This window comes from Taurulus bubalis (genome assembly GCF_910589615.1).
Source record: "Taurulus bubalis genome assembly, chromosome: 5".
NCBI classification, from domain to species: domain Eukaryota; kingdom Metazoa; phylum Chordata; class Actinopteri; order Perciformes; family Cottidae; genus Taurulus; species Taurulus bubalis.
Genome location: NC_136593.1, coordinates 15364681 through 15425628, shown reverse-complemented (window position 1 = coordinate 15425628; position 60948 = coordinate 15364681). Strand labels below are relative to the sequence as shown.

Below are 60948 nucleotides of genomic sequence, written 5' to 3'. Positions count from 1 at the left end.
CAGATTTGTCTCCACAGCAAGTCCAACATTAGCATCCAGGTACTCACGGCATATCCAAACCTGTATACCCGCCTTGACCCAACACTTACACTCTGTTCTCATGTGGCTCCTTCAGGTAGATTTTAAGCACTTTAAAACAGCATATCTGTTATTTTACTTTTCCATATTGAATTACAGGGTATAATCCTTCCACATATGTTCATGTTCACCTGCAGCTTCAATATAGTACAAGCTACAATACAAACTAACATTGGAGTTTGAAAATAGTCATTTGACCGAGTGCAGGTTTCAACTCAAGGCTTTTACTTTTATCAAAATAATGTTTCGAAAAGATGATCATGGATGGCACCGCCTTCTCTCTGAAAGCCACAGCACATACACTCTACATTATACATTAAGTAATTGCACAGGGCTTCTAATGGAATTGTGATTATTTCAATTCTCTCCACAAGCCAACCTTTATTCTGATAATGCTGCTTTTAGGAATCCCTAATGGATATAATTATGGGTACTTGAACACAATCCATTAAGTCTGATGAATAGTTTACTCTTCTTCTTATGATGTTTTGTCCGTTTTCTCTTGACATTGCATTTGTGAGTATTGCCGTGGTCATTCAGACTGAACTCTCAGATAAACAGTATTTGGTTCTGATGTGTTCAGCTCGGTCCATATTGGTCCAACGTTCATCGGGAAGAAGTTTTAAAGCACCAGAATTTATGTTTGTATGTATGTATCTTTCACAGAGTCTCTCATTTCTGATTTGGGTGAGAATCACATATTATTGCAGCCATGTTTTACAGCTTGATGCATGGAGAATTCATTTGTGGTAACATTCAAACATGAAATGTCTCAGAGATTGATTAAATATGTCAAACCAACAATCTTGGACATAAATGTACCTTTACTTTGAAAGATTTACCTAAACACTGTTACCTAAGTACTGTTGGGTGTGCAAACACTGAAATGTTATACTGGTTTTAAGCCTGGATGACAGAGTGGGACTGGTTGAGTCTTCCAGATGAAGAACTGCAGTGCCCTCTAGAGCAAGCACTGCTTAAGGGTTTATAAAACACAATGAAATCTAATCATTAGCAGTTATTTTTTTGCTGTGCCTGCCTGTGCTTAATTTCTTAAAAAAACAATGTTCATGTGATTGAATGTGTAATAATTAAATTCGTCAAGTAATTAAAAAGAAGAAAATTGATGATGTTGTGGTCATAGCCCAAAGGGTTAACAATACGAGCGACTGGATCAGCATTTATTTAAATTGTGCGATGCTCGTCGGGTTTTCAGTTTATTAGGTGTCTTATAAAAAGCAGAATTCGTGGTTGGCCAGTGCAGTCATTCATGACGTGTGTATATTTCCCCGATCTTAATGATCATCATTTAATCATCTAATAAGTTACAATAAAAGAAAATTAGTCATTTCTAACAGGATACATTTTTCCCTGAATCACTTGTGAGTCATTTCTCTGAACTCGCCCTGGCTTTTCTGTACAAGATATAGTGCCATGTAGCGGCGACATTTATTTCACATTGGCTATTTCCGACAAATATATATCATACTTCTCGTACAATGTAGGTCCTTTGATATTGATTGTTTTAGAATGTTGTTGTTGGTAATATGAGCACAACAGTAACACTCTTCAGTGACTTACAGCTCGACTCTCTGGAGGACAACTTTCAGTAAACCAGTGATAAGTTAGAATGAATTGGCTGAAAAAAACACGGGCGATAAAACCTCCTGAAAAATGCGAGGTGGTTATGCATACGACTAACAGCAATGTGTCTCTCACACTCACTGACAATCGATTTTCTCAACATACTTCAGTTCAAATACAGACAACTGCAGGTAAAGGGTCAGATAAAGTTCAGCTCTGTATCTGGACAAGTTGGTGATTAGATCTCGTAACGGCGTAGAGAGCTCTGTCCATGTCATGGTGTTTTTGGTTAATTACTAATAAGGTAGTCATACTTAAAAGATACAATTTTGTTAGAGGAAAAAGAAAAGCATACCTCAAGGCAAAACTGAACTGAATGAGACTGAACAAGCAAGTCTTAATCTCTGGAAACTATGACGCATTTACTTGAACCGTCCAGTAGATGGAGCCGTCAGCCCGTTTAAAGACTCGTCTCCAGTAGGAAGTTGAGGATAGGTCAACAACGTGTGTGTGTGTGTGTGTGTTTGTGTGTCTGTTGTCTGCATAACACGAATTAGTTATACAAAATATGTATGTACACATTTAAAATAAACATTTAAATATAACAAAATTAGTGTTAAAAGCAAGATGATGTAACCTTTGAAAGAAGAAATAACATTCCTTCATTTTACAAATTAAAACACACCGTGATTAATTTATACACTCGGGTTTTGTTGCTTTAGCCTTATTTGCTCTGGTATGACCAGTGGCTTTAGGTGTTCTATTGTACTTTTATTCCACTACATTTTAGCATTCAACACACTTCCTTATGTGTCACTTGTGGCAACAATGGCTGCAGTTCAGCTGTCTTATTTATGTTTGCAATCAACAGCACAAAACCTGTTCCAATAAAATGTAAAAGTAACAAAACAGAGAGGAAAAACAATGTGCAAGAGTCAGGTGATCTCTACTTTTATTTAAATTAAATCATATAAGACTTTTTAAAGCATTTTAATATTTACCAAAAACACTAACCTTTTTCTGAATTAGATTTTCGTCTCTCATTAATAATCACTATATATTCATAGGTGCTAGGCAGAAAATGCAAGAAAAATATAGGCGCACAGTAGGTCAAACATACTGAAAGCATATCTAGGAATCGGTTGTAAACAGAAGTCAAGGCACAAACATACTGCAACAGACATGGAAATGGTACTATGAAAAGTGACAGAATGTTAGGTACACACATACTTTAAATATCAGTTAGGATTTTGCCATAATTTCCCCCTGCAAGTGAAGCTTCTTTTTTTTCATTTTTTTTCTTCAACATTTTAACTTTTTTTTTTTCTTCATTTTGTCGGAATGTTAGATCATTGTGTAGATTACACAGCTGTTGTGTCATGCAGAACAATATACGGTTTGGCTATGAATGATGAACTTATGTAAACATTATTAAAAAAAAAGAAAAGCACTTTCCTTTATCAATCATATTTATGTCCATGCCTGTGCTTCATCTCGTAAAAAATAAGCTTCATGTGATTAAAAGTTGAATATTTTGCACATCAGAATTTCTAAAAGTAAAATGAATGCATTTATATAAAAACAAGTTTTCCTTTGCCTCCTCTAGGAATTGAAAATAAAGAAGAAAAAATACAATAATAAATGTTGATTTTTGTGGTCATAGCCCAAAGACTTAACGATACGAGCGACTGGATCAGCATTTATTGAAATTCTGCGATGCTCGTCAGGTTTTCAGTCTATTAGGTGTCTTTATAAAAAGCAGATCAAAGCTGAAATCGTGGTTGGCCAGTGCAGTCATTCATGATGTGTGTATATTTCCCCTATCTTTATGGTCATCAGAACTCTTCAAGTAATCTAATAAAGCACAAAAGAACACAAAATTAGTCATTTCAAACAGGCTTCATTTTCTGCCCTGTCAGACCCCCGAATCACTCGAGTCTCATTCATTTCTCTGAACTCACCGTGACTCTTTCTCACACATGTTTTTAGAAGAGGCCACAGTCCTTCAGGTTGTTCTTGATGATGACGTCAGTAACGGCGTCAAACACAAACTGCACGTTCTTGGTGTCGGTGGCGCAGGTGAAGTGGGTGTAGATTTCCTTGGTGTCCTTCTTCTTGTTCAGGTCCTCAAATTTGGTCTGGATGTAAGCCTGGGCCTCCTCGTACTTGTTAGGGCCTGAGAGACAGAGAGAGTTTGGAGAGCTTGAGTCTGCTTTCCAGAATCCTTAAAAGACTCGTCTAAATGTCTCGATAAAAACATTATTTCAATATGCTAGTTTTTTTATACAAAATGTTAACAATTGTATCATCAGTCATATTTGTCTATATTGAGGTTACTTTCTATTATCTTACATTCTCACACTAAAGACTGCATTCATATGTTTTTTTGTGGAACACAATATGATACATTTTCCACAGAGAAACAGATGATTCTGTCTGTGGCTTGAATGTGATGGATGGTAATTCATAAGAGGCACAAACTAGGGAGAAATTTTTCCTTGTTTTTGATTCTGTTACAGGAACAAAGAAGTACAACAAGTGGAAGTGTCGCACCCTATTAACATAATATCTAACTTGTTTTAAATAACTTAAAAGTCAGTTTAGTCAATCAACTGGCCCTGTCCTGTGGCTGCTTCGAGACATTCAGGCTGTACCGGTGTACTCAGGGAAGCAGATGGTCAGAGGGCTGTGGGCGATCTTCTCCTCGAACAGGTCCTTCTTGTTGAGGAACAGAATGATGGACGTCTCTGTGAACCACTTGTTGTTGCAGATGGAGTCAAACAGCTTCATGCTCTCATGCATACGGTTCTGGGTGGGACGGGCGCAAATGTGAAGATAAAGAGATCATTAGGGCGCACAACGAGGGCACATAAAAGGAAATTATTTGGAAACATCCTGGGAATGGCCTCTACTGAAAACCCATGAAAGGCTGCAAAGCTTTTTAAAATATTTTACTGAAGGAGTGTAAGCTTAACTCACCATCTCCTCGTCTTCAGCCAGGACCAGGTCGTAAGCACTCATGGCTACACAGAAGATGATAGCTGTGACTCCCTCGAAGCAGTGGATCCACTTCTTCCTTTCTGACCGCTGGCCTCCAACATCAAACATCCTGCACACGCACACGTGCACACACACGCCATTTTAAATGGGAGAGCAGATGGGACTGAGCGCAGGAGAATCAACACTTTTTCATGCTGACAAGCTCCAAGACCTCCCTCTGGACATGAGTGTGCCTTCTCTCCGTCTATACAGTGAATATATTTCTGTGTCCTCGTTTCTTCAGGGTTAGGGTGTTCTGCTGCACAGGCCTTGTCATTTTTCCTGGCATTTGTTGGCATTTTGGTTCAGTGCAGTTGCTGTGGAAACAGGCGGCCTTAAGGCAGGTTGAGGCACGGCAGCGGCCGGCTTTTCACTAAGCTCCTATATGACTTATTCATGAAGATGGAGGGGACCTAGATGGATGAGGGAGAATGCTAATCTGGACGGTGCCATATGAAGATGTTCTCCATCTTACATTGTGAGAAGCTTTTCAGCCGACAGCTGAAGGTGGAGTGCTATCGTTTGTAGCATCGCAGAGACACATTTATTCTTTTTGCGAAGCAGTTTTCACTTTGCAGAATTTGGGTCCTTTACGGAAGAACTTTAACTCCCACGTACAACCAGCTTTACGCTGAGTAAGCAGAGCTCATTATAACAGTGACACACTTAAGACTGTTTACCTCAACAGTGCGCACATCTCCAGCAATGCTTACGTCAGCTAAATATATCACGGCAGCGCAGCACTAAAGAGGTGCTTGAGATAAACACATGCCAGTTGGATTTGGTTCAGCTGTCTTCCAAAGAGAAATAAAATAAATCAAAATAAATATGAGACTGAAATATGATACACAGCAGCCACAGAAGCACACACACCGTTTCATTTCCACTGCCTTGTTAAAGCAGCAGTAGTGACTAATGTCTCCATCAGATATGAGGTAACACGTGTTTGTGTGTGGCTTTATTTCATTGTCTCAATGGGGAATATATGTATTGTCAGAACACATAAACACAATGATGAAGCATTTGCATTGTAAAAAGCAACTGGGATTTACAAAAATCTCACGCATGTATATTGTTATGTGGGATAGCAGAAAATAAATTCAGTTTATGTGTTTTTACCCATATTTATGTGTTTGTACATCAATGAAGGTTGTTCCTTCTGCTTCTCAGCTTACACTCTATGAATGGAGTCCTCATTGCAACAGTATTGAATAAAACAAGTTGTGTGGGGTGAAGACGTCTTTAGCTCAGTGGCTGAAAGCAACTTCACAAATCAGAAAACAAATGTTTTTGTTTCTTAGAACTTTCTTGACTTTCCAAAAAATATCATTGTGCGCTGGCAAACACACAGAACACTGAGTGAAAACATAGATGCGTGACTCTTAAACGCAAACAGAATTTCCACAGTCGCCAAAATCTGTCATTGATGATCATTATTGTCAACGGCAGTTCATATTTTCACAACATATGCATGTTTGATTGTTTTCTAATAAAGTTGAGTCTGTTATGATTATCTTTAATTAACTCAGGGATGCACCAAGGACGTGTTGGAGATCAAAAAGGGTTTCACTGATATTGCAATGACTTTCATTATGATTGCAAAAATATTTTAGGCAACCGTCAGATACTACAGATGGTGAGCTTGAGCTTGATGAAATAATTGTCACCTGCTCTGCTTGAGTCCTGAAGGCATCTCACTTGCTCTGATTTTAGTTACTAGCTAATAGCTATTAAATACAATATATGTCCTCTGCTGTGTGAAATAACTTCTCATTTCATGGAAGAATATGAGCAGAGGCGGTTGTTGAGTAAATTAGGAGGGTATAACCCTTTGCAGCTGAAATTAAATGTAGAACTGCACAATATAAATTGATTTGCACCTCTAACAATTTTAACAGTGTTTCACAAAATGAGCAGTTGAGTAAAACAAACTGTTAAAGGGGAATCTTACTTGAAGTGCAGGTCCTTGAAGGTGAAATGCGTCTCCACAATGCCGGTGGTCTTCACTCGGGTCCGCAGCACATCTTGCTGAGTGGGGATGTAATCCTGCTTGCCTATCCTCCCCAGGTCATTTAGGTAGCTGATGGGAACACGGACAAATACAAGATATATCACATTTCTCTCACAGCTAGAGAGGGAATCTTAAGATGTCAGGGTTGTTTCGGGTTAAAAGTCTCATCTGTTCTTTCACACAGACATGAGAAGGACTCTCATGCTTCTAACAGCCCTGTGTCCTCTTAGCACAGTCAGGTTCAAATTCACAGTCATATTACATGATGAGCTGTCACAGAACAACACAAGGCTGCTGCTTTACCCCTGCTCACTCCATACAAACTCACACAGCCACCCTGTTTCACCTCACTTATACACATTTTTCTTAAGGAGTCATGAATAATTCTTTAATATAATGTGCATTGTAATTCATTGCTATTGTGTATAAGATAAGGAAACATTTTCTGAAACATTGTATCTTCTGACATTCTGAATGCCTTCAAAAACATGCAACAGCTCCACTCACAATTCATTTATTGGTAATGGGAGAGTCTAGTGTTTTGTCCATGAGAACCAACCACGCTGCAGACAGAGATTGCAAAGATGGGCATCACATCCTGCTCTATCCCAGCCATGGGAAAACATCTGCAAGTCGTGTAAGGTCAAAGAAATTGGCAAAGCATGGCTAGGAATTACACCGGTAGCCAATTAATCTTTCTGCTATTAATGTGTCAACAATCACAAAATAATGTTGTATGTAAACAGTAATTCCTGCCGAGGAACACTGAGATGCACAGTGACTTTTGTTTAAGGCGTCTGATAAACTATGACAGACGATTCATTGTTAGAATATTACTATCAAACTACTTGACAATATTGTCTGCATATTTTGATTTGTTATTACAGTAATGTATTGGAAGAAACTGTGTGTGTGTGTGTGTGTGTGTGTGTGTGTGTGTGTGTGTGTGTGTGTGTGTATGTGTGTGTGCATGGGTGTGTGTGTGTGTGTGTGTGTGTGTGTGTGTGTGTGTATGTGTGTGTGCATGTGTGTGTGTGTGTGTGTGTGTGTGTGTGTGTGTGTGTGCACAAACATTGCCAAATAAAGCAATCTGGCTTTTCAGGCCAGCATGCCTAAAACCTGCTAAAAGCACTAAACACAAAACCACAATTAACGTTTACACATATAGTGTTACCATGGGAGACACACAATAAGCCAAATGTATTTTATGTAATTCTTTCAGCACAATATTCAACTGCTTAAAAAAAGAATGGGTTGTATAACAAAGTGTTGGCACATGCTGCATGTAATCCCCTGCAAGCCGCGGCCCGGGTGTAGATATTAGAGCCTCCGCACCACTACTTCATGCCACGTGTTTGACAGTTTAATCATTATCCGGCTCCCCACGGAGAGTTTTAGGCTGCTTTTGTAGTCCACACATCAGGGATTGTAGCACTACTTGATGTGGCCCAGGATTTATACGCCTTGAAGATTAATTGAATTTGGTCATCTTACATTCTCATAAAAAAAGGTAATCAACCGCAGTGTGACAGAGAATCATCAATGGCCAATCAATAATTTAATGATGACAATTTTACAATAGATTTTAAAACCACTTCATTACATTTGTTAATTGTTTACTCTGTGACAAAAATAGAGACCTAATGTGGAGACATTATATAATTCATATTGCTACAGACACCAGGACAGTTCCAGTGCAAGGAGAGACCATTTCCTTTTTACACATCCAGACGTGTGAAAAGGTCTTCGTTCCGGAAAAATGGCACTCCATTATTTTCAAAGTGCACAGTACATGTCCCTTTCTATCAAACCAGTGAGAGAGGTCTCTGTTAATGTGAGCTGTGCAAACCCTCTCTCTCTGTATCTTTCGCTTCCTTTCTCTGGCTTTCTGCAGGTGCACTGACATGGATTATGGTCTAATACCCGACTCATTAGTCCTCTCTTACAGCAACCGACTCTCCTAGCGCTCTACAAAGCCATGATGAACCATTGTACATTGTCCACTCTCCTGGCTTGTTGTCGGTGTGCTTCCAGGTCCCCTCGGCTTTAACAAGAGCAGTGAAGCAAAGATGGAGAACTTGTGATTATAGCGGCCAAAACAAACGTAGAAAGATATCACTCCCCCTGGAAGTTAAATACGGCCGTGACTTCAAAGCAATCATTTGTGAAAGACGTAACACTCCAGTGCTGTGATGCTGAGAAAACTAATAATATGAGAAATGATAAAAATGGAATCCAGCAGAAAAAATGTTTGAACTACTAAAGCAGACAAGAGCAGTCGTAGTGCTGGTCGTAATACATCTAGTCACTAAAGTATTCTGTGCACAATAATGGTCATTTTATTTTGAAACACAATGCTCCATATATTAGCTTTGATGTTATTTGATGTTATTAAAGCACTCACTAAGCTGCTGAGTCATTGAGCTGGTACTCTCTGGCCCGTGTGAAGCAGATCTGGACGCCGCCGTCAGCCCACAGTCGTTGGATGACGTTGGACAGATCTTCTGGCAGGATGCCCTGCTCCTCTGCTGCTGCTGACAGGGCAAACAGCTGGCGGGCATCGTCCTGAAAAGAAAAGACCAAACCATTAGATAGACTACTAGGTCTTTGAAAAAGAAATGTGAGCGTATATTAACCCTCAATATTTTTCTACAATGAACAAAGATGATAAATTTGACATGCATAGCTATAATTAGGACTTTCACTTAATATGGCGAGTATTACACTCATCTATTGCACGACCCAGTGACGGTGGGCCTCCATGCATTTTACTACTACAAAGTGTATGATTCTGAGGGTGCAGAATTACGGTGAAAGGAATGTTTAATATAATACCATGTACAGCATATGTGGTTCTCAATACTGAGCTTCATAGCTAACTGTGACAGAGGGTTTTTAGAATGTAACCACCATTATGTACTCCATACAAGTAAGATTTGACATGGCTTATGAATAACTGTACGTTTTCTCGACCAATCAGTTCACACAAAAGGGAAGAGAAGAAATAGAGTACAGTAAACCAAAGAGTGAGGAACAGTATGACTAGAAAGAATGCATCCATCATTGGCACTGGGCCAACACATAGCCATCTGCCATCAAACTGCATTGTAATGAATACATCTATAACGGTGCAGTGGCATGGAAAAACAGACGCATCAAATGGTAGGCGTCTAATAATATTTACACTAATAGCATTTACTTGCCTTTATTACTCTGAGACATCCATGATAAGTAAGCAAGGAGGCATTTACTGAAAATCTGCAAACAAACTTAGTTTATACTCTCGAGATAGGAATCGTCCACCACTTACGTCACCTCGATCGCACCACTCTGACCCTTTGTGTTTGACACAGGACAAGGGTTGGAGAGCAGACTTCCATGTATTAGTTAACCATTGGCTGACCCTCCACTCTATCTCAGCTGTAGGTCACAGTAAGTAAGCAGCCCTTTACTGAGTACCACATGGAAGTAATCGGAATTCTGTGACAAACACAAGCAGTATTAAATGGATGTCAGAAGAACAGAATGCAGAATACTGGGGGGTACTCAAATAAACTAATTCATTTAGTCCAGCAGAACTTGTCATGCAGCTAGCTCCCTCGGCAGAGCCAATCCTGAAAATATACTAGGTGGTCAAAAAGCTCTTTTCACATAAAAAACATGTTTATCCAACTTCTCTGGAATGAAGGTCAACAGGGAGAGGGAAATTTGGAGAGAACACAAGGATAAAAGATGTTCATACAGTAAATATTATTAGCATTAGAATCAAATTATCTGTGAGAATATATGAATCGCATTGGTGAGATAATGGGTCCGTATAAAAAGTAATTTTCTCCCCTAATGAGTAATACCTGAATCTTATGTCTGTCTTATGTATGTCTTATCTCCCTGTGTGTAGTCAATGTTTTGTTCCTTTTAACAGCTCTCACACACGTACAAGCGGGGACAGAGCATGCATGGCCCTGCTGGAGTCCATCTTAAGCATCTCTGCTCCCCAGAGTTGATTTTCAAAGAGAGACTGTCACATTGCACTCGGGAGAAATTCTTGAGCTGCATAATTTCTGCTGCCTCAAATCCTCAAAGCTAGATATGGGTGGTTAGAAAGGAGGCAGAGTGCAGGCTTTGGTGATGATTAGTAGAGATGATATCACTGAGCTCAGTGCCACTATACTACACTAAACCTAATCAGGTCCCCAGTAGGTTTTGTTACCTTCTTTAACATGGGAACAATATGGCACTTAAAGCTACTGTATGGCTGTTTTTAAATGTATCTGTAATATGTTTAGGCTAATGAAATGCATACATATAGAGGCACATTGGTTGGAGATGCTTTCAGCCACACAATCTTCTTTCTACGACAACACTGCCGTCTCGCTGTATTTCAAATATCATTTCACTTCCGTCTTACTGCTGCAGAAAGTGATGACATTCAAAAAGTTTCAACTTTAGTGTCAGATACCTACCACTCTAGTAGCTTCCTCATAGTTGATCTTAAGGTTGGACATAGCTTTGATGATGGCCATAATGGACTGGATTGTGTTGCTGTAGACAACGGCTCTGTACTGCTTGCACTCATCTTCTGAGTATCCGTCCTCATGGATAATCCTGAAAACAGAGACCAGAGGAAGGGAGGGGAAGAGCAGGAGACAAAAAAAAGATGAGGATGTAATTCAAGCTCACAATGAAACACAGTAAGGATGATAATACGAACGATAACATACATCCAATAGTGTAAAATATTGTTGACTTTTCCCCCAGCTTTACCCAAGATCTTGTAAAACAACTTATGAAATGATGTGTTACAATAAACCAAATGAAAAAGTGTACATTTAGTTGATATTTCATTAAATACATCAAACAATGCCTCAGTCCTCCATGTATGAGATCACAAATCACAATACTGCTCGTTTGGGGTACTGGGGAAATTCAAATGTTTTTGTATCTCACTCAGCTAGAGGACACTAGAGCAAATATTGACTTGCTTTTGAAGCTGTAGAAAGAGACTGAGAGAAAGAGGCATGGGGCTGACAAACAGAACCATTTCCCTGGGCCCGTCACGGTCCAGAGACCAGAGTCACACAGCCAGGATGCTCATTGGCTGTGATGAGCTGAATGGGACCTCATTAAAATGCAAGGGAGCCCACTGTGCAACACTGGGAGACGCAGCCAAGAGCACTGAAAGCCGGCAGTGTTCCCCCCACATCCAAACAATACTTCCAATAATTTCATAAAATTATTTGATTGACTTGATTGTGAAGCACTTTGCAAACATTATTTTTTTTAAATCCTATTGCAGTCTCACATCAGGTTGGCACATGGAGAAGGTGTGGCTGGACACAAAGTGTGATATTGTACTATCTACACTGTAGATGTGAAGGATGAACTGTATAACACTTTCAGTAATACTCTGAAAATAGTATTATAGGAAAACAGTATCACCAGATGTTTTATATAACCTATGACCTATGAATAACAGCGCAAAGTGTTTCCGTTATTTTAATGCAAAGAATTAAAAAGGTACATTCTGAAAACATTTAATAAACAATCCATTCACAAAACGGCAACAACTAAAAACAGACAATTAATGTATCCTCTCTGTTCTGAGTTGTCTTTGCAAATTACTTATTTCTTGCTATGATGAGTCTGGTAGTAGTACTGAATATAATATTCCTTGAGCACTGAAAGGTATATACTCGTTCACCATTTACCTCCTGCATGAATAGTGGTCTAGCTTGACTTTGTTGTGTCACGTAGCCTGTACGTAGAATTTAGTTCATTATATTTTACTATAACATGTTGAGTATGTTTAATATATCCGTCGCACTGAATCAGACAAACTGAACTGAAAACTTGGCCATCGTAATCATATTGTACTGTAGACTTTGTAAACTACTTCCTTCTCATTTAAATATTTCATTGATGGCGTGTTAAAAATAACTTGCCAGTGCAGTGTCAATCAGGGGTACATTTTCAGTAGGATACAATAAAACTTTAAATCCCATTATTGGTGCTGTCATATCCTGTGACTGTCACATTTTTGTAAGCATAATCATCCTTTTTGTCACAACATCGAAGACTAGTGTCAACCGAGGGGATTTTTCTAGATTCTTCTGAACAACTTCAAAGCCAGATTATAAAACACCCCATCATTAGCACAGCAGTTTCCTGTGACACACAGGATAACTGATCCTCTCTCAGAAGCATAATGCATCCTCGTGTCAGAATTATGAATAGAAAAACCCCACACATAGTATCTCTGAAATCTATTGTTTTCCATCTTACAAAAAAGAAAAACAACCAAAGAAAATGTTTCCACTTACAAGTCTAGTTTGGAACTGTTCGTTCTATTTTCAGGGAGCCAAACTGCACTTGTACTCCTCAATGAGCGAAGAGATGACAGTAGTGTTGTGCTCGTTTAACTTTAGTGTCAGCTAAAGGGCTTGATTGACCTTTTCATGACAGTTATTTTGACATACCAGATCCAGGGCCCTAGTATTGTATATGAATCATTCATGTTAATAATGATGTGCGCTTTTGTTAATGATGTATCAAAAGAAAAAGCATCAAGCGTGTAGGTGTTCACTGATGTGTACAAACAGCGTTTCTGAGAGATTTATCATGTTGCTTCAGTCAGTGTAGCAAAACTAAATAGGGAGACTAGCGTTGAGTCATCAGCTGTGGAAATGCACATGTAGGACCATCTTCTCCACCCTTGTTATAAGTAGGGAGTTTTTCAGAGAGACTGATCAGAGTGAACCTTCATTTGTGCCTCATTACACAGTAATCGGAGTTTAGGCTATACAGAAGACAACAAAAATACTAGTCTTTCTACTAGACTATAATTCTTACTCTGCCAGTTGTTGTTGGTCATGTTAAGCCTTTTCTTTGATTGCCAAACTGAAAACGTTTAGTATTATTGATTTTAAAACATCCTCCCACAGTAAGTTTTAAGTGACTCACTTTATTTTCATGTAGCGAGCTATTATGATTTTTGTTTTAAAAACATCTTTGAGAAACCTTCGGGATGAAAGCAAGAACAATCAGCAAATCTGCAGACGCTGGTTAATCGTGACATGACTCACTGCCTGTCTTTCAAACGTTGTGCACTTGTATAATTATTTCTGCTCAGCATTGTAAATGTGTCAAATTAATCATAATTCACCAAATGCATGTTAAATTTCTTAGCTTGAATTGTAACCCGAGTATGACATTTGACAGCGTTTCAAGAGCAGCTTCATTATTTTTCTAGTTGTTTAATCTTAAGCAACAAGCAGTGACAATCTAGTGAGGGTCATGGGGTAGTAGTTCTATCAAGTGAAGGCCAAGATCATGATGAGGTTTCAGTGTAGAGAAGCACTGAAAAGTATCTTTTGTATAACCTGACTAATGTTTTCTGTCCTTAGCAAACTCTTACCAAAGCCTTGCAGCAACGATTGTGGGCTTTCTTTGCCAGGATAATTCTGAATTGAACAATTCCAAAAACATGACTGGGAGCACAGATGAACCCCGGTATCTGTTGAGATCCGTGTTTAGCGCAGTAGAGTAATGTACACATATCAGAAGACATCTGTATTCTGACATGTGACTGAACTCCACAATCGATTTGGTCAATCACTTAACAACCGCTTCTCTCCTCCATGAGGCTGGTGATAAACGTTCATGGTGCAATGTCTGTTAATGGCCTATTTCAAGCCTGCTGGCTCCGAGCCGAGCAGTGCCAAGCGAACTGGGCCAAACTCTATTCATTACTCATCATATCAGCGAGCTAAAAGATTGTATTTGTCAGAGGGGGACCTCCCTGTATACAATATCAGCTGCGGTACGGAGGAGGATATAGCTTGCGTGCGTGCGTGTGCGTGTGTGTGTTTCCTAATATAAACTACTTGGGAAAATACCATTTAGCACCTGCTTTACTTTAATGTAAATACAAAATATGAATGTATTGACAAATTAAATTAGTTGGATCTTTTATATTTGAAATGTGCAAAGTGGCCAGTTTCAGAGCGTTTGGCTAATCTAACTGATGTGGACCACAGAGATGATAACCCTTCCAGCTGTATGCCTTCTGCTTCCCTCAGATTAGCTGTCCAGTCTCACTCTGGATTTTCAGTGAAACAACAACAACAAACACATTACCTGCCAATAATATAAAGCTTGTGACATAATCAAATTATCGGACACAGGGTAATTAACCCGTTCTACATTTGACCTTTCTCTTGTGCTTTCGCAGAAAAATAGTGTTTTACCTCACATAGGCTGTATCTTGATGTATTTAACTAGAACCTAGTGGCATCAAATCAGATACTAGGATCCCACAATAGTCAAATTAAGCACCAATATTAAGCAAAACATTTGGAAAGGAAAATGTGATTCATCATAACACAAATTATTAGTTAGGGGGGCTAAACCTGTTTATAAGAAAAATCTGAAATCTTGGCCTAGATCCTCATTTAGACCCACTGCAGAGGAACTGCTCCACAAACTCCATACCCTCCACTTTTAAGAGGCTGTCGTTTCCATTCTGTCAATTATTCTTTTATTCAGGATTTTTTTATGTACAAACTGAAAACATGGTTAATAGGAGCCAACGACACATGGAAAGCACCAGACATTAAACGTTATTTTAAGTATTTTGATGTGAGGCGACATTTATGCTGCGCGCCAGCTTGGATATCAACAAATGAATGTGCTGCTATAATTCTTCAGTTTAAGTTCATGTAGTAGATACTGATAATCAAATAAATGTTGGAAAACCATTGATGTGTAATTATTTAAAATACATTTAATTGTGCTGTTAAACCATATATTAATTTGTCAGAGATGATGGGAGGAAAAGCAAAACAATGAGCAGTCACTCACTTCATCTGCTTCACAATGGTGCTCTTCCCCGACTCTCCAGCACCTGCAGAGAGAACAAAAACAGGCAAAGGTTAAAAATACACTCCCGTTGGTTGAGAAATGTAAACAGGCAGCCAGCGAGGCCGCCTCACATCTGGACCCTTGTCTTGCTCCCCTCCCTTTGCCTCCCAGTTGTTTCTTCAGCTCTGCAAGACATCTCAGTTCTCATTTCCATCCTGGACAGGCCTCCTGCTCTCTCTTACTGTACAGGGATTCTGCACCTTCAGTTATAAATCAGTCACTTCTATTTATAGTCTGATTTAAAATGGTAATACAGAGCTCTCTAAACCTCGAAAGGAACAAAAAACACCCGCCATCACATTCCCTTCTTTTTATTACGCCATTTTATTGATGTTAACATTTTGATGGAAACACATTGCACTGACAGGATATGGGCTTTTCTTATCCACTGCAATGTTTATTCTAATAGCCTGAGGCCAGAGAGAGCGCATCTGCCACAAGGAATCTAACGCCACACACACACACACACACACACACACACACACACACACACACACACACACACACACACACACACACACACACAGGGGTGACTGTCAGTGTACTCTCCATTCGTACTCGCCTAGGGTCTTTCTGGGATGACCCTCAAAATACACTACTACGCAGCATGCGGTACGCACATGCACAGCGCAGCCTCTGGGTAGGAATGGGCAAAGATAGTTTTCATGGACAGCTGTCAGCTCCTACTCCTCCGTGGGACATAAGCTCAGACTGGCGGATTGCAATAAAAGACACTTTTAACAAATATCCAAAATATTTCGACAGTCTCATGGTATGTTACCAAATGTGACCAGAAATGTAACAAAACCAAAAGGGTGTGGGCGCTCAGGGTCTGGGTGAGTGAGTCTACCTACAAACACATTGTGACATTCTCCATTTAACATCCATCTCATGGTTCCGAAGTCCTAACTCTCCCCACCAAGCAATTTGCAAATCACACTGTGCTGAAGCGCTCATCCATCTGCTGTACAGTCTGTGGGCGATATTGTTAAGCAGAAGGAAAAGCAAGGAACGAATGCTCTCTCTGTCTGGCTCACCGCATACCTTGAATTCAAAACTGTAAACAGATTCCATACTGAAAAACAAAATTAAATAACTAAGATGCAGACTGATTCAGGGGAAATGAGCAGTGTGAATTCCATATAACTCCAGTTGTAGAAGAAGAACATACTTTCATAGTACATACTTTTACATACATGAAATGTATTCTCTGCATTTGACCCATCCTTAGTATTTTAAGGAGCAATTTAGGGTTAAGTGTCTTGCTCATGTGAGCTAAGGGGAGACTGGGGATCGAACTGGCCACCCTGTGGTTGCAGGACGACCACTCATCCCCATGAGCTACAGCCGCGTAGTTGTAGATGGAATGGTGAAAAATCATTACAGACAAGCTTTGTTTGGTTTAAGCTGGTTAAAACCACAATATTGGTTTAAAGCCAAAAGGCCATAAAAATAGTTGCCTCTTAAAAATCCACACACTACACTTACACTTCTTTAAAACTGTATGTACTAAAAAAAAAATCACATAGGTTTAAGCACTAATATGGGAAACTAATAATTTTGCACCACACAGCAAGACACACAGAACAGGGTTTGTTCCTGGAGCCGCTGTGGCGAAGCGGTAGATATGAGAGTCTGGAGCTAGACCTATGATTTCATGAATCTGACTGACCAGGCCGAGCTGGCAGACATTTATCTCTTTCGCGCACACGCACACACACACACACACACACACATACACACATACACACATACACACACACACACACACACACACACACACACACACACACACACACACACACACACACACACGAAAGTAGTAAACATGCCCTTTGGAGTTTGTCCTGAAGCTGCTAACAGTTAAGAGATGAGTGGTGCAGTTTGGCACATACCTTGGTGCTACTGCTGCTTTGGTTAACAAATAGGTAACAGCTCTCTTTATTGAATAATACAAATACACTTCAGCTCCTGGTGAACTTTGAATATTCTCTTTTTTTTTAAGCTTTTGCATGTGGAATATGTCTGAAATTCAAATTAAACAACTGTGAAATACAGTCTGTTCCTCATCACACATGACAGTAACTTTAAAGTGAGAGGACATCACTCTGAACAATTGGAGTATTGAGTGGGGTTTTATGTACACCTCTAAAACGATTAACAATGCATTGCTGCTACCGTAATCCTTATAAAGAGTGCTTCAGTGACCTCAATGTACTGTACACATATATCTATGCAGAGGCAAGTGACATCTTTCACTGCGCTGTTAACCTTAATATTGCATACTTGCTAGCTAGCGGTAAAAGGCTGCCGACAACTGTACATGCAGTTGTACTTTAATAAGAAGATTTGCAGAATTCCTACTGGACTGGACACACTTCTTTTCTACTAATCAATCCTTAACTGGATGAGTTACACACAGTTAGTAGGACAGCTGCGTCTGCTGAGGAATCATAGACGATGCTGTCAATGTGATATGTGTGCAATCACTCTCAAGATTGGGGCAATAAGCTGCTGCTGCTGCTGGTTCTGTGGGGAGAGGCGGTGGCAGGAACTCAGATCTTGATGACAGTTGGACTCATATCACTGATCCTGTCGCTATTACACAACACACTTTGTCTGATCTGTAGCTAATGTTGCATTATCACCATAGCTCCCTTTGGACCGTGGAGGCTCAGGACTGCAGCTGCATGAACACGCACACGTGCACACACACGTGCACACACACGTGCACACACACGTGCACACACACACACACACACACACACACACACACACACACACACGCCCTATTGATACTAGTACGTTCTAAAGATTGTTTGGGAAAAATGGTATGACTCAGCACTGAACAAGCTTCTCTCTCCCTCTCTCCCATAAGCTTTAACCTCCAACTGCCGGCTCACACAGTGCTAAAGTAGAACAAACCAACTTTGCGTTGCTTTTAGTTTAGTTTTCATCAGCATGAACAGCGTGCAAAAACTAAATGGACATTTAACCAATCCCTTCTAAAATTAAACTGAACTGACATGAACATGAAATTAAAAACACATCAATGTGTTTAACGAAACAGTTTGACCAAGGCACAGAGGAATAAGACTGTTCGTGCAGAGCAGGGGATGAAGAAAAGTTGAGGCCGTAGGAAAGTAAATAATGTTCACTGCCTAGCAACTGGGCAACATGTACGCCCGTTGTGGTCGTCTTTGAGTCATGGTAGAAAATGAGAAAAAACAGGAACAGGGGGAAAAATAGAGTGCCAGTTTAGTCCCAAATTGCATTTAAATGAGATTAGTTAGCTTCTATATGTCCATCACAATTCCTTTACTCTCACTAATAAAATACAAAAGATGAAAATGGATAAGAAGGAGGTGTGCAAACTGTCATATTGTCTCTCTCCCTGTGTTGAGGAAGAAGGGAGTATTGGTATGAAAATATGCATTACTAAGAAAAAACTGTTGGGAATTGGTAAATCTCCCAAGGGACTCAGGAAATTGCCTGATTACAGATGGTTTCCAATGTGACTGGCAGACAGGCAGAACCAACAGGGAGATGGTACCAGGGGAGCCTGTGCCAGGGAGCCCACAGGATTAACAGGGCCCAGCTGCCGCCGGACAGCGCTTGACCCGTGATGGATGGACTGCATTCACAGGTGGAGGTGTTATTAACAGAGACACAATGGGGTCAGATGACAGTCATGGTAAGAGTGTGGTCCTTTATGGGTGTATTCCCTACACACATATCATCGGCACATAGAAATAGAAACATGAACAGTTTGAATCAAGTCCCAGGTGGCCACTATAGACTAAAGTGAACCTTGTCTAACTGGGTCAGATAATATATCAAAAACAAGGTGTGTGGTTGCCCTGGGGTGCCAGGTGGTTTCATTAATTTAGAAAGCAGATAAAGAAAATGCTATTTATTTACACAACATGGGCCCCACAGATGTTGTGCCCGGCACCTCAATACGACTCAAATAAGTTCTGTTCCTGCTGTTTGGAGATTAGCAGGTACAGAAGCTGCTGGGAATTAAATACTATTACTACATTATTACACCAGAGGGAATCGGCCTGCTCCCACTGTGCAACATGTGCACTGTGGGTTTTGGAACTTAGCTAAAACAAAAACGCCTCCGATGCCAAAATCTTGTCCCGTTGACTACATATTCTAGATGGGAATGCAGAATCTCTTTATGCCGTGAGGAGCAAACATGAAGCAAAAACCACCTCAACATCGGCTGAGGGACGTTAATTTCAGATGTACACTCATTTTTCTGTTTAAATGTGAAGTCCAAATAAGGAATTTGGGTTTTCTTTCGCAGAAATATGATCTGAGCGTCTCTCTTCTTCTAACTGACAAAGCTTTTATCGACTCCCACATTTGACCACTGATGAAACTTGTCGAGAGGAAGAAGTGTGCCAGCCAGCTCTTCTGTGAGAAATCCTGGCACGTCTCTGGAGTTTCGTTATTCAGTGAAGCATGATGAAACTGACAAGTCCGGACATAAAAGGAGGAAAGAGTGAAGGGTACTTCCCACTGTTCTGTGTCAAGACTGAGGATCAACAGCTTAAAACAATCAACGCATTTCTTTATCTTCCAGCAGTCCTTACGTGTTGCATCAGCATCATGCAATGACAGCCTTATCAAGTTTAAAATGTAAACAGTTTCAAAGGTCTACCTCATGTGGTATGTTACTCTGTGTGTGAATAAATGTGCATGTGTTTGGAGCAAGTGCGAAGCATCCTGGTGGGATTGGGAGCAGGACACAAAGGAAGCAGTGTGAGCCCCTGCTAGCTGAGAACACAGGCCCGCTGTTGATGTTTAGGCCTGGACCGCTCCAATCAGCAGAGGAGCTCACACCAGTTACTCACACAGCTCCGCCTCCTATCAGTCAGCACGACAACTGCCTTCACCAGCCACAGAAAATCATTTTATGGCCACTATCAAGAAAAAAGGCTTGAGGGGTCGTGACCGAAGAATTTCAATCTCACTGCTGATTAGAGGATCATATGTTCATTCAGATTTCCTCACAGCTTTAGAGAATACTACAATATCAGGGTGTGTATCTTTAAAGCCTCATTTTTATATCTTCGTCATTTGATTATTTACTGAAAAATGATTGATGCTTTGGCTCTGATGTGTGAAAAATGAATGCTGCATGCTTTAATGAGACACTTATTTGACTGATTATTATGCTGCCACTGGGAATGTAGAGAAAGTTAAGTAATAAACAAAGAGAACGTTGAATATAACATTGGCTAGTGGCAGAGCACAAGGATGTTTTCTTAAATCAGGCTCATCCGTCCACCAAATCTATAATGGAATGGTCCCTGTGGCCCTTCCTGTCCTTACTTCAGAGCAAATCTGTTGAATAAATCAATACTTGAACCCTTGGTGACAGGCTGACCCATGAATACCAAATCTGCACTTGCTTTTAAGCTCAACTCTGAAGACATTAGAGGCAGACACTGGATGTCATGAGGTTTTCAAATCAATATGCACCGAGAAACTGAACACTACTTTTTTGGCAAATTTTAATGTGATTTTTCCTGCTTTCTTAGCATGCTGTGGTGACAGTGCAGGCAAGACACATTTCATTGTTAGACATAGCCTCCCATGAACTGGAGATTTTTCACAGTCTCTTTTCTTGCTCTCAGCACCCTGAGACACATTGTGACTCAAATAAACACAACGAGAGGCTTGAATTCCAACATTAATATACAGTACACTATGCATACAGGGGAAAAAAGTGATGAGGCAGCTAGTGTTAATGCCAAGATAAGTAACTCAAATGATAAAGTATGCAATAGGAATTCAACGAAACAGAGGTAGAGAAGAAGGGGACAGGGTTAAAGAGGGGAAAACACAACAATAAAAACGCAGAGTTGGCAAACTTCAGCCTGCAGCAGGATCAAGTGAGACAAGTCAGCCTCACTATACTAACGTTCTGACACTCATCTCTTACGCAAAAAAAATTGACTTATCCAAAAACACTTATCCATTTCCCCACTAGTTTCTGTCTCCTTATTCTATAATCTAATTAATATCAATTTCCATAATTTTTCGAAACACTCCCTCCCACTGTTCTCGGACGCCTACACACCAGCCGTGAGGCGGTCCGATGCCGCCTGTTCCTCTTAGCTACGTGTTGAGAAAATGTGCCAATCCAGACTCGAGACCAGAGGCCCTCTGAGAGACACATGTGCCACTTCCTATTTTCAGACCCAATCAAGGAGGAAATGGAAGCAGCTTGTATAAATGCATGTACACTTAAGAACAGAAAAAAATACATGTGCGCACACAGACTGTTTGAAAGACAGGGACGGAGAAATTCAGTCTCCTTCGACAGATGACAACCATGCCTCGGGCTAAGAGCAAGCCTGGACAACACACTGACAACTGCTGCCAAAGAAGAGAGGGATGAGAAGCAAGAAGACCAAATCTACTTCCTCTATACATTGAGTGAATGTGAGGCAAGAGTAAAGAAGGTGGATGTCGATACATTTGATGACAATTCTGAAATCTACCTCAATCAATTGGCAGCCAAAAGAACTATCAAAAGAAGTTTTAAGGGTTCAGAAGGGCTGCAAGGACCAGTTTTGGAGAACTCAGACTGTCAGAATGTTGAGTTGCACCGTATTTTAATGCATATGGAAAACCCCTCTCGCCCTGCCACCAGCAAGGCTCTGCTCATGAGCAAACTCGATTGACGATTAGCATCATCAATTAAACTAAAATGTTCTGTGCATTTGGATTGTGGGACAAAAAATGTGCAGAAAATCAATAAATCAAGCTGGAGGCACTGCGCCGTAGTTCTCCTGCAGAGGTTATTAGTCACAAGAGGGACACTTACAATTAGACGGTGTAAAGATTAACCAATGCATATCAGAAAATTTGGAGTGGAGAGGAGGGAGAAAGAAAACAAGAGACAGCCTTTAAAATTAGTCAGAGATGGTGTTCTGATTTAAAACAATTTTAAAATACAGATAAGAGGTCAATTTAGAGAGAAAAATCTGTACAATTCAAGTATCTAGTCTCTGTGTGAATCACAGTGCATATCTGTAGTGTTTTGGGATTGGATTGCAGGCCATAGATGTGTTGTAGAGCTGTAATAGTTAGACTACAAATGCCTGGCTACTAGAAATAGAATAATCCCTTATTAGTCCCACAGCGGGGAAATGTATACTCTGCATTTGACCAATCCTTAGTATTTCAAGGAGCAGTGGGCTGCCCCTGGTGAGGCGCCCGGGGCAGCAAGTGCCTTGCTCAGGGACACGTCGACATGTGAACTATGGGGAGACTGGAGATCGAACCGGCTACCTTGTGGTTGCAGGACGACCACTCATCCCCATGAGCTACAGCCGCCCTAGCAATACACCGTGGTAACCTTGAAAGCAAGGATGCTGCACAGACATCCTCCTTCCGTCAATACAAGACTGAAACATAGAGGGTTGCTGAGAGAGGAAACACAAATAAAAGGAGGGGGTAATAGCACTGAAGTATCATGCTGAAATGTGTCTGGGAAATGGTCCGCTGAAAACAAAGCATGCATGTTCCTACATGCTACTGGGACCTCTGGAACCAAAACAAAACATGCAAAACTTCGAACTGTCCATCTTATTTTATAGTCAAAGATCAGCCGTAATGGCAAAAATCCTACATTACGTTCGTTAGCAAGATAAGATTGTGACATGGAACACAAGGAGGATCTGTCAAGGTGATTAGGAAATGATACGTTTCCCTAATTGGACAGATTGGACAGATGGATGTAGAGCAGGTAATATCTCTGAACCACCTACTTTCCGGTTTACAGGGAGGGGAGGCCGGGGCCTGCTGAGACAGTGTCAGAAGTCAGAAGTGCTCTTTGATGGTAAAAAAAAAACACAGGTAGGAGAAAGTCAGTGGGGGTCAAGAAAAGCAGAGACATTGATGGCAGACTGAGATGAGAGGGACAGCAAACCATTAATCGTAGCAGACAGCAGAAAGGATCAAATGAGGAGAGGGGAAAGGTGAAGAGAGAAGAGGAGGAGGAGAGAAAGAGAGAGATGCCCTTTAGAGACCCTGAGGGGTTGCTAGACAGAGGTCTCCCCGTGAGTGTGACAAATTAAATGCCTGTTTTTTGTCCGTAACAGTGCATAAAGTGCATAAAAATCAAATGTAGAAATACGTAACAGGGAAGCTCCAATCAATCGGGCACCAATCTGAGTTTTATTACAAATGACTCAACCATGCTCTTTAAATTTGCGGATAAGGAAAAATAATAGGTGAGGTATTTTCCGCTCTCATTTATTTCTTGGATTTGGCCCAAGCGTCTCTCCTGTCTTATTTTATCAGCTCTGAATGCTAATAGTCCAACCGTTTGACGGAGCTGTGAGCAGGAGCGGCTATCAGGCCCGCTGAAGTGCCGGGAGCAGGAATCACAGACCAGCAGATGGATGAATTTATAATTGATGGCGATTTTCAAACTGTTTGCAGGGATGAAGAAGCGTCAAACAGAGGGATGCTGAAAGTCTGCAGCCCAGTTTGAAATGTGACGTGACATCTGGAGCAGCCCCATCTTCCCTCATGGCCCACGTTTCAAAATAAAGGATGACCTATACTTCACACAAACCACCAATATGTGCTTCTATGATAATTAACATACTGTAGTAATGATTTTTAAAAGTCCCCAAATGACTGTATTGCTTGCTAACCAATGGATGTAGCCAACTGCACTACAGACCAATCTCAGCTGCTCATTTGAACAAAATGTTTTAAGCATTTGATATCAATGGAAACTAGAATCTCATCGCAAAGAGACACACACATTTATTTCGCTCCCCCTTTACACTTCCATAACACAGCTGTACTGCAGCTGATTACTGTGTATGTATATCAGTAGATAGACCGGTGCCATGAGTTATTCAAGTAAATATCATATTTTACAGAATTACTCCAAAAATAAAAAGGCCTGTAAAACACACACCTGTCGCAAATCCGACACCAAGATCATTTCCTCAGCTGGAGGCTTTGTCTCAAACATCCTCTCCATTTTGACGCCTATAATTTGATCAGACCTTACATCTGGCAGGCATCGCACGTATAGAAAGACAATCCCTGTGCATACAAAAACACACACATGCATACACAAATACACGCACCACCTACAGGCATATTATCCTTCATCTAAACCCGCACTATGGTCTCAAACCAGTAACAGACACTGACTTGACACCTCATGCAGATGTTCAATATTCTGTGATGAACAGAACATAAACTACTCGTCTTCAAAAGGATAAAGCAGCACCCGATACGTCTCTGTCTGCTACTAAACAATGTGAAATAACTTCCTGTGCTTTTATGATATTTTATATTATTGCATCACATTCCTCCTCCCTTTTGGTTTCTCTGCATGTTTGTTCTGTGCTTTACACATGAAATGTAATTGGATTTCTGGAATGTGTGTACCGGAAGGTCCGGGTTCCGTTCCTGAATGTCAGGGTTCCGTTTCGGAAGGTCCTGGTTCCGGAATTTACAGGTTCCGTACGGGTTCCCGAACGTCCGGGTGGATTTGGATTTGTTTTTTAAATTTTTTTTTCTTCTATTATACAGGCAGAATATGTTCCTGTGCATATCTCCCCTGCCCCTTGACTTTTATTGTTAATTGTATACCGTTTTGTCGTGGTGCAATGACTCAAATGTGCTTACCGTTGGAAACCATTGAGAAATATGAAATACCTCAAAGTAATCCGGAACCACAAACTCAACCCATCACATGTGTGCCAACAGATTAAATGTGGAGGCCCTTCTAATGTTGCACCCCCTCTGAAAACAGCTGCGCAACAGCTCTGACAAATATTTTTCATAGCTGGCATATTTCAGGCTCCTTGGCCCCCAACAATCATTCAGTTTCCCAAGGCCACCCCAAGAACAACAGACCTACATTCACAGTATATAAAGAAGATCCACTTGTGGACCTGTATCTGGCAGCCTGGTGACAGCACTTCCATTTTCCATAAATTAGATTATATGGCTACGATTTTGACAAACTAAGACACAAAACTATGGCACATGTTATTAAGGCAGATCAGTGGACCACAGCGATGTCTTGCCTCATACTGCAGTTTGGTGTCACCCAGAAAGCCACTCCCCACTCACACTACACGCACAGGAGGAGCCACTTCACACTGTCATTAGTTGAGCCTCAGTCTCACTTCCAGAAGCAAAACAAAGCCTGGAGCTTAGCGTCTCTCTCTCGCGTAAGCAGGCCACAGTCACAACAGCTGCAGCCTCCCAATGATGAGGCTGAACCATGGGAAGGAGTGCTAGTATACTATGCAGTTGATGAAAACACTTCATAACAAGGACTTGTTATCTGATACTTCAAATGGGCAAATTATAGGAGGAAACAGTGTGTAGTCATCAACTGGCAAAGATGAAGGCAAACAGTAAGAAGGTCCCGTAAGGAGGTCACTAGAGGCATCTGCTGCATCATTGGATATGGGCCACTGGATATGTACTGCTGATGCATTATGTATGCATCCATTACCAGCCCTCCTTCTGCACTAACCTTTGTACTCAGACACACATTCACATGTACAGGCACACGGACAGAAGGATGGAGGAAAAGGGTTCAATGATTTATGGATTGATGCATTCAAATACAAGCAATGAGATGGCGGCCATGGTATCAACATTTAGACAAAAACACACTCGGAAACCAAAGCCAGACAGTGAGGCTTCTTGAATACACTCCTAATTCTTTAACATATTCAAGGTGAAAACCTGGATGTAAATCAGAGTCAATCTGCAATTAGTTGATTAAATTGATTAGGCTAAATGAAAGACAAAATTCATCTTAAGCTATTTTGGATCATTAAATATTTATTTAATGCACCACTTTGAAAGAGCCATCCATTTGACATTTCAGTTTGGGCAGTAAACCTTTTGAAAATGATCTTAAACCTGCAGTATATGCAAGTTATCACATCTAACTAGAATGTTTAGGTGCATGCACCTTTGTACAGACATGGCGGTACATTAAGTCACCAGCCTCCCAGTCTTGTCTGGGATAATTACTCCGGACTGAAAGGCCATCGATCAAAGAGCAGACGAGGCCACCAAGGCTGGCTGAGACGACTGGCCTTCTCACAGCTCTAAAACTCAGAGGCTACCATGGCCTTGAAGCCTGCAGACATGAAAGGGCCGACCAGACCAATGCGTCTGACATGGCCAAAGCAAAAAATCCTCGCTCAGCATTTCAACTCATGTTGAAATGAGACCCAATTTGAACTTTCAGAAAACACCTGTTCTCTTTAAAGATGAACTTTGAAGCTAAATACAGCAATTTAACAAATATTAAAACGTTTTAGCATTTAAGGAGAGATGTTGCGCACGTACGGTTTTACTGAAAGGAAGTGAAAGTTTTTAGAATTTAACTTATGCATAATGAAAACCGAGGACACGCTGGAGGGATTATATCTCCCGGCTGGCCTTGGAACGCCTCGGGGTCCCCCAGAATGAGCTAGAAAGTGTTGCGGGTGAGAGGGAAGCCTGGGTCGGCCTGCTGAACCTGCTGCCACCGCGACCCGACCCCGGATAAGCGGCTGATAATGGATGGATGGATAATGAAAACCAAATAGTCACAGGTCTGTGTTAAATATTAGACTCACTGCATTTTTTGTATTTTTTGTTAAAGTAGGCTATGTGTGTTGTGTACATTTCGTTACATTTTGTAGTGAGATATGAGAGTTTGAGAAAATGATTGTAACCGCTGTTTAGAAAGAGAAATGCTTCAAGATGTGTTAAACTAAGAAACTGCAGTGCTGCATGATGCTAATAATATCTAGATACCAGTTATACTAATTATATACATGAAACGATGAATGGCGTAAGAATCAACAAATCTGGAGCGTGCAAGAAATTGTAGTGGAAGAAAATATGTGCCATAAGAGGCCGCATTTAATCCCGGGAAATAGACAGGAAGTTTATTCCAATTCTGTGTTGCTAAAGCAACCTAAAAAAAGCACAGGAAATGAAAAGAGGAGGGGTGAAAACAGAGGTTTCTCAAAGGTTCCTCATTTTCCATTTGAAATAATTCAAGTCGATTTGTCACTTCATGAAGGCAGTAAGGACGTTAATAGTCTCACATTTCACACAGATCTCATGTAAAATTTGTTGGACAAAAGTAAAGCTATGAGTAGCTGGTGAACAAATACTCTTCAATTCTGATTCTTATACAGTGTGTCTTTTATAAATCATGATGGGAATTGACTAGAGACGCAACGATACCGATACTGAAATTGGTCTGATACGGACACAAATATATGTATATTTAATAAATAAATATATCTTAATAAAGAACAATTATGTTTATTTGCTTAAATATATGCATGTATCTTCTACTTTCTAACCTGATGTTGCATTACACATAAAACAATGATCCCGGTCACTTGGCATGTAGCTAAATTGAACACTGATCAGATTGGTACTCGGTATCGGCTGATACTTAAAGCTCAGGTGTCACTATTGATATTGGGACTGTAAACATAACTGAAAGATCTAGGTGATGAGTGATGTCACTACTATAATAACTGTTATCAGCCCATGATGCATCTAAAAAGCTCTCTCTGTACTGTTGTCAACCAAAGATGATGAGACTCAATCAAGTGCTAACATTATAGATAGTAGATCCAACTTGTTCTTCAGCAGCACACAGGGATTCCTGTGCTCTTTCTTGGCAGCTATTTGTTATTATAGTTATTATCATCATCATAACAAAAACTCTAGGGGTGTAGCCCTGAGCCTGGACCTCCTTAGAGACAAATGTAACTTAATTTTTCACATTTGTATGACTGACCAACAATTGATCGTCAAGTCCCGCCTCTCAAACGCAGACTGGCGAATCATACTTTAGCATTGACCAGCTCCTTCCAAGGTCATGTGATTGTGTCCTTCTGTAATCGTGATACTGGTTGGAAGGAGATATACGCTTCTAAAACCTGTGGAGTTACCATTAGCAGAGTACGTTACCTCATAATGAACTCCTTTTAACACTTCTATGCTGCGTAGTTATTTCTTAATTTCCTTGTCTTCTGTCTCGATCACCAGGTAATGTGGTGGTTCACTTTTCCACTGCGTTTAGGCTTCTTTTTTTACCTGTTTTCAAAAGCTGAATCAGTGGGACATCCTGGATATACCCTTCAAACACATATTGTAGACCCTTCTGTCTGCTTCTCTCTGACATATTTACTGAGGGATTCCAGCTTGGCGGAGTAGCAGGGGGGGCGAGGCTTAGCAAAGGGTCAGTTACCTGTGTTCTCAACACACATTGTGCTGTGACTGTGAACCTGTTTTCTCTACATCTACTATTCTGATCATGGTGTTTATCACTACTCCTGCGCTAGCTTCTTTAAACTTTGACTCTTTACAGACTCATGAATTCTCTCCATTCTTTGGCTGCTGTAGCTGACCTTTTCAGGATGTTACTGCCCCTCTGCTACCTCATGGTTCACGAAAGTCATGCATTACTGTGCCATAATAAGAAAAAGAATAATTCGGTCAGTGCTTTTTCTCAAAATGTGTGTTCCATCCATACTGGTATTCCTTTACTTGCATGACACATCATGCACGTACTGTGGTTTTGTACTTTAAGCAATAACCCTAATTACATCAGCAGAGTAAATGCTATTATGTACCAATCCACACTTCACTGAACCACTTGTGCTATACTGTTCACATGAGGAGAGAAATGCAGGAGAAGGATTGAAAGGGGTGGAAAAATAAAAGAGTAAGCCGTTGTTTACCTCTCGGGTGCAGCACAAAGTGGCCCAAGTTTTAGAAAGTATACAGTGTGCCAACACGGATAACAAGTACACACATTTTGATTGGTCTCAAAATTACAGACTTCTGAAGCTCAGCACATAATTATGTTGCTCAAATTGCCTCTTAGATTCAGGACAGGTCACTTGTGTTAATGTTTAATGTAATTTGTTTATAGTGGCCTTATGGTGTATAACTGACAGAAGCTGCAGTTCAGAATGAAGCACAGCCACATACAGAGGGTTAGACAGTTTTATACTTTTGACATTTAAACAACAGCTATGTAACCCAGAGAGAGTAAGCAAATGTCATAAAAATTCCATCAACTACTGTGACAATTAATATACAATACATTCAAATCCTTCCATAAGGACTACTTACTACCACTGCTTCCTTCTGGAAACCTAAGTATTATTATCTTCAAATCAAAGTCCTTTTAGGAGTTGACACTGGTGAGTGTGTCACTTGTCTAGCAAAAAGTAAGAGATGATTCTACAAAAACAATATTGTGTACTAAAGGATTAACCATGGTATGCTTCAGTTATCTCTGCGTACCACTGCTGTGTGTGTGATTGTAATGCCTGTGTGTGACTGCGTGAGCACTTCCTAGGAATACGGAGCACTGCTACTCTCACAGAGAGCTCTTTGTGTGCGCACGTTGCCCCTGAACTGGCATGTCTACCAAAGCCTCATTGCAGCTTTGTTTGGCTTGCTTTCCTTTTGTTTATTCCACTTCCTTTCAGGTTCCTCTCTCTGCAGCTGACCAGAGTGACGGCCCCACATCTCGAAAGAGGGAGCAAAAGAGACTCAGTGAGAGAAAGTGGGAGATAGACAGACACCAAACAAACAGACGAGTGCTCTGTAAAGTGAAACAAAAGCTCTCCTAACAATACTTCTATTGTTGTCTTATTTATCTGACAGTTTGTTTAGTTCCAAACAAACTTTATAGAATCATAACAGATACGAATGATGGCCAAAACTATGCAAATAAGACCCAAGTCACGCAGACCACGTCAATAAACATGCTCATGTTTAGTATCACAGCATTCAGGAAATCCTCATCTTTGCAAAAAAAACAAACATGTTTTCTTTTATTTCCTATGCACAAGAGGAGCCCAAACGCACAGTTGAAAGTTGCGATAACCTCTGCAAGTAGGGTCTTGTAGCATTTCGATAGCGAAAGTTATAGGATACACCCGACTTTACGAGTGGATGCACTAGTGGATGTTATCATGGAGCTAGCGGCTTCAGAAAAGGCAAGGACTTTTACCTCAAACCTATTTTTTGTCATAATTTTTTCTGATGTTTCATTATGGTGTGTCTGTGCCTAAAACTGACTTTGCTGATCATAATGACGCCTGTTTTTAATATTGTACACTGTTAGCATCTGGCTCAGCGTTGTGTGTGCACCGACAGTAATGTATTGAAGCCAGGAGACCGAGCTATCCATGCCGTGCCCTGGAAACGTTGATTTGCTCCGGTTTTGTTTGACTGCATTTCATTAGTAACAGTTGGTAATACGTTAGGCTTGTCAATACCCTCGTCTAGAGGAGACTTCTGGCTTTCTAACGATGTTTTGCATTATGCAAATAGAGCTTTCCTGGGGTATACAGTCATGCTTAACTAAGCCACCTGCAGACACGCTCGCGCGCTATTACGCACGGCCAGTCTGCTACTTACTGATACCACACATTTAAAATGTACAACTGTTCAATTGATTTTTAGTATTACCACAAACATATACCAATGTGTATAACTGTGTAATAACCACTAATAACAATGCAAAATAAAACTCCACTAAAAAATGGAGTAGATGCTTCAAATGTCCTTTTTGGAGCTCCATCTGGATCTTTTCATGAAAAAAACTGTAGAATGGTCATAGTTTATCCTATCTTCTTCAAATTTGAGGCAGGTGTTCACTGATAGTGTAGTTACAGCCCTATACTGTAATTTACCTGTACAGATACAGCCATAGGCAGTTATTTATACTGAAAGATACTTTTTTTATTTAAGGCGGATACAGATCTTACATTTCCACTGACTTCAAAGGCCCACTGCTCTATTTCTGTATGACTTACAGGTTTTCTGACACTTTCATAAGCAACTTTAGGGGGTGTTCTTTCCGGGCAGGACCTCATTGATGCATATAGTCAGTGATTCAGAAGCTAAAGCCATTTTAATTTGGGTACGTCATTTTTGGCTTTAAAATAGGGGAGGGGTGGACAAGGTTAGAAACAGACATGCAGCAAACAGTCACCTTCATTGCCATCAGTGGCATCCTCCCAGCCGGTTATAGTGCCACAACAGACTTGTTTGCTTTCAAAACACACTCTGCTCCAGTGATAATCGCCATAGTAACCAGAGTGCTGAAACCCTAAGCTATCTGGACCCTTCCACACGTTAACAATTAACGTTGACTGAAGCCAACATGCACAAGACATCAAACATGATGTCAGAGATGATCAGACAAAGCAGATTAATTCATTAACTCTGTTACACTGAGTGCAAAGCCTCAGAGTTGAATCTCAACCACGAAAACATTCCCATGACAACGCAGCCTGGCGAGAGGGCCATGGCTCCATCCGGGAGATGGCACAAAGACAAGGTGGCGATAAGGAATGAGTGCTTTTTTTTATACCTGTATTTATCCAGGGTACATTCGCTGTGCATGAACGCCCGTTTGCAGGAACGCCCTGCTCTACACTCACACTGGAAGCAGACCAGTACAACCACAGTCTGCTAAAGGCCCGTGCAGAACCAGTGGAAAACGTAAGGTTCAGATGTGTTGCTCAACGGAACCAACGCAGTGGTAAACACCATAGAACAGTTGTTTCACAATTACTTTTATGTATTGATTTACCTTTACAATTTCACTGTCCTTTGTCGTTCAAGAGGACAAAAACTATGGTGGCTCACTGCTGAAGGGGAAGTTGGCGTCAAAGGAAAAAAACTGAAATTGAAAAAGACATCTTTTCAACGCCCCTCCTCTTTCTAACACCGTCTACAGGAAGTCAGGGCAAACTGCAGTTGCCATTGAGGTCAAGCCGAGGTACGGAGACATGGTGCAGCAGAGGTTAAAGTGTCCATATGCCATTAAATCTCCCAGTAAACAGTCCTCATTCAAGTTTTATTATGCACAAAAATCCCACAATTAAAAAGGAATGTGGGAACCTTCACGCTCTGTGAAATGCTGCACTAACTTCCTGTCTATGAGAGGACCGTCAGAACAGTGTAAGAGACAATTCAGATTGAAGAGAGACATCAAAAGTACTGCAGGAATTTGGGAGTAAACGTTTTCCGGTTTGTCAAGAACACCTCATTCTACTAAAAAGCAAAATTTCTCAAGAGATTATTTTTTTTCTAGTTGCAACAGGCTGTTTCACCAGCAAGTTTGCACATTTCTTTCCCAGAGCTGTCAATTTTTCTGTCATTGTTTTTTAATTTTGAGAAGAACTCATTTGTTTCCTTCACCATTTACTTCAATACCACTAGTGGGATGTCCTTGATTTTGTCAGTTGTAGATTCCACTTTTGGTTTGTTGCCAAGGAACTTTCTACTGATGCAAACTGAATCATTGTCACACAAAAATGAACAGGAGAATGAGGTATAAATCAAACTTACAATTTCAAAATTCAACTTGTGGTGGGCAATGAATGCATGTCTAGAAAAGATTGGGGGTGTATACTTTGTGTATGACGGATGCGGTGACATAAGGTGTAATCATGAATCTGATTTTATGAAAAATCTAATTAAATATATTAAGTCATCATACTGGACTAAGAGTAAGTACTTTTGGTACCACCAGCAGAAGGATCAAACGTTTGATATAATAATACTGGCTGCTGTTATGTCACTATACTCCTATGGCTTGAGAAGCTGATTGAGGGGAGTTGTCTCCCCTTTCTGAGCAGCATGTTGTAGATTATGGTAATAGATATTTGGTAAATCTGCATTTTTAGACGGAAAGGATTCCCGAATGCTGCATTATTGTTTTCTACAGAGTGCTTTCTTCTTTCCGAGATGATTTTCAGCATGCGTGTTGAAAATAAACACAACACTCAAGTGAGATGGAGCTTTGATGCAAGAAACAGAGATGATGTGAAAACTGTTGGTGAATTTCTTTCTTTGCCGTCCAAATATCCCATAGTCATAAATAAAAAAGTCAGTCACATACGTTATATGGATCTTGTTTTCAGTCCGACAATGAAGCAAAAAGGTCAAATGTGGGAGCAGAAAAAGCAGAGTTTCGAGGTTCTCTCTCTCTCTCTCTCTCTCTCTCTCTCTCTCTCTCTCTCTCTCTCTCTCTAGTCATCCAATTCTTTGTCCCTTTAATTTTCTCTCTTTTCATGTAAAAGGTTATGGTTTGATCCTCGCGTTCCTATCCTTCCTCATACTGCATTACTTATACGATCAGCTCTGTCACACAGTAACCTTCTGCGGCAAAAGCAACATGAACACAGGTGTTTCCAGGTATAGGGATCAGGAGCCAATGTTTTTACTTTGCAATTTAAGAATCTGCTGAGCTCTGAGGAGGAAGAAATGACTACAGTGTCTGTTTCACCCTATAGTGTCATTGCTGACAGTAATACAACACTGAAAAGTAGTCTAATTAGTGTAAAGTTAGAAATGAGAGGGAAGAGTGAGGCATGAATGGATTGTTTATTTTGGCTTTTGGGAGCAGCAGCTCAAACTCATAGTTCTTCTGTGGTCTGACCCTGCTCACTTCCTGCCTCACAGGAAACACGCTGCGTCGCCCCGGCCCTGCCTTTCCTGTTCCCTCTGCCTGTATTCATACACTCTCACCGTTTGTCTCAGTTGATGGCCGTTTCTTTCTATCTTGAAGGTAACACCATTAAGTCATTCAGGTAACCATGATGTGAACATGACGCTACACTGGATCATTTTATCCTGCAGAGTATATAATATCTGCAAAATTAACTTTATAACTAAACTTAAAAAATAAAAAAAAGAATAACATTGAAAATGAAGACTTTACAGCTCATGAAATGCGCTGATTCTGCTTCCCAGATTGCAAACCCAAACTACGTCGTTTTTGATTCTCCTGAACCACAATATGAGACTAGCTCAGCCAATGGAAACACAGAGAGTAGAAAACATCAGGACTACACGTGTGTCTGGGTTGAGATGGGCAGTAATTTAGACATTGTGAACAAAACGGCCCTTGTGTAAAGAGGAGAACAGCTGTATTTAGGGTCTCTTTAGACCAGAGAAAGCAGGGAGGCCTTCCCCCACACTGCTGCAGCCCAGAATCCTCCACTGTCTCAAAGCCTCATTTCAACATAGTCTTTAATCAAACTTGAGCACAGAGTGCAGATAATTTTTCTCCTCAGGCATTAGCCTATAGAAATTGCAATAGAAAGGGGATCCACTTTAACAGATTATGCGAGGATGTGTGACTAAGAAAACTGAGCCATGCGGAACCACATTGTCTTGAATCTTATTTGATATTTCTTTGCATGTTGTCATAGAGAGTTGCAGTGTTTTTTTCTCAGGCAAAAAAGAGAAGAAAGCAGAACAACAGGAAATCAACCATGCTGCAACTGGAAGCTTTTGTGGGCAGGTTTGAGTCAATGCATCACTTTCTGCATTTGGTTCTGTCTGCTTTTAAGGGCAGACTCAGAGAAGAGTGATCAATAAGGAGATACTAAGAAATGCTCTAAGCCGCGGTCTGTACACAGCATGTTCGACTAAAAATTAAAGAAACTATTAACAGTACTTACTGTTGTATTTACTGTTGAACACGCTCAGCTTCCAGCCTTCAACCAAACTCAAATCAATATCACAACAAACACCATAGACTATTTCAGATATGCAGCCTATAGTATTAACTCCTGGCTTTGCAGGCACTCAAATTAAAGTGGCATGCAGGCATAACAAGCTGTGCTCCTGCCCTGATTTCAAACTCCTCAGTACAGCTGTCAGCTCTCTTCAATGTAGCTGGCACAGCTCAGCTAAAGACTGACAGCAAAACATGCAGCACAGCAATTTAACACTCCAGCACTTTGTTATCACATCTGCTCTCCCCTCAAGCGCCTTCCTTCACACTCAGGTCCATAATTCCTTTCATAGCTTTTCATATTCAGATGGAAGACACCTACATTTGTGACTTCCCTTCTCTTTTTCGGGAAAAAATCTTTGAGTGTGTTTTTTGTGTGTGTTCAAAACACTGCAGCCCATTTGTCTTTTCCTTCTACATTTACATAAAGGGATCCTCTGTCTCCCGAGGCTGCCAAGAATAAGGATTCAGGTCTTAGTCAGCACACGACTGGGGAAAGCTGAGCCACTGCAGAGACAACCGCCATCTCTCACACACAATCGCACAACACTGACTGACAGCTCTGCAAACTCTACCAGCTTGTTGTAATCTCACAATAAAACAAACAACACATCAATGAAGATATTTTCATAAGGTGCTGCCCACTATAATCTACTGTAGCTTGTGTTTGTATCATACATCGCTACCAATTAAAAGGAAAATTAGCAAGACAGTACAGTACCACGATAATGTAACCCTTTACAAAACAATCTGAGGTCCTGACTAGAACTGAGCGATAATTCAGTATGTTAATGAATTGTCTTTCAATGGAATCATATCGTTATGAAATATTAAATTGACATATCATGATTCCTATTCGCATCATCTATCTTGATAATGACATGCCCATCCTAACCATGCCTATCCTCAATTTTCTCAGAAAATCTGAATTGATAAGAATTCTGCTTACGGGAATACCCCCAGTGTAATTAAAACAAACTACTGTCTTAATCGGATTACTCTGTATTAGTGTGCATGCATGGAAACAGTCAGTTTTTCTCTATAATTTCCCTTGAAACTGTTAATTAAATAAGAACATTCCATTTGGCATGTATTCACACACATGAGTATACAAACCATGATGTTATTTCATATAGACTATTTACTTACTGAATTACCAGAAAACATGCTATATCATGAGTGACATATATTGTTATCGGGATATGAACTATATATCGTGATAGAAGACTTTGGCCATATTACCGTGTCAATGTCAACATTGTTAAGATAACTGGCACGGTGTCAGGCGGCTGTCAATGCACATACCGCTTCAGAAACCTTCGGACTGACTGTGGTGCACTTTATTGCTGTGCCCATTTTAACACATATCTATTGACTTGCTTCTGATAAACATATCAGCAGCTTGTCTAGTCTTTCACATATTTTGTATTGCTTCCTCTTTGGTGATTGTACAAATGCAGAGTTTTCCAATTCAAACATCTTATAACCACACGCATATTGAACACAGAAAGGAAATGGAACCCTTTTTCCAACAAGTCTGCATTTAAATCTATACCTGACTGTTTCTGAGTCACAGTGTTGTGCATGGCTGTACTCCAGTTGAGCTCCAGCCATGTCTGATCATTCTTGGTTTAACAGAAATAGTTAACAGTGACCCCGACCCCACCCTCTCTCTGTTCTCCTACTCAGTATTCCCTGGCTAAAAAGAGCCTCAGTGTGGGAGCGCACCAAACTGAGGCCCCACAGAAAACCACATAATTACAAATCACAATAAAGCCCTTAGTGATGTGTCCCTGCCAGAGGCTCAGCTGCACCCTGCTCTGCTCCAACTCCAGGCTTTTGCTTATAGCTACACAGCCCCCCTTCCTTTCACTACTTTCTTTCAGTTTGCTAACCCATGCTCTCCTTCCCTACCTCTCTCTTCTCTCTTTCTCTGGTCCCTGCTGTAAATCGTACCCCCCCTTTACAGGACGGCAGTGCAATCTGGTTGATTAGATTATTCGTGGAGTTCCTTTCAAAGCTCTGAAGGCCTGTGAGGAACAACTAGCTGGTGTGTATACCGACATCTTCAACCTGTCACTATCCCAGGCTGTAGTCCCCCGTATTTTCAAATCCTCCATCATCATACCAGTCCCCAAAAGACCAGACACACCCACCCTAAATGACTTAAGGCCAGTGGCACTCACACGAGTTGCCATTAAGTGCTTGGAAAAACTAGTCCTCAGACACATCAACCACACGGTCCCGGACACCGTCGACCCCCTCCAGTTTGCCTACCGCTCCAATCGACAGTGGACGACGCGGTAGCAATAGCTCTACACCACACTCAGCAACACCTGGAAAGCAGCAGAATGTACACCAGGATGCTTTTCCTGGACTACAGTTCTGCCTTCAATACTATCCGCCCGGGCAAATTGATCGAGACAAATAAATAATACTGGACTTCAGAAAGAATCCTCCCCCTCTGCAGCTTCTTATCATCAAAGGGACTGAGGTGGAGAGGGCCGACAGCTACAGATTCCTGGGACTGCAGATTACATCTGACCTGAGCTGGACTCTTAACACCACAGCCACAGTGAAAAAAGCCCAGCAAAGGCTTTATTTCATCAGGCTGCTCAGGAAAGCTGGTCTGAACCATCACCCTTTCACCCAGGCCTACAGAGGACTGATAGAGAGCATCCTCACTGCAGGCATCACTGTCTGATATGGTAACACCACACAGGCAGAGAGGAAGGCTCGAAAAACTGCGGAGAGGATCACAGGGACAACACTTCCTTCCATGGACTCTATGTATGTGCAGCGCTGTCGGAAAAGCACAGAGGGAATCATCAGAGACTCACTCCACCCAGCTCACTCTCTGCTCAGACACAAACACTGCACGTACAACCTGAGACACAGCAGAGCGGACAGCATCATCACCCACAGAACACATTTTTACAACAGCGTCTTTCCTGCCACAGTCAGACTGATGGCAAAACAAAACTGTGAATAGGAACAGCACTCAGACTAGCCTATTTATTTATTACTGTAATTTAACATTTCTTAAAAACTGTATCCAATACATACGACCACCTTTTGTACATATACCGCCGTATTTATAGTGTTTTCATATTTAATATTTTTTCTCTTTCTTGTTATAGTGTTTTTTTGTTTTTTTTTCCAAAACTGTTGACTCAGAGAGCCCTGCACAAAAATTTCTAATGTGTCTGGACTGTTACAGACCGTAGCTCTGTACTAATACAGAGCTACGCTCCCACTCTGAACTAAACTAATCGCTATGCCTTCTTCAAGTGTAAGGGGCAAATATCTCGAGTGAGTTAAACGGAAATTATGGTTACATTATTCCTTCCGGTCATGAGTTGTTTGTGAAACTGTTGCATATTTGGTGTTGGACTCAACTGAATGTGATCGCATCTAACTTTGCCCTCAGTTGAGTCTCCAGAGCTTCAGTGGAAACACTATCAAATATGTAACTGTGGTACTAGGGCTGGGCAATTGAACGAATATATATAGCTATCAACAAGTGGCTGAGTACATCAACGATTGTTTTTTTCTTGGCCAATTTAAGTCTTTTTTTTTCTATTTTAATGGTCTGCCTCCAAAGAACGGGTGAGAGTCAGTGCTTAGCTGGTGGGGTCGACCTGCGCAAATATATTGGCAATCGGTTGCTGTTGTGTGGACAGTTGAAAAGTTTTAACATATCACCCAACCCAATTAGCTAGCAACCAGCAAGAAAAAATACTGCCATGTGTCTGGAATCAATTTACTTGACAAAAAAAAACTTAATAAGAACTCATTCTGAAGTATCATCTCTTTCATAGATTCACATTATTCTTTTCAACATGTCAGCAGTATTTGAGGGTTGTAGGTAAGGAGCCAAGTCATATCAATTATTTACTGTTGGGTAGTTTTAACTCGTATTGCTTTTTTTATTGTATGTCTTGTATAATCTACAAACTAGCTACATTCATCAGACACATGTAACTAAAATGTAGTAACAAGTACAATAGTTTCCTAAGAAATGTAGTGGAAGGCTAAACAATTGTTTTAGGTACAATACTTAATTGAACGGACTCGGCTAATTTCCACCTCTGGCAGGACGAGAGCTTCAGTCCAGCTAAGGAGCCACTAAATGAAGACAAAACACAAACCTTCCCATCAAACTCACAGAAGTGAACTCTTTATGCTTTCTCTTTCTCCTCTTGTCACTGACCCATATCATTATCTAGTAGTATATTACTACAAACCTCATCCCAAAGGTTCAAAGGTCAAACATGGAAATAAAGGGTCATAAAAAAAGGATTGGGTAGCATGCGATTATGATTTTTATGAACATACGCTTCAGGGCATATCTAGCTTCAGAGTTATCTCAATTCGCCCTGACTCGTCAGCCAATGTGATTGTTTATGTTTGAAGCCAGGAGAAGTGTGGTACATAAATAACTTTTCTGTTACATATTTTCTCTCTCTTGCACCTTTATCTGCAACATCGGCACAAGCATCATTTCAACCAAAATGAACTCCCCTGTGTGTGAGAAGGAATTCTTAATAATGTGGATGAGACCATCTTATGCTCTACTTATTAGTTTTCCTAACCTCCGGCTCTCTCACATTCAAAAACTGCACTAGGAGTGGATGGCACACAGCTCCTAGCGCCATTGGCACAGTTGTTGCAATTGAGTTATTTAAGTGGAAAGTGCGAGACTGGAGTAACATCCAGAGTCGGCTTCAAAATGGAATAGAAGGAATGATGTAAAAGTGAGGATTGAGGAATAGTTAATCATTATAAAAAGGGCTTTACAGCCCAAAGCCTAATAATATTTACATTATATAATTCTTGCTTGCTGCATGTTCATATATCATAAGTGAGAGAATAAAACCTGGTTTCTACTGGCATTTTAACACATGTTAACATATTGGTGAGAACCTTTTACCAAAACCAGCCCATTTGAAAGTAACCAATAAAAAAAAAAGATTCCTGAGAATTTAGTGATTAGTTTGCAGCTGAAGATTTAATATAACAAAAAAAAACTGGCCAGTCAAGGCCGGAGGATGAAGTTATTTCCCTATCAGTGCAATAAGCTTCTTTTCTTCCCATATAAGCACACATACAAACAAATCCAGTATATGTTCACACTACAGGCATGCGCACACCTGTACACTACTGGGACCATAAAACAACTGTAATGTGTGCTGTTCTGGTCTCATGAGACGCACGCACAGCAGTAGCAGTTCCCAGGTTGCCAACAAGTCTGATTAAAGCCTTCCTGGAGGACGTTATCCCTCGAGCCAAGTCAGCATTTTCTCCCCATTCCCTTGAAGATGAAAACTCAGGTAATAAAACCTAAATGCCTTTCCTAAACCTCCACCCAATCTCACTTCGGCCAAAATTAGCCATTAATAGCTGTTGTTTGTGTGTGGGTGTGTTAGTTTATATTATATGGTGGACAGAAATGCTGTTGACAATATTTCTATGACACCAAAAATCATTGTGATTGTGATGACATTAGTTTTTTACTTATTTTAATACACTGTATGTTACTTGTTATGTTATTGTAAAACACAGCAGAATGCCCACTGCTTATTTTACTCTTGGTTTCTTACTGAATTTTGTATAAACAACCATTTTGAGACCACCTGCTTTAAATACAACTGTTCTCTTTGTATATTGTTTCCACACACAGAGTCTCTGTGGGGAGGAGACACAGCAGCATGCTTCGACATACAAAACTAATAAATCACCTTTTCATCACAAAAGGGACCGAGAAACCAGCCTACTGATAACATTTCCCTGAAACATTTTTTTTAACTGGTTGAGGGAATGTCAGCATGTCTTCCACATGCCGAACTGTAAACCACACGAAAGCCCTCGATAACACCCACTAACAATTTACAAGTGGCACAACCCAGCCTGTGTTGCCAAGGACATCTTTTTAAAGTTGTAGAGCTTGGGATGGGGTCTCACACACATTTCTTCATTATGTTCTGCTGCTTTAAGAGTTGTTATTTTTATAAGGTGGAAAACAAAACATTTTATGGCTCTGCTACATTCTTTCCAAGAATCTCTCTTAGCTTGAGGGGCGTGTTCAGGCAAATAACAATGGAGACTGAGTATTATGTCTCAAAGATGAGTTATAACTGTCCCAAAGTATCACAGCTCGCACAGCAGACACAACATGCGACTGGCCCATTTTTGTTTCAGACTTGTTTTCGGGCTTCCTTGTTGTATGACAAACAGTGAGGACCAGAACCAGAGAACTGACACAGGATGGGTGTGCTGGTTTCCTCAACCAGCTGAACAAAAGGCTCACATCTACTTCTCTCCTACATGCAGCCAGTTGAAAGAGGAAGTGACAGATTGGGGAGGGTGACAGGCAGTTGAAACAGGAAATTACATCAATTCCATCTGCAACACGAACATGTTCAAAAATGGTAAGAGAGCATTGGAGAGATTTTAACATGACAGCAAAAGAAAAAAAAAAGGTGCATTCAGTGATGATCCAATACTATTCTTTTTTTATATGGGACATTGACGCCGCTTACTTTAGTATAAAATACAACTAAATTAAATTATTAGATTGTTCTTTTAATTTTCAGAAATATGAGGACATCCAATGATGACAATGAGCTAAAAGAAATGGTTATGGTCTCAATTTCTCTTATTTGATAATCGTGAAATGGCTTGTGTCCACAGAGGATCATAATGTGTAGAAAAAAAGAAAGTTCTGATTGGTTTTGGAAGGTGAACAAAGTGTTATTGATACAAAGTAATTTATCACAAAGAAATACATTTCCTTCAAAACCCAGGTCTAATTTTTGGGCTCAAATCAATTTCACAGCATCGACGTGAGTCTTCTGGTGGCATTAATATTGGTGAGGTTATTCAGCTCTAATGTAACTGGAGAAATAAGAAAAATACACTCAGAGAGCATGCCAGCCTCCAGAGTGCTAAGACTGCATTCAGACCAAATCAAATCAAAAACGCTACTCCCATTCATTTCGATGTGGTGAGGGTGTTTGGGCTGCGGCGATTAGGACAGCAGGGGATGCTGGGGAAAATACCTGAAACAGAATCACCTTTATTGATTATAAAAGGCTATAATATGACTGTAGTAATCCAGCATATTTATGACCGGTACTGTGAAGCAACCCCCAACCACACGGGCATTTCAACTGTCTGGTTTCATCTCAGATGTCAAATACATGTCAACCGTTAACCTCGTTTAGGTTTGGCTTCATTGAGATTTAAATAGAAAATATGTAACTGTTGTTTTGAATATACGGATGTTAATGAGGTTTCAAGAAGTCATAGTGACCCCAATATCAAAGTGGCTTTAAGTTTAGTTTACATATGATTGAAAAGATAATGGAAGTAAATGAATCTGTTTTTTAATCATGAATTATTACAAATAGGCAATGTGTTAAAAATGCAGATACACTAAAAAAAGAAATCATGTATTGCCAGATTTTTATGCATCAAGATGAATCGATAATCGTTTTATAATCCCATCGTTGCCCTCTGAATTGGAATAGAATCGCGAGATTCCCCCTCCAAGGCTTCGTAGAACTTGAGTTTGCTGTTGGAATATTGATTCTGACCACCGAACATGTAACAACCGGACATTTTGATGCTGTTAACGGTTTTAATTCAATGTTTAAAGCCAACTTTTTGCTGACCAGCCTGGACGTTGCCAACATGCGCATGCATATGTTTGACGTCGGCTGTAAAGGGGTCTGTTTGTCCGGAGCTGAGGACAAACACTACTGCAAAACATTGAGCTCTCGATTACAGTAACACAGCGCAGCTGTCACAACATTATCACCCTGAGCCGCCCGGGGGAGAAAAAAAAACACACATACCCTCACCCAGTGTGACATTTAAACTATTCCCATCTATCCCCATCTATCCCCATCTATCCCCTTCACATGGGGCGCCTGCTGCTCAAGTTATGTTAGGCATCTCGCTTGATGCACTTTCTTCACTGATAAACCAACAGAAGCCAGAAGCAGCTGAAAGCAGCAGAGTGTGGCAGATCAAGTGAGGTCCCGAGTGAACCTAGAAACTTTACACAAGTGTAGGGCACACTGATGGAAGATGTTACAAGCAGTTCCCCACTGCTTCCTGTGCCTCTGGGAGAGTGACACATCCCCTTTCCTCTGATTTCTGCTTTCTGACAGAATCACTACATCACCATTTCTCATCTCTGCAGCGACATACTGTCACTCGGTACAAAACACAGACCAATTGACATTTTTCAAGATAAAATCTCTCTCCGTCTCGTCAGCTAGAAACTGCCTGCTTTTGTTTCCCCACATTCTGCACTTTTTTTGTTCGCCCTTCCAAGTTTTCTCGACCACCTAGAACATAATTGAACAGCAGCTATACAAAAGAAGAGATGAAGGGACCGAGAGGATCAAACCATGGATGCACTGAGACGACTGGAATTTACTTATATATTTAGAAGAAAAAAAAAATCGATATCCAATACCATTTTCAATACCCCACTGAAAAAAATACACACCTTAGGGAGCACAAACATTCTAGAAAAAAGATAGCGGAGTGTTTGTCTAGTCCCTGTCGGAGAGAAGAGAGAACAGAGGACTAGATATGCATCCATCATTTTTTTACAACACTTCTGGGAACTACTGTGAAGTTCAGCAGTGATATTTTTGGTTAAATTAAGCCTCCCAGCTGATCATACAGACATGCGCAATCTTCCACTTGGTTACATTTGATCTGTGGCCTTCCCTCTGCTTCCATCCTTACTTATTATGTCATGAGCCTTTCTACTAGGATTACGTCTGCAATTAAATTCCTCCTCTCTTTCTTCTTTTTATCTCCACCTCAGCCCCCACAGCAGTACTGCCCGCTTCTCCAAGATTGCTTGAGTAAAATGTACCACAGAGTCACAGCCGCCATTGAAAACTGAGAGCTATTTTCTTTTTTTGACATTTGGTTGTTTAAGTGGATTTTATCTGGTTTCAACATAAATACATGCACAAAGCTGAGAGTGCAGGCCGGCACAAAGGGAAAGCCCAGGAGCACCGGCCTTTCCAGAAAAAATGACAGGATAACCCGATGAGGATAGAGGGGAAGTGACGTGAGCTCATTTTCTATAATGGCCAGAAGGAGGAAATGGGTTGTGGAAGGGGAGAGAGGGGATAATGGTTTTCTGTATGTGTGTTTAATGAAATGTTCAGACAAAGAAAGCCCCCAGCCCCAGTCCCCAAGGGCACTTGGAAATGTAAGCAAAATAACTTAAGGGAACTTTGACATTTCTGGTGACGCTATGGGGGGGTCATGAACTTGAGGAGTGAAGTGTGTTTGTTCAGGATCCTAGCAAAATAAGCAGCACTACAGGGAACACCACTATATGGACTTTACAGAATAATGGCGATCAAGTTTGGTTTAAAACTGAAAAATATAAGGTTTTTCTGGCCCTGGGGCACAATGTGGAAGTAAGCCAGAATACTCACTGATGTGCATCAGCAGGTCAGTTAATCCAAAATAGAAAAAAAGACATCTTCTCTTGCCCCTAGTGGTATCTAGTCATGCAGATAAATTGGGATTTATTCACCCAGGTTTTCAGACCTCAACTACTGACATTCCTGCAACCACCCCGATACAATGCAGGTGAATACAACGTTGTTTGTGGTACTCACAAGCAGCTTATCAGCAGCATGTTATCTAACCACAAACGATGTCCTTGTTACCCGGGATGACTCCAGATAACCACAGTCAATATATATATATATTTTTTTTTCTTTAGAACTTTTTGATCTTTGGTAAAAAAAAAAGCTCCTACTGAAAGAGGTGTGTGCCAATTGTCCAAAATAACCACAATTATAATATACATATATTCTGGCAAAACCAAATTTCTAATGTTTGAATACTTTGAGCAGCAAAAAGGAAATGCCATTCACATTCAGTGTACTGGGCTGGCTAGAAGCTAAGCCAAATATATGAGGCTGCATACCCTTATGATTGACTGGGAATTTTTTTTTCTGTAATTTGGGTGAACAGACTTTAAAAAAAAAGACATCAAGTGAACTCATTTGTACATTCTGTATCTGAGCCCATATCCTTCTGGCTCTCACTAAGAGCTTTGCATTTTGCAACAGTTCCGGTGTCTGTGCAGGGCTGTCTGCTGGCCTCCATGCTGCAGTATCTACTTCCCTCCTTCTACAGACATTATCGACGATAAAGGGCGTGCACAGAGAATTGGGCTTGTGATCTGGTCCGATGTCAATCATCTTCACACCCTGTGGGGACCAGAACCAAAGCGAATCCTCAGGGCTGCAGTCAAAAAAGGTAGATTACTATCTATGCACCTCGGGATGCACACGCAACACAGGACACAAATTGCCTTTCCTCAATAAATAATGTAGGTATAAAGCAGCAAAGATGCGTTGCCGTGTGGAGGTAAGATTTTACGTATGGGTGGAGGATTTTTTTAAGCTATCAGTATTTCCACAGCAGAGAGGATAGTGCAGCATGTCCCTGTGGACTTACACTGAGACACACAGTCTGCAAGAGCAGGCTTTATCTTCGGAGCTCTCTCTGTAATTGCAGGATATTCTGCCTCTTCACATACACACTCTGCTGCCCAGTGCGTCATATAGCTAATTGGGCAGCACTGTGGTGCAGACTGTTGAGTAAACACGGTCAAGTCACCCAAAAAACATAGGGCAGCTGTTCATTTTATAAACCTTTTCAGAATTCGCACATTTTTGCCAATTGTGTTTTTTGTAAATATCAGTTACAATGTAGCCGCTATGTAGCTAATGTGAAGATGAGATTTCTTGGGGTAGCAAAAAAAAGTGTGCTCCGCTGCCAGAGCAGGCATTCAGACATAGAGCTGTTTATACCTGAGGACATGTCAGTCTGACTCGGTTTCTCCAGGGAAACCCAGGTCTCTATAATCAGACTACAGTAATTACACCCACTAAAACTCAGACACTGACTTTAATAAGAGGGAGGAACTCAGTGTCTATGCAGCACAGACCACATGGGCTGACCAGCAGTAGAACATATCACCTTGTGCTGTCATCAAACATGACAATATACTGTCAATAGGTGACTATTTGGGCTACAATGTGCTGCCTGCTTGATTATTTTCAGAGAAATACTGCAACTTCATTTAAAACGTTTTACTCATGTTGTGTTTTACTTCTTCAGTTTTTCTGATCACATTCCCTTAACCTGGAGAGGTGTAAAGAGGAAATGGAGAAGGAGTTGGGCCCAACAGGAGCAGCTTTCCAGAATTCTGCAGACCAGTCAAACACCTCTAATCACCAACTGGCAAAGAGATAATAACAGGATTCGATCAGAGGGGTCCTGAGCTGCCTGCCTCTCTAACTATACTACCAGGCTTCCCAGCTCAACTATTCTTGGCTTGATAGCTTTCACAAATGGGAGCAGTGACTGGGCTAGTCGATAGAGGCCTTCTCTCTCTGATCAATACTGAGTCTGCAGCACTAAGCTTTGAGAAAGTTACATAACAAAGTGTTCCAGAGAGATGAAGGTAACCGTTTGTTCTACTGGAAGCCACAGGAGGAAACTGCCTTTGAAGACGTGCAACAGTGGTTACAGCCTAATAAAATTAGATGAGCTAAAATGTCACCTTAGGCCCAGGGTGCCTGGCCGTGGCCTTTTATTGCAACAAGGAAAATAAAATACAATAATGCACAATACATTAATTCAAAAGATGAATTGTCAAGGGGACAAACTGTTCTCGTAATCTTGATGACGTGGTGTTGTGAACTACATTACCGTCTAAGCCTTTTAAAAAAACAGTACTGAAGAGATATCCTTCAATTATTTTCATAGTAGAAGTTCCACTGATGGGTACTGTGGTCAACCTTGGCCCAGGTGATGTGATACTGTCTGCATGACGAGATAAACACGAAAGGAAAATGTATTTGTGGTACGAATGGAGGGGGCGCTAATTTCACAAAACGTAGTTAGAGCCGTCAGATTTATCAATCTGGGATAAAATGTTGAAAATCGATGAGAAATTTTCCAAAAAAATTGTTGCAACTCCTAAAATTAAGTATTGTTAGTGCTGCACTGCAATGTTGCTGCGATCAGCAATAGATAAAGCAATATAGAACATAACTTTCACGTTGACACAATGTAACACTACTGTGTAGATGTGTGTACGGTTCTATTTAGGGCTAGGCATTTGATAATGTTAACACTGCTGATACTTCCTATATTTAATATTTATCCTAAAGATGTGCATTATTTTGATAGGAATCATGCAACATTAATTGTAAAGGTAGTGTGTATATGTGTTAAATAATGCCGTAAGAGATAGAAACGCAGGATAAAAGCCAGGCAGTTCTTACTATTAGACACCTTGTGCTGCTGTTGTGATCAGCATACGTATACGCTCATATATGTTTATTACTGGCATCATGGTACCATTATGCTACAATTGCATTAGCTAACTCCTAGTAATATCCACTATTCAAGTATATCTAACCAAGTTTTTCATTGGAGCGATCATTGGGAGTCCATTTACCTGCTTCCTTACGAAGGCTTTGGCAAATTATGCAGATTAATGAGCAAGCCTCCCTCACGCACACTGCAGAGACCCGAGCAAAACAGAGGAAGTGAAAACGACTGGTTTCATATCATGTGCTCTTCCTTTCTTCAGTGGTTAAAACAATTCAATGTTGGTTCATAATAAAGACCAGTGTCTGTAGGTAGATACAGTCAAGGTAACTGTGTCAGAGTTACAGCAGCTTCTCTCTGCATCCCCTCTCCACACAAAGATAATATATTCTTAGCCGGAAAACATTAACAGTACATTTCTCATTCCGTGGCATGAGGAATGAAATGTGGCTACCGCCTTCATTTTAGGCTAACCATTTGATGCTTTGATCACGAATAATACCAGCTGCAGGCTAAACAGTAAGTCAGCCTTACATTGTCACATGTGGCAGTCGTATTGCAGTGACCATGAAGGGCTATGTAATGGAATCCAAGCCAATTCAACACAGAAGCAACGACCAAGTCATGAACCAAGTCTATAAGGTGTACTGCAGTGAATGCCTCGTATATCAATCATGTCAGAACAACACCTCCACTGTCCCAAATGGAAATAAATAACAGTGCTGCCACACTGGTTGTTTCTAAGACTTAAAATAGAGCCAGTTATCTGTCTTCTAAGAACATGATCAGCATCTTTTTCACCGCAGCCTTATAAAACTGTCTATATTTTCTTTCATTTATCACCTCTACAATGTTGATAGGGAGTATTCCATGACACACTGCATGCTTCTTTTAATGTGCACACACATAGAAGATGTTTTTAGTAAAATGGCTTTCTGTTTATTTTAGAGGTAGATGTGGCCTTTGTGCCCACTAGCAGCATGCATGCATTCAGTATGCAAGCATGACCTATCAGGCCTCTGAGCCTATGTGTTGATGCATGATTTAAAGAGAAGTTTCTGTGCGTGTGCGTGTGTGTTAAATCATGCAGCGATCTTTCCTACAACTAGGCTGCTGTTCAGTTTAAGCGGAGCATGTTGCCAATAGGAGATTCTCATTTGTGCTGAGCTGAAGAAAAAAAAAAAAGGTTGGTAAGCCAAAGAATAGAGAAAATCAACTAAAGTCAGAGGAGAATTTGTTATTGTGGACGTGGAAGAGATTAAATGTCAATCAAAGACCAGAATCAGCAGAGAAGCCTGTGAATGAGTGTTTCCTGTTAATGAAAGCGCAAGCCTTAACGGTATGAAGTCCTCTATGCTACATTAACTAATGGCTTTCTCTGGGGACATCTAACAAGACACAACAATCTAATACGGCCTTCTTTTAGGTAAAGCATTTGAGAAAAGTAGTTTCAAATTATGGAAATCATAATTGCAATATCAAATGTGAACTTTTGTGGCTAGACTTTCTCTGCTTGTTAAAGGATGGTAGTGATTCAGAGTTTATTCAAATAGAGATCCATCATTTCAGTAGAAACAGGCATCCTTCAACCTCAACACCTCGTCTCAAGAGTCTCTTGAGTTTGCTTTAGGAGGGACATGGAATTACAAGTTACAAGTTAGGCTTTATTGGACAGAGACCAGACGGTTTACTGGTGTGGCCACATAGGAAGCAGGCAGATTTTCTCAGCTGTTCCAACAGATACCATGGCAGCAGATGGGAGAGCTGAAAAGCATACCTGGAGGCGTGATGTAACACCTCTGGAAGGATGTCACACCTCTGTCACACATACTGCTAGAAATATCAGGATTTCAGCTAAAACTACAATTTATCATTCAATGGACTGAATCTTCCAAGAAACAATAATGCCCTGAAACCCGCTCTTTGACTTCACTCCACTGAATCTAGTTCAGTCATGAAGGAATTAAACTGCATTTATTCATGACACAGCTAGGATTTAGATTTCACTTTTCAGAGACCAGAAAATCCTCCACAAGAAATTGCAGTTGTATATCCTGATGCAGCCTTTGCATTTTTTTTTAAATGCACAAGAAAAAAGTCTTACTTGCATGACGTGAATCTTTACGCACACATTTACAAACCCTCGGTTCAGATTCAGACCTCTCTCATAATTCCTCTCCACCCTCACACACTGCGCCGGATGGTAATTACTGATATGAGACCTGCTGTACAGAGCAGAGTATGTAATTAGCCTTCTAACCAAGGCACAACTTAACAACCAGCCGTCCCTTCAAAGACCCAGGAGAGAAAAACACATTATGTGTTCCCTACCACTTTAAGCAAAATTTCCTGTTTTCTGTCAGGAAAGAGGATGACAAATCAATTATGTTACAAAATGCATGTGTTAACTAAAAATAACCAAACTACTTCAGATGTATACATCGCTATAGCAAGGAGAGTATGTTTAAAAGTGGGGTAGAAATAATAATTATATTTCAAGTATATTTCTCTGCTCAGAGGATCAATATTAGTTTGAACCTGAGCATATGTTCAGCGAGGGGTTTTCAATAAAATCACAGTCTATTTGAACAAAATGACTCACTCAAAATTGATTTGATTCCCTTGGAGCAGTAATTACAGTAACTTCCACAGTGTGAATCAATGGCTGTGAGATCATATGTAGGATGTTAATGATTTCTTTCAATAAATACAACGTATTAGTTTATAAGCAGCAGCCAATAAGACTTGCTACTCTCTTTCTGCATGCCGAAGCTGCATATCAAGTATAATGTTGTATATCTTAGTGGATCCTCGCTCTATAAAAAAAGCAGGCAGTAGAAAATGGTATAGGACCATCGAAAATGGATAAGCATGTAGGACGTTAAACAAGATGTCAATATGGCTTCAATATTAAAGGACTTTGCAGACACAAGCAATATGTCCAGTAGCTCCGTGTGGCATTCAGAAAGCTAAAGAGACATTTAAAAGCCTGGGGAAGTGTCTGTCTCTCTTTGCTACCAAGTATTACTTCTCAATCAGTTGTTTTGTGTTCATGCACATGTGAGCTGGAGCCAGTGCTGGGAACCATCAGGGCTGTTCACCCTCTGTCCAAACAGCAGTCCACTCATTATCAAGCAGACCCTGTCATGTCTGACCCCTCAGTTCAATCCTGGTGGGAGGAAACCACTGCAAATGTAAGACTGCCTATTTTTAAAACGCCCTGTCGAAAGAAATCAGACCCTTCTGCTCGGATCTCTCACTCAACATCCAGGGTTTTAGCAATTAACGCCATCATTTGCTGGATGTCAAACCTGACCAAACATATGGGTTTCTCTCAAAGCAGAGCCTAGGATGAAGGCAGAGGGCACCAAGACATGCTACTTTTAACATCTGAACTTGGAGCAGTGGAATGTCAAGTGCACATGACTGCACTCACACAAATGGCATTTTCCTGCCACGTTTGTCTGTTAAGGAGGTGATTGAACACTTAGCCCAAACAACTCAAAGAGTTCTGGTGGAACTGGAAGAACACTTCAATAGGAGGCAGTCTGTGAATGAATGCCACATTTTAAGGGCCAAATAAATGTTATAATAAATATAATTTCTTAACAATGTACTTACTCTTGGACTTTTTGCCTGATATGCCCCTGTGTCATATTTGTACAAAGTGTCAAGTGTTTCATGCGGTTGCACAATTCGTCTGGAAGCATGAATGTGATACTTTTGCAAAGGCTTTCTGCGTGTCGTGCCAGACTACTCACCCAGCAGCAGCAGTTTCACTTCCCTCGCCGCCTTCTCTCCATCTTCTCTCAGGTTTTTATCAATCATTTTAGACCTCTCGGCCGCGGCTTTATCCTCCTGACTAACTGTGCAACCCATGGTTCCTAGAGCACGCTTCAGGACTGCTGCTTAGTGGGGAAATATCACCAGGGAAAATATATATATATTGAACGGCTGGGACCGGAAAAAAATAACGTTTTGAAAAAACAAGGGTTGAAGTTGAGTAAGGCGACTTCCCTTTTTGAAGAGTGGCGACAAACGTGACTGAGTCCGTTCACTTGCGAGAGGGGACGTGAGTCATACGTTTCGTCCTGCGATGTGAACTTGGATTTCTCAGGTATAAAATCCCCCAAACACTCGTTGGTTATTCAGTCAGTTGTCCAGCATTTAGTGATCTCGAACGAGAATGTGGAAGTTGTCCTGCGCCCGAAAAACAAATCTTGTAGCAACTTTTGGGGACTTTTAGCGCATCCGGTAGTTCCTCCAGCAGACCATCGGAGCAGATTAAAACACACGAAAAACGAGCCACGAAGTTCAGCAACAAAAAGTATTCCAGCTGTTGAAAAGCGAGCACACGGATTCCTGCTGCCAGTGAGGCTACCAGACACACACTAGCCGCTTTTCAGAGGATATTTATCTTTGTTGCTTTAAATATCTTCTCTTATATTTTTTTGTTTAATCCCTATTGCTGTTACGCATTCTTTCCCCGCGTTGAGATTTATCACGTTTGAAGCCACACCCGGAGCCGCCGTGAAGTTCCCCTCCGCCCGACACAAACAGCGAGACAGCGCCGTCACGGTCACCTCCCAGCTCAACAGCAGCAGGGACAGCCCACACTAGAAGGAAGACACGCCCACTCCGAGTGCTTTGTGGGAAATGTAGTCAAATGTGGAGCGCTGTTTCATTCTACAGCTGCCTTGCAGTTTCATGTGAATTATACTGCCTCAAGTGGATACATCAGGGGCTTATGTGATTCCACCGTTGATAAGCAGAGAGATTATACGTGTTTTTGTTTTATTTTTTCTAATAGCTTATATTTCTGGGTTTAAGATAGCACCGTTATTGGGGACTTTGTCACCCCCAGTACAATTTCCTACCGGTCACTCCCCTGCACAGCCCTTCATACTTCATACTTCATACCTCATATTGAAGTACACGTCACTTTAACATTACACTTTGACATACACTTACATTACACTTGTTTGTAGTACTGTTATCCGTTTGTCTGTGCATTTTATTTTATATTCTATTGTAAATTGAATATGTTTCTATTGCACTGTGTTGATTGTTGTTGATTGTCTAATGTATGCACCACCATCCAAGACAAATTCCTCCTATGTGTAACATACCTGGCAAATAAATGGTTCTGATTCTGATTAAGTATTTTCAATACTGTATATAAGTATTTTCCATACTTAATATTTGTATGTCTCCTATGTAACTTTGCTTGCTGCTGCCACAAACAAATGTCCCCCTGGGGATGAAAAAAGTATATATATACACACACACACACACACACAACACCAAACACTATGTTGTATAAATATATGTACCTGTGGATTTCCCCCCATTGTTATATTGCGTGATGGTCATAACTCCACAGCTAATGCAAACCACAGCACTTTAGTGTCACCTCGTGGCCCGGCTCTTGGCCCCTCAAGAGACACATTAACAACTCCCTTTTATTACACTTGTTAATGTCCTACAAAGTGTTACTCATATCTAAATATTACATGAAGAAATATTATTTGTAAAGTAAATCAAATGGTCCTTTTTGCACAGAAAAAATATTTTCTTAAAAAGTCAGGTTAAATACCGATTACAGCTTTTGTTGGTGTTTATTTGTATCATCATCATTCAGGTACTGAAAATCTGGAATGAACGATTTATATCAAATTCAAAGAATAGTGTTGAAAGTCCATATTCAATCTCCTGTCTTCAGATGACCATATCTGACAGATGATGAGAGATCAAAGTTTTGTTACCTCATTATCTTTATTGCAACATTGTTTACAGTACAATAACTGCCAGCATCATATTAAAATATAAAGAGATACAAGAAAATCAACATAAAATGAAGGACAAAGAAGTTTAAAAGCACTTTGAAAATGATTACATTTATATTTTAAATTTGACTAAAACTTTAATAGCTATCTACATTGTACAAACTAGATATGCATATAGAATATAAAGGGTATACATTTATATACAATATTTAAAAATGCTGGCCAATGTCAATATTTAATATGTTACTATTCAATCATACACATTTCAATAAATCACACACAGAGGGAGACTAACAACACTGAGATCGTATAGATAGAGGTCATTAGAGATCATCTTGTATCAGCCACTAACACAGTGTCCCCTTACTTTGTTGCCTCATGGTTATTTCTATTTTGTTGTGTGTTGTGAGGTTTTTAAGTGTTTTTACGTCTGCACCATTGGAAAAACTCACTAAGGTCAAATCGGGAACAGGAAGTTGGGGATAAATATAACCCTTGCATTGGTTAAACAACACCAAACACTATGTTATGCCCCATTGGCTGATTCACATGATTTCCTCTGCATACACTTACATTAAGACAACCACATATCTAGATACAATGGAAAATAGAGATTAAAAGAGGTTTGTTGTTTAACCAATTGACTGGACAGTACTGACTTACCCTCACAGCACTCACTGTCATCTGGTGCAACAGAGTTGATCATAAAAAAATATATTGAAATATATGCCAGTACACCAGCTCACTAACAACTCAGAGTTAAAAAGTTACTGTCTGCCCACAAGCAGCAAGGTAGTCAGAAACAACCCAAACTTTACCACTGACGATATGCCACTGACCATAAAAGACAAATATAAGAAAAGAACCCCACATAAAATCAATCATTAACAGGATTTGTATTTCGTCACTGGATCAGATTCAACCAAATACACATTAAACATGAAGTTCAAAACAACAGTTAATCTATCAATGGCAGGAGACGGACACTAGAAGTATACTTGATCAGAGTATAGGTCCAGGTTTATCAACACTAATGTTTAGTACGATAGTTAAAATACAGTGGAGCCATGTTTTCTTTTTTAAACAACACGGACACCAGTACATCCAACTGATTAGTTGTTTTAGCTACAGAACGGACCAGAGGAGGAAATGAACGTAGCAGGGGCTCACAGGAAAACTAACCGTAACATTATTTCAAGTAATGTTTGAGAAGACATCCATATTATACCATCGATGCATTGCTAAATTGCTCATAATCTACATTAGATTGATTACATCACCAAATATTTTGTTATACAAAAGGGACACGCCCTTAAATCACATCTATCGAATATGGGAATTTCTCACAAAGCATTTGCTTGTGTTTAAACGTATTAATGGCAACAAGAAGTTGTGCTTATCAACGGAAAGTGCTATTGCTAACCACAAACTTTTCAATATTGTTAAAGAGACAGTCATCCCATGTCTGTCATTTCTGTTAGGATCAAGCTTGTGCTGGACACAGACATTTTTACAGACACCAAACTGTTACTAACCACTTTGTGAAGTGACCCTGCTGTTGTTTTTTGTTTCGGTTATCTCTGATTACTTCCAGTAAATGTTCAGAAACAACACATCTTTCAGGAAAGAAATCTTCCATCGATCATTACAAACACTGAGCAGTGATGTTTTTTCTTTTCATTTCATTTATTACTTTGATCTGTACAATCCACCTGATGAGATCTTCGGTTCCATTTCTTTCTTTCATTTACAGTAATACTGGAAACAAACTGCAAACACAAGGCATTGTTTTCTGTGGTGATCTGGAAACCAAGAGCCAGTTAAAAAAAATCTTCCTAACCTGCATATTCAGTCCATTCTGCATCTTCTGAGGTTTTTCATCAAGTAGTAATTCATAATAAAAATATACATCTTGATCATATTGTGTAGGAATGTTTGAATAAATGTGCTCTCAACAATTTGCCACATACCGTTCCGTGTGGTTTAGCACCCCGCTCTGTCAGAGGCGAGAACGTTGACAACTCCAAACCTTAGAATAACCAAGTTAGTGGAGTAGGAGCGAAAGGGTGCACACTTTAAAAGAAACAGTTCAACATTTTCCGGTCTTTTTGCTAAGCTAACCAGCATTTTACTGTAATTTAAAATTTACTCTACACAGCATTGAGCATGGTATAAATCAAGCGTATTTACCGAAAATGTTAAATTATTCCTTTAACCAATCTTTCTGTGTAATAGCACAGAACTATCACTTTCGTCTGCAGCTGCACAAAGTGACAAAAAATGTAATTCAAATAACTTAATAATAATAATAATAATAATAATAATAGACGTAAAAATCATAAATTAATAATTGTCTATCATTGAAGTCGATTTTTGTCAACAGTTAAAACAGAGGTGCCTCTAATGGTCTATTTTAATCTGAGTAGCAGATTGCAGATCATAGATCATCTTCGAGAAAAGACAGGGATGGCAGTTGATCACAAGCGTGAAATGACAGCTGCTTTCTATATTGTTACTTATCTAGTTTTTACCTCCATCTCACAATGCACAGCCTCCTGATGTCCACATTACTCTTAATGCACCTGGCCTATTTTGTAAATTCAACTATCAACTTCCCAGTCGGTAGACCGGCCTGGATCTGCAGTCACTGTTTGGCAGGATGTACAGAACAGAGTAACATCATTAGAGTAAGATCTTTTGCGGAGAAATTGAGCGCCATCCTGACTCCTTATTTGTGGCCGATATTCTCCCATGAAAAAGGTAGGACATCTTCAACATCAAACATCATTCAAAGTAAAAACTTTAACATCACAACACAGATCTAAATCAACAATATAAAACCTGTAAAAATGGCAGGTGTTGCCTAGTGACCACTGCTGGCTTGGCTGCTGCCTGATGTCCAATCAATGATGATAAAGCTGACGCTCATGATCATAAACAGGAAGCCTATCCCAGCAAAACAGGCAGCCTAGAAGAGAGGATGAGTGATTGAGTTAAAGAGAGTGGCAAAAGAACAGGGAGTAGAGAGATGATCGCATGTCCAGTGGATGCATCCTGTCCAGACAGAGTCACAAAAAGTAACTGCCATAAAGATGATTCAATATGTGAATGACTTTTTTTACATGTTTTTTGCTTCGCGTCAGGCAGTCCTTAGAGACTAACTTAACAGTGCGTGAGTGTTTTTCAGTTTGGTAGCAGATGGCAGGGGCATTTGCTGCAGATGTGATCAGTAATGAAACATACTTCAATGTCTAGTCCAGAGAGGGCAGCAAACACTGACTTTCAGTCTGCAGTTAAAGGGGTAGTTGGGATGCTTTGAAGTGGGGTTGTTTGAAATACTTATCCATAGTCAGTGTATTACCAGTAGATGATGGTCGGCACGCTCCCAGTTTGGAGAAACAGACAAGAGTACCAACACAAGAGCAAAGCAATGTACTGGTGGGGATGGGGGGCAGCGGCAAAACATACTTTACCTAGGAGGAAGGCTTACCTAAAAATAAAATCAATATCCCTTTAAGTGTACGCCATACTGAGCATATTGTCAGGTGGATGAAACATCTTTCGATGCTGCCCCGTCCACAGATGCTGCCCCGTCCACAGATGCTGCCCCGTCCACAGCAATACATTGCTTTGCTACCGTGCTGAGTGCTCCTGTCTGCTTCTCCAAACTGAGCGTGTGATGACCATCATCTATTGTCAATAATGCACTCATAACGGATCAAACATCCCCACTGTAAAACACAAAAACTATTCCTTTAAGTTTCTCTTTACATTTGATACTCAAAATAACTGTCAATAAAAAAATACGTAGGAACAGCATTCAAAACAACTAAATTACACCATATGAATACGAAAATGTATTGTTTAAATACACCCAATATATCATCACAAATCAAAGCATGCCGTGTATACTGTCGTATCCACATACCGTAGGTACATAAAGCAGCCTGTTACTATCTACAAATGTCACTGTTGCTCAACGAACCCAACCAAAAATAAATGTTACTAATCTGAAGTTAAATGTATGCTTTTCTCATGGGATGCTCACCAGCACTTTGGGGAATGAGCGCATTGGTTCATCTTCTTCTGGAACAATACGAATGTAGAAGACAGCAGGGAATATGAAGATGAGACAAGGGGCAGATGTGGCACCTGGGAAGCAGACAAAAGTAGAAAATGATTCATGAAAGCGATTCTCCGTGAACTCTCACTCCCTTCTGTTCTCATTCAGTGCTGCTGCAAGTCTCACGGTAATGATGATATGGAAATTAGAAGAAAAGGGAGGGAGAAATTGCACGCATAATAATATACATGTATAACATAAATATGAATATACATGCATAATCCACTATTATATAGGCTTTAAAGAGATCATGGAAGCTATACTCAAGATTTGTCAGTCTGTCTAAATGTTGCAGTCGGTGCCGGTCCAACCTACCAATGACCCCAAAGATGCCCAGGATGTTGGGAGCAAAGATGACGAGCAGGTTGATGAAAGTGAGCAGAACGGCGGCAATGGCGATGTGACGGGGCCAGTTGAAGGTCTTGTTGGGAAATACCATCTGCTGGATCGCTCTTCGCACCTGATAGTAACAAATATTGTATTTTTAAAAAAAGAGTTAGGGTTTCAATTGTAACTGCATGAAGGAAATAACGGCTTCATGCCTTTACGGTAGTGAGCCAATGGGTAAACCTAAGGTGCTAAAGTTGTACTTACAGGAAAGAGCACGATGGGTACAGTGAGTGTGACAGCAATGAGTACAGCCACACGCACACACAAGATCAAAGTGTCATACGGGTCAATGCGACTGTAGGTGTGAAGCAGCTCTGGTTCCACTTCACCTGAAAGAAAAAATAAATAAAAAATAGAATAGTTTGAATGAAGGAAGAACACTCGTTGTTTCCTTATATAGTGATGATATTAATTAACAACAATGTACTTATAATACAAGTCAAATATTAATATTAACTGGTATATACAAGTACAGGTTCATTTACCTTTATATATTAAAACAATACCGATGAGAATAATGCAAAAATCATACTTTATTAACACCCTACATTTAAGTAAAAATGCTACTGTATTTAATAAAACCTTCATAAATTATGATGTCTTTTCAGTGCAGTGTATTACATTAGAAGTATATATGGTTAATGTAAGGTCTACAATATGGCCACTAGAGGGGGAAGATGCATCATGATGCTTTTATGGCCTTCAGGATGACTGTTCTGCGAAAACATAGTGATTCAGACTTGTGCTGATAACCTTGTAACATTAAATTAAAACAATTAACATGAATGGAAAAAGAAAATAAAGAAGCGCATAGAGATAGATAGACATATTTATAGATAGATAGATAGATAGATAGATAGATAGATAGATAGATAGATAGATAGCATGTTCTGCAATGGAGGAGGACCAGGCCTCACCATAGAAAGTTAGGTATCCAAATAGGGCAGCCAGGAAGTACATGCTGTACATGACTGCAATGGAGATGTTGGCCACATGCTGCATCTTTTTCTTGGTGGGACTGAAATCAAAAGATATTTCCGTGTGATATCACACACACGCAAACATAAACTCATACGCACAGATAACATCAGGCTGTCATAGAAAGCATGTAGCACAGTTGAAAAAAAAAAATCTTCAGTTGTGAGTCTTCTTTAGCTGTAGGAAACTGCAACAGGCAGAATGATAGAGTTTAACTAACAACATGCTACATCATCCAAGCAGTGCCAACGCATTTCAAAATAAAGTGAAAGCAGTGCATGTGACTAGGTGATAGGTTATGATCAGCCAATCACAAATAAGACCTTTCCTCTTTGTTATGCAACTGATTTCTTGTCCAAAAGGTAGCAGGAGTTTTCCATCATAAGAACATACTTGCGCAGCTCTGTGTAGATGGGCAGGACCTCGGGGTGGCACACAAAGGCGAACGCCAGGATTGGGATGGTGTAGGCAGTCTGAAAATGAACCTCAACAGGTCACCATAGATACAGCAGCGCCATCCCAGACGTTTTACCACCAACCTTGCGCTTTACTGCCCATTAGTGCCTCAGACATATCACAGAAAGCTAATTGTTTCCCTGTGATTAACTTGGGCCTGGCTGCAGACACGTTTTAGCCTATTTAAGAATGCCCTACACTGCTGAGCAGCAGGGATTGGGCTTTCGAGTCTGGGTTAGGAAAGTCTCATTCATCTTTAGGGGTTATTCAGAGTTGATTTGAACAACCGGTCAGTATTTGCGAATGCTCCGGAAAGTAACATTGTTTTAATAAAATTAAGTGATGTAAAGTTACAATAAAATAAATTAAGCATCCAGTTGTCATTTGGAGCCTTCAATATTCCATTCCTGTTGTGAAGGTATGTACTGTGTGTAAAAACTGAGGGTACCGAGAGAATTGTCAGATCTTTCCCATTTAATTCATTACCCATCTCTCTGGCCCACAAAGAGCAAACTTGAGGATTTCACTGTAAGCAACAGAATGTCAAAGCAATTTGTATTCCTGTGCTGACAGGCACCGACAGCTCGAGGGTCACTGTCCATCTTTGATCCTTGCATTAATGACAGACTAATGTGTCTATCATTAACAGTTTGATCAAAACCCTGAGTGCAACTCAGTGCTTCAACCCAAGTGCAGTTTCCATGCTTGGATTGTGAACCGTCACTGGTAACATGCTAAAGATGACCATGACATAAGTGGCTGGCGGTCAGTGAACATGACAGTGGAGTAGCATTTGTAGTTTCACACTGAGTGGCATGCGCAAAAACCTACTTGTGAGTTGAGATTGGCCATTTTTGGAATACAGGCAGGATCCAGCTCCCCACCACTGACATTCAGCGCAATAGCAGTGCTATTGAATGAAAAGTCCACAAATGGACACGGGGTATTGAACTTCTTGTAGATGACCTGTGCGGTGCAGAGGAGAGGCATTAAGCAATAACACAGTCTGCGGGACACAATTAGCATTAAGACAAGAAATATGGTACTGAGAGAAAGACAGAGAAAGAGACAGAGAGTGATGCGTGGATTACAGCTCACACAGACAAAACTAGGTCAGAGAAAGACAAGAGGACCAACACAGCCTGGACCCGCAGCATGCAAACATTAGTCCATGGCAATGAGTAGAGAGAGTAGGGAATACTAAAGAGATGGCGGGAAGGTGAACAAAAAGTGTTATAGACTGATCTCAGTGCATGTGAATATGCTGCCTTGATGTTTCTGCCAAACAGACAAGAAACAAGAAGCAAGACATGATCTAGTTTACATGTAGGTATAGAAGACGTACCGAAATGAGGAAGAAAACCATGCAGCTCAGGGAGAAACCACTGGTGTATCCCAGGTATCCTAAAACACAAACGCTTAGGGTTAAGGCTTGAAAAAAAAACAAATGCTGCTTATTTCTAATTATGAATCACAAGTGAAATACATTTTCCTTTTGAACTGTATCTTCTTCTGTATGTTCTTCAAATAAAAAAATAACTGAGTTCGGCTATGAGTGCATTTTACATGCACACACCTGGCTATATAAACAAAG

General features: G+C 40.4%; 2 protein-coding genes across 2 annotated transcripts in view; both read right to left on the bottom strand.

The window, feature by feature from the left end:
* Positions 1 to 2597: 2597 nt before the first annotated feature.
* On the bottom strand, positions 2598 to 52055 carry LOC306736448 (guanine nucleotide-binding protein G(i) subunit alpha-2-like). Its single transcript, XM_079218087.1, has 9 exons — positions 51383 to 52055; positions 15572 to 15614; positions 11176 to 11317; positions 9117 to 9277; positions 6653 to 6781; positions 4642 to 4771; positions 4317 to 4470; positions 3624 to 3838; positions 2598 to 3516 (listed from the first exon to the last, which is right to left on the bottom strand). The coding sequence occupies exons 1-8, from the start codon at positions 51498 to 51500 to the stop codon at positions 3648 to 3650; spliced, it is 1068 nt and encodes a 355-aa protein (XP_079074213.1). The 5' UTR covers positions 51501 to 52055; the 3' UTR covers positions 2598 to 3516; positions 3624 to 3647.
* A 4215-nt stretch (positions 52056 to 56270) lies between these two features.
* Positions 56271 to 60948, bottom strand: part of LOC306736843 (sodium-coupled neutral amino acid transporter 3-like) — a gene marked incomplete at both ends in the record, with an annotated part of 18620 nt that continues 13942 nt past the window's right edge. The window contains 8 exons of the mRNA XM_079218526.1: positions 56271 to 56375; positions 57456 to 57559; positions 57846 to 57990; positions 58125 to 58249; positions 58838 to 58938; positions 59292 to 59371; positions 60186 to 60320; positions 60700 to 60758. Of these exons, the coding sequence (XP_079074652.1) occupies positions 56271 to 56375; positions 57456 to 57559; positions 57846 to 57990; positions 58125 to 58249; positions 58838 to 58938; positions 59292 to 59371; positions 60186 to 60320; positions 60700 to 60758 (854 nt within the window). The remainder of the gene's footprint in view (positions 56376 to 57455; positions 57560 to 57845; positions 57991 to 58124; positions 58250 to 58837; positions 58939 to 59291; positions 59372 to 60185; positions 60321 to 60699; positions 60759 to 60948) is intronic.

Bases quoted from the DNA above. Each gene is read 5' to 3' on its own strand.
- LOC306736448 (XM_079218087.1), bottom strand. From the start codon at position 51,500: ATGGGTTGCACAGTTAGTCAGGAGGATAAAGCCGCGGCCGAGAGGTCT. The intron at 11,318-15,571 runs GTGAGTGACTGC...CTCTGTTTTCAG, and splicing joins ACCATTGTGAAGCAGATGAA to GATTATCCATGAGGACGGAT. The intron at 4,471-4,641 runs GTGAGTTAAGCT...CGTCCCACCCAG, and splicing joins TGGCTGAAGACGAGGAGATG to AACCGTATGCATGAGAGCAT.